Below are 72089 nucleotides of genomic sequence, written 5' to 3'. Positions count from 1 at the left end.
CATTTTAAACTTGAGACCAGTGAAACAGATCTCTCAGACTTTTAAGACAATAATGGTTCACTATCTTTCTGGAATGATTTGGATAGGATTCTTCCCAGAGGTATGAGGATGGAATAAATGGCACTATGCAGTCTCTTCCAACTATGGGATTCTGTCTTTTTTCCAATTAACTCAATGAATTTTGCCTCCAGGTACCAGTTCAAAATAGGAATTACCAAAGGTGCTCCTTTCATCCAAATTCTCTCAGCATTCATATGTGGAACAACCTTGACTAACTGGTACATTCAATTAGTTAGAATTTTTCTCCACTTAACTTTTAAGAGAAAGAAGTAAATGATAGACAAGATAACAGGGGTTTATTGGAAAGACAAACTTCTTAGGTAGTTTCTGGATTCATTACAGATTCCACCTAATCTCCCACTCATTTTACAATCCTCAATAATAAGAGTTGACATTTATATAGTGCCTTGCATATATTATCTCATTTGATCCTTCTATCACCTTAGGTGGGTAAAAAGGTACCATATTCCCATTTTAAAGATGAGGAAACTGAGATCTAGAGAGGTTAAATGATTTGCACAGGACCACATAGAAATAATGGAAGCAGGATCTAAAATCAGGCTTTGTCTGATACTAAATCCAGTATTCTTTCTCCTATTCCACATGGCCTTTCTATAAGAATTTATAAGAATGATTACCTTAAGGTCTTAGAAAGTCCTCAATAAGCAAAGAATCTATGATGTTCAGTATACTTTACTTATTAAGCCAGAGACATGAACTAACATATTTTAGAAAAATCTTCAACAGCAACGGCTAAAATAAAAATTCAAGGTTAACCAAAAGATCCAGTTATGCAAATACCCCATTATTCCCATGAGCTTTGTAGCTGATCAGGGTTTTACTATATTTAGCTCACACTATACAGGAATGCAGAATCAAAGTATAAAGTTCCTTCAAAGTTTTGATAATATACTAAGATAACAGCCTATAAATATTTAACACTGAATAGTACCTGTCTTTTACTATAATATAGAAAATCTATAATATGTATTTTTTCCTCTAACACCAGCACTATAATTTGTTCCCATGACACTGCCAACACAAAAGAAAAAGGGAGGAATGTAGCTAGCCAACCACCATCACGTAAGAATGTTACCTAGGTCAGGGAAGTCACATGAAGCAAATCATCAGTTCCCCAGTGCCTCCCACTCCTCACTATAGCACATTCACCCTGACAGGTGCTATGTTAGCTTCCCAGTTCAGAAATCATTATTATGAATGAACTCTTTTACTGGGTCCCACCTTATGCTTTGGATTAGAGATTCTGATATATAATGGTGTGGTATAATGGAAAAAGCACCTTATTTAGAGTCAAGAGGGCCTGGATTCAAATCATAAGAACCTATGCGTTGTCCAGGAAGTCATTTGAGTTCTCTGGGTATTGGTTTCCTCATCTGTAAAACAAAAGGGCCAGACTGCATGATCTTTTTCACTTCTGAATCATGTAATGCTATGAATTCTGGTCTAACTCAACACAACCTTGTGTTTGTTGTGGTTTATTTTCTTTGATTGCAGCCTGGACCATGCTTTTCCCCAAGATAAGATTCCTTCTGCCCCAAGATAAAATTAATCCTTTCAACAGTCATTAACCATTCACCTCATACCTACAGAGGCCAGGGATTCTATGGGCCTTTTTAAATTTCTTTGTATACTCTCTTGCAAATATAATAGGCTAATCCTTTTTCAGAAAGGACCTTGGACAGCACCAAAGTGAATGAGAACATATCTTTGCCATTGTGGCAGAGTTGCCCTAGCAGATGCTACCTTTGCTTCCTTCCTCCTCCTCCCCCCAGCTTCTCTGAGCCCATGGGTAATTAGCCTTACCTTACTCCAGGCAGTTGGAGGAGGATGGAAGATAGAAAATGGAATTGAAAGAGTTCCCAGGTGTTTTTCCTCAGCCCTAAAAAGATCAATAGGATGCTATTTGAGGTACACACCACCTGAATCTTATGACAAGAAAAAGGTAAACAAAATTATCACCCTAACTCATCTAGGCATAATAAGAACTAAAGAGCTTTTGTTGAAAAGATTTAGCCAAAGGTTTTCACAGTTATCTCAGGAGGTCAGAGTATGGAAGAAGTGATGGAACCAAGGCGTTTGTAGTTGCGGTTCTATGTGGTCACTGAGGAGACAGTAAAATTAGGATGGCAGGGAACTACAGATGACCAGAAGAGGGCTGAGCAGAGAAGCAACAAAGCAAAGAAGCCCAACATAGAAGAACAAGTCAACTGTTGCCCCACACTGGTACTATAAGTCACGCAAACTGTGAGGGTTTGAGGAGTTGAACCTCTAGCAAATCCAAATTCTTTCCCAAATTAGGGGAGCCTTAACTGAGTATATAACTATAAAGCAGTAGTGAATATGGGATCCCTAGGAATCCTGGGAGGAGTAGGCCCACCAGAAAGGGTAGATGAGTTTACTCACTATCTATGGGCTCAGGTACTTTGGGTAACAAATCCTTTCTGGGTTTTTTGTGGGGTAGGTAGTTATATTACATAAAACCCATTTTATTTTTCATCTCTTGTTAGCCTGAGTGCTGGAGTGGATCTTCCTTTTGGGAAAGTACCATGCATTGATATTTATATATGACACCTGAGAACAAAGTGAAACAGATATTGAAGCTCCTAGAATTATCTTTGGTGGCAGCAGAAAAAAAAAGTATTTTGTGAGAGGCCTTGCCAAGTTATACCTTGGTTTGTTACATCAGATGACAAAGGCCCAAATGATATAAGAGTTATAACATTATTTTTGTGTATGTTTTAACGTGTATTTCATTTCATATTTTGACATATTAATCTCCCTAAATAGATTCTATACCCCACAAATCCAGAATCCATGTCTTCTATTTCCTTTAAATCTCTTGCCCCTCCCTCATTTCCCTTAATCCCACTCTTACCCCCAAAGACCTAATATAAGGCTCTGAACAGAGGGTATTCAATCAAGGCTCTTATTTGACTGACTAACCAGAGGCTGCTTAGAAGTCTGATAGTAAAAGCAATGAAGTCAAGTTACCAGCAAAGCTGGGCAAAGCCCAGCTTTAAAATAATCAAATAAAGACATGGGGGAGATTGGCTGTCAAATAACAGAACCACTTGGTGGGCAAAGAGTAAAAAGCATGAAAGAGAAAGAGCTTGAACTCATAGACCTTTTCAGTTCAGGACACTTGTCCCTGAAGTCAACAGGAAGGAAGGACTGCTAACTAAAGCTTGTTTGTAGAACAGATCAAATATAATGCATGAGAGAATGACTGAGAAGAACAATTCGCTGAGAAGAATGCCTAATCATTTGTTAAAGTGTCAAGGAAAAAAATGAATGTATTAAGCAAACAGAGAGATTCATTGTTTTGCAATTTTAAAAAGAAAAGTAGAATCATTAAATGACTGAAGAAGCTCTATTGTAGGCAAGACCCAACAAAACAAAAAGGAAAAATGTCATGGCCACTGTTATAACATCATTAGGGTACAAACGAATTTATAACTCCTCAGCAGATAATTTGGATTTAATCAACGTATTACTATGTTTCTTTTTCAAAATGTAGATGATACATATCCAAGATTAAATTCACAGAAACCAACCCCTAGATGTCATTGTTGCAACTGAAATATCACCTCTTTGGTCTCTGAAACTTTTAACCTTAAAAGATAGCAATGTTGGTCTGAAGAAGTCATCTACATAATATAAATTCAATACATTTTAAATTTTTTAATGCCAAGCCCAAAGTCTTCTGGATTCCTTTTCAAATGTAACAAAATATTAGAATGCTAACATGCTTTTGGTTGACAAAAATGAGATCTGAGCAAAAATAAGCTGAAAACACACATTTAAACGTGATGGATGAATAACAAGCGGAACCAATTCAATTATTAAAAAAAACTGATTATATTCTGACCCCTTTCTCTTCCTCTTTTTACAAACTGTTTGCTGATTTTTATATATAAAACCTTCTTTAGGGCTACAACCCCAATTCATATTCAAATGGCCCTAGAGAGCCAGCTACCACTCTCAGGGTTCTAGGTGTAATCCTATGAATTACTTTTTTTAAAATAATATTTTATTATTTTTCCAATTACATGTGAAAACAATTTTTAACATTTGTTCTTTTTTTATTTTGAGTTCCAAATTTTCTCCCTCCTTCTCTCTCTCCAAACCCCACTCCATGAGAGAGGAAGTAATTTGAAATAGATTATACCTTAGCAATCATGCAAAACATATTTTCATATTAATCATATTGTCCTTATTAGTCATTGTGAAAGAAAACACAGATTAAAAAACAAACAAAAAAAGAATGTGAAAAATAGTATGCTTCAATCTGAATTCACGCTCCATCAGTTTTTCCTCTGGAAGTGGATAGCTTTTTTCCTTTGGAATTGTCTTGGATCACTGTATTGCTGAGAATAGCTAAGTCATTCACAGTTGATTATCGCACAATATTGGTGTTACTGCATAAAATATTCTCCTAGTTCTGCTTACTTCATTCTGCATCATTTCATGTAAGTCTTTCTAGGTTTTTTTGAAAGTATCCTGTTCATCATTTCTTATAGAACAATAGTATTGCATTAAAATCATGTGCCTCAACTTGTTTAGCCATTCCCCAATTGATGGGCATTCCCTCAATTTCCAATTTTTTGCTACCACTAAAAGAGCTGCTAAAAAGATTTTTTGGGCAAATGGGTCATTTTCTATTTTTTTTTTAATCTCTTTGAAATACAGACTTGGTAGTGGTATTGCTGGGTCAAAGGGTATGCAGTTTTTTAGCCTTTTTGACATAGTTCCAACTTCAGAATTTAGAATTGTCAGGACATGGCAACCAATTGGATGAGGAGGATGAGAGGAGAGTCAAGAATGATACCAAGTCATATTAGCTACCATCATAGATTTAGAATGTGAAAGGACCTTGGAGGTCATCTAGTCCAACCCTCTCATTTTATAGATGAGGAAACTGAGGCCCAGATAAGTTAAGTGATTTACCCAACGTAACACATTTAAGTTGTGACTAGGTTATTGGGATTGTTGAAACAGAGAAATGAAGAGGAATCTCCAGAATAGTTGGAGCAGCTCACAACTCCACCAACAAAGCATTAGTGTCCCAATTTTCCCATATCCCCTCCAATATTTATCATTTTTCTTTTCTGTCATATTAGCCAATCTGATAAGGATGAGGTAGTACCTCAGAGTTGTTTTAACTTGCATTTCTCTAATCAATAGAGATTTAGAGTATTTTTTCATATGACTATAGATAGCTTTTATTTCTTCATCTGAAAACTGCCTGTTCATACCCTTTGATCACTTATCAATTGGAGAATGATTTGACTTAGTTCTCTACATATTTGAGAAATGAGGCCTTTATCACAGACACTTGCTGTAAAATAATTTTTCCCAGTTTTCTGCTTTCCTTCTAATCTTGGCTATATGTTTTTGTGCAAAATATTTTTAATTTAATATATTCAAAATTATCTGTTTTACATTTCATAAAGATCTCTCTTGTTTGATCATAAATTCTTCCCTTATCCACAGATCAGACAAGTAAAATGTTCCATAATCCCCTAATTTGCTTATGATATTACCTTTATATCTAAATCATATACCCATTTTGACTTTATTTTAGCATATGGTGTGAGGTGTTGGTCTATACCTAGTTTCTGCCAAACTGTTTTCCAGTTTTCCCAGAAGTTTTTGTCAAATAGTGAGTTCTTATCCCAAAAGCTTGGGTCTCTGGGTTTATCAAATATTAGGTATCTATGAATATTTACCACTGTGTATTTGTGTGACTAATCTATTCGACTGATCCTTTACTCTATTTCTTGGCCAGTACCAGATCGTTTCGAAGATTACTGCTTTATAATACAGTTTGAGATCTGATATGGCTAAACCACCTTCCTTCACATTTTTTATTGATTCCCTTGATATACCTGACCTTTTGTTCCTCCAGATGAATTTTATTATTTTTTCTAGTTCTATAAAGTAATTTTTGGTAGTTTCATTGGTATGGTAAATTAATTTAGGTAGGTCATTTTTATTATATTGACTCAGCCTATCCATGTGCAATTAAATTTTTTGAATTGTTCAAATCTGATTTTTTTGTGTGTGAAAAGTGTTTTGTAATTGTGTTCATATAGTTCCTGGGTTTGTCTTGGCAGGTAGATTCCTAAGTATTTTATATTATCTACAATTAATTTAAAATAGAATATCTCTATGTCTTCCTCCTAGACTTTATTGGTAATACATAGAAAAACTGATGATTTATGTGGGTTTATTTTATATCCTGAAACTTTGGCAAAGTTGCTAAAGTTAATTGTTTCAATTAGTTTTTTAGTTGATTCTCTAGGATTCTCTAAGTCTACCATCATATCATCTCCAAAGAATGATAGTTTTTCTTCAACACCCATCTTAATTCCTTTGATTTCTTTTTCTTCTACAATAGCTAACATTTCTAGAACAAGATTGAATAATAGTGGTGAAATTATAAATAATGTTTAATGTTGGTTTTAGATATGTACCACTTATCATTTTAAAGAAAGCTCCACTTATTCCTATGCTTTCTAATTTTTTAAATGGGAATGACTGCTATGTTTTGTTAAAAAGCTTTTACTGCATCTATTGAGATAATCATATGATTTTTGTTATTAATATGGTCAATTACGCTGGTAGCTTTTCTAATTTTGAACCAGCCCTATATTCCTAGTATAAATCTCATCTGGTCATAGTGTATGATCTTTGTGATATATTGCTATTTGTTTGTTTGTTTTTTGCTAAAAAAAAAATACTTTGCTAGTATTTTATTTTAAATGTTTGCATCATATTCATTAGGGAACTTGGCCTATAGTTTTCTTTCTCCCTTTTTGTTCTTCCTGGTTTAGGTATCAGCACCATATTTGTGCTCTAAAAGGAATTTGGTAGGACTCCTTTGCTTATTTTTCCAAACAGTTTATATTACATGTGAATTAATTATCCTTTAAACATTTGGTAGAATTCACTTGTGAACCCATCTGGCCCTGGGAATTTTTTCTTAGGGAGCTCATTGATTGCTTGTTCAATTTCTTTTTCTAAGATAAGGTTATTTAAGTATTCTCTTTCCTCTTCTGTTTTTATAGGCAATTAATATTTTTGTAACTCCTCATTCATTTCACTTAGATTGTTAGATTTATTGGCATATAATTGGGCAAAAAAGCTCCTCACCATTGCTTTAATTTCATCTGCATTGGTAGTGAATTTGACCTTTTCATTTTTTTATACTAGTAATTGTTTTCTTCTTTAAAAAAAACTAACTAACCAATGGTTTATCTGTTTTATTGTTGTTGTTGCTTTCACAAAACCACCTCCTAGTTTTATTCATTAGTTCAATGCTTTCCTTACTTTAAATTTTATTAATCTAGCGTTTGATTTTCAGACTTTCCAATTTGGTGTTTAATTGCAGATTTTTAATTTGTTCTTTTCCTAGTTTTTTTTTTAGTTCCATGCCCCATTCATTGATCTGCTCTTTCTCTTTTTATTGATGAGATATAAATTTTCCCTGAAGTAGTGCTTTGGCTGCATCCCACAAAATTTAGTATGTTGTCTTACTGTTGACATTATCTTTAATGAAATTGATAGTTTTCTATGATTTGTTCTTTGACCAACTCATTTTTAGGATTATTCAACTTCCCATTAATTTTTTCATGTTTCTATGGCCCTTTATTGAATGTAATTTTTATTGCATTATGATCTGAAAAGCATATATTTAGTATTTCTGCATTCATCTGTGAAATTTTTATGCCTTAACACATGGTCAATTTTTGGGTGGGTGGTTTGCCCTTTTCTTCTCCAGCTTATTTTACAGATGAGAAAACTGAGGCAAAAAGGGTTAAGTGACTTGCCTGAGGGTCATACAGCTTAAGTATCTGAGGCCTGGTTCCAAACCCAGTGCTCTATTCACTGTGCCACCTAGCTGCCCTGCTTATCTCTATTTTGTGGATGAGTTCATCCCATTCACACTTGCAATTATAATTACTGTGTATTTTCCACCATCCTGCTTTTTACCCGTTTATCCTTCTCTCTCTCTCCTTTCACTCTGTCCCTCCTCAAAAGTGTTTTGCTTCTGACCTCCTCCAATCTGCCCTCCCTTCTATCAGCATTCCCTATTTTTCTTACCCTCCTCCCCTCCTACTTCCCTATAGGGTAAGATAGATCCCTATACCCCACTGAGTCAATTCCAATGACAGTAAGTTTCAAGCATTGCCTGCTACCACACCCACCTTACCCTCCTCTGTAAAAGCTCTTTTGCACTTTTTTTATGTGAGATTATTTACCCCATTCTACCTCTCCCAACCCCCTCCTACCAGTGCATCCCTTTTTCTCACCCTTAAATTTTATTTTTTTATATCATCCCATCATAGTCCACTCACATCTGTGCCCTCTGTCTACGTACACTCCTTCTAACTGCCCTAATAAGAAAAAAGTACTTAGATGTCATAAGTATCATCTTCCCATGTACCATGTAAACAGTTTAACTTTATTGAATCCCTTATGATTTCTCTCTCCTATTTTACCATTTTATGATTCTCTTGAATCTTGTGTTTGAATGTCAAATTTTCTATTCAGCTCTGGTCTTTTTATTAGGAATGCTTGAAAAGTCCTCTATTTCATTAACTATCCATTTTTCCCCTGAAGGATGATACTCAGTTTTGCTGGGCATATGATTCTTGATTATAATCCTAGCTCCTTTGGCTTCCAAAATATCATACTCCATGCCTTCTGATCCTTTAATGTAGAATCTGCTAAATCTTGTGTTATCCTGACTCTGGCTCCATGATATTCAAATTGTTTCTTTCTGGCTGCTTGCCTTTTTTCCTCCTTGACCTGAGAGCTCTTGAATTTGGCTGCAGTATTCCTGGGAGTTTTCATTTTGGGATCTCTTTCAGGAAAGGATTGGTGGATTCTTTCAATTTCTAGTTTACCCTCTGGTTCTAGGATATCAGGACAGTTTTCCTTGATGATTTTTTGAAATATGATCTCTTGGCTCTTTTTTTTTTCAATCAAAACTTTCAGTTAGTCCAATAATTCTTAAATTGTCTCTTCTGATCTATTTTCCAAGTCAGTTTTTCTAATATTTCACATTTTCTTCTATTTTTTTCATTCTGATGATTTTGCATTATTGTTTCTTAATGTCTCATGGAGTCATTAGCTTCCACTTATCCAATTCTAATTTTTAAGGAACTATTTTCTTCAATGAGTTTTTGTACTTCTTTTTCCATTTGGCCAATTCTGCTTTTTAAGGAATTTGTCTCTTCAGCCTTTTTTAACATTTGGCCTATTCTGGTTTTTAAGGTGTTATTTTTTTCAGTATTTTTTTGTGCTTCCTTTCCCAAGCTGTTGACTCTTTCTTGCATCATTTTCATTTCTTTTCCGCATTTTTCTCTGCTTCTTATTGGATTTTTTTAAACTCCTTTTTGAGCTCTTCCAGGACCTGAGACCAATTTACATTTTTGAAGTTTATCTAAAGCTGTTTTGACATAGATCTTTGATCTTATTGTCTTCTTCTAAGTTTGTGCTTTGATCTTTCCTGTCACCATAGTAACTTTCTATAGTCAGGTTCTTTTTTTGATATCTGCTCATTTTTCCAGCCTTTTTCTTGACTTCTAACTTGATATTAAAGTTGGACTCTGAGGTAAAGCGGGTACTATTCCAAGCTATAGGATTTTTGTGCTGCTGTATTCAGAGCTAGTTCTGAGAGTCTCTAGGTTTCAGCTCTTCCAAAATAGTATGACCTAAGGAGAGGTGTGATCACTGCCCTCCTAGCCTATGCTCTGGTCTGTGGGCAACCACAAGTACTCTTCCTAGAAGTGAGACCAGGGTCCAAGCTCCAGCTAATCCTCCTCCTCATCCTGGGACTGCAACCCAAAAACACGTATGGACAATGCAACAGAGTCCTACATCCAATGCCAGCAAAAGGACACCTGGAATCTCCTTCTGACCCCCTTACTGTCTGAGAGATGAAAGCTTCAGGAATTGCCCCCACCGCCTTTGATTCAGTCACCCCCAAAGCAGGCTGTTGGCTTGCTCCAAATGACTCTTAATATTATAGGTCACAAGCTCCCATCAGTGTGATTACCACTAATAATCAGCCAGTATATACAACATCTATGAATTTGAATTTGTGTCCTAGAATTAGAAGCTATAATTCGGTTTGTTTATTGTACATATTTTTGTATATGGATATCTAATACCATCCATTTTTTTTGGATTTTTTTGCTGGCTCTCTTGTTGAGTATTACCTCCTATAAATTATTGGTTATTTTTACTGATGTTCTTCTGCCTGTGTTATGCCTTCTAATTTCTTTTTGATATGACTTCCCATTTCCTTTTTCATTTAAAAACTCTTTAATCTTAGTTACAGGACTCCAATAAAATATATTTCAGATGCACTCTATCCAAAAAAAAAAAACTTTGTTCCTGTGTTTTAAGCCATAGTCCAGAAATTCAAACCCCATTATTACTACAAGGTAACTAACTCTATAGTAGGTAAGATGTTTCAAAGTAGCATACTCAAAGCTAACACAAGACAAGGAAGAGTAGTGTGAAGCTAGCTGTGGTGTCAAATAGTTGTATATAAACCTGAGAAAATTTATGCTGCTACCAAACAAAATTCTACCCTCTGAGTTCTGAGGTATGATAGAAGACTAAATGGATCAGGAGTCAGCAACTTTTCAAATGCAGCATGCTGATTTCCACAGTAAAATAAGGAGCATGGGGAATGGCAGCTATTGTATTTGAGAAGGAAAAGGGAGATTTGAAAAGCTCTATAGCCCACTGTCATTACAGATCTTACAGATCCTACATTAAAATGCAAATCTGACTGACTTGGTACCATAACTTAAGTGCTATTAGCTAACACCTTAATTAGCAATTAGTACCACAGCAGGGATTAGCTGATCTTCAGACCTTCAGCAGAGAATCAGAATCAATCAATTGACAGATATTTAAGTGCCTGCTATATGCCAGGCATTACAGAAATGAAATAGCCTCTGCCCTCAAGGAACTTACATTCTATTGGGAAAGATAATATGTACATATATATATAATAAACAAGTATAACAAAGTATAAGTATAAATAAACAAGCATATACAAAACAAAAATAGGGTAATTTGGCAGGGTGTGAAGAGATGGCACTTGCAGCTGTAGACATAAGAAAAAGCTTCACACACATGTCCTTTGTTCAGAACTTTGAAAAAAATTAGGAATTCTAAAAGTTTGAGGTGAGGAAGGGCATGCATCCCGGGCACAGTGGATGACAGCCTTTGCAAACACACTTTAGTTGTAACAGTGTATGTACAGTAAGGCTTCAAAGACAGAATTGAAATCATGTTCTGAAGGGCTTTAAATTCCAAAAGAATTTGTATTTAATCCTAAAGGTAATAAGGAGCACTGGAGTTCATTGACCAGAGGTACGACATGGTTAGACTTGTGCTTCAGGAAAATCACATTGGCAACTCTGTGTAGAATGAATGAGAGAGGAAAGAGATGCAAGGCATGGAGACCCAATAGGAAGTTATGGCAATGGTCTAGGAGTAAGGTAATGAGGATCTGGATCAGGGAGAAGACCAATGCAAAAGAGATATTCTAGAGATCTGGCAATTAACTGACTGGACATGTATAGTGAGGGAGAGGAATCAAAATGACTACAATAGTGTGAAATGGGTGACTAGAAGGATGCCCTCAGAAGAAACAGAAAGTTGAAAAGAGGAGTGAGTTTTGAGGAAAAGACAATGAGCTCTCTTTCAGACAAATTAAATTTGAAATGTTTGTGAGACATTCGGTTCAAAATATCAAATATGAGACTAAGCTCAGGAAAGAGATATTTAGCTAATAGTAAGAAGTGAATCAGGCTTAAAGCTACTAGCATAAGTTCCTTACACAACAGCTTGGTCCTAGATCAAAGATCAGTAAACCTTTTAGCTTCAAGTGTCACTAACATAGACCTTTCAAAAGTGGGGAATGGGAGTGTTGGTACTCCTGGCAAAAGGGCCCTGGTATTCTTTGGCAGAAGCAGGAAAGAAGCTGCAGAAAGACCTGAATTCAAATCCTGCCTCAGAAACATACTAGTCCTGTGACCCTGTGTGACTCTCGGCCTTGGTTTCCTCATCTGTAAAATGAGGAGGTTGGACTACATGGTCTTTCCAGCTCTAAATCTATGATCTATAAAATGGATTATGGAAGGGAAGAGGGGGGAGAAAAGAAAAGTACATCTACTCTTGGTGACAGATTCCTCTTAGCAGCTCTTTGAGGTCAGGGACCAAAATTTTGTATCTCTTACATAGTACCTTAGGCATCATCTTGCATATAGTAGGTAATCAACAACATCTGCCAAACTGAATTAAGAACGGGACCCAGCATAGGTACAAAGAGAAGGAAGAAGTGAGAAGTAGAGAATGCCAAAAGAGAAAAGGGGGGTGCTGACAAGAGAATTCACCAAACCATAGGTTAACAGAGTAAGAGTTCAAGGGAGCTTTTGAGGTCATCTTGTCCAATTTGTTCATTATATAGAAGAGTAAACTGAAACCCAGAGAGACTAGCTGAGTTGCCCAAAATGGTAAGTAGCAGAGCTAAGACCTAAAACCAGGTCCCGATTCCAAATTCATTTACTCTTTCCATTGTCCTAAATGAACAACTTGCCATTTTCCCCATGTCTGGCCCTGCCTTTTTCCCTCAAAATCATCTCAAGTATCATGTTTAACATGCATGTAAGTTTGAATGAAAGTCCAAAGCTTCTAAGTATTTGTGTCACAAATAAGTCTTGGGGGAAAGCCTTGCTAATAGGCAAAGTAATTCTTGAAGATTATAATTTCAGAAATCCTCAATAAACAGCAGGTGGTTCCTTAGTAGAGTAGTTTTGTATTATTTAGACTACAGCTATTGGATTTAAAGATAATCTTATCTAGGCCAATCTCCCTGTGCCCCAAACTCCTGAAAAGAAAAAGAAAAAAAAGTTATAGACTCATAGTACTTGATTCAAATGAATTTAAGAAATTTCGCAGAGGCCTTCATCAAGAAAAGGCCATATTTTATTACAAAAGTACTTTCCCTTTAATAGTGGCAGTTGGGTTGTTCTATAAGTATGGCTGGAGAAGGAAGCTACCCCTTTCCTATCCCTCTAGTATAACCAAATTAAAAGATTAGGCCTCCAAAATGGAGATGAAAGTGAGGCACCCACATTGGAATTAAAACTTAAAATGACACTAGCAACACAAAGATGCTGAATCTTTGATCTTCTACGTGATATAGCCTTTAATTGACTTAATGAACTCTTTAAAGTTATGGGGAAAAGAGGTGTGTGTGTGAGTTTGTGTGTGTGTGTGAGAGAGAGAGAGTGAGAGAGAGAGAGAGAGAGAGAGAGAGAGAGAGAGAGAGAGAGAGAGAGAGAGAGAGATTGAGATTTTTAAGGACCAGGTACTATTGATAGATTTTTTTTGAAAGGTAGTATGATATGGCAGGGAAAGCACTGGACTATAAGACCTGTGTTCAAATTGTACTTGGAACATTGATTAGCTATGTCATGACAAGGTTGAGCTGCTTTCCATCACTGGGTCTTAGTTTTCTCATAGTAAAATGGTGATAATAACAATTGTACTAACTCAGAGGTGCTATGAGGAAAAAGCTTTGAAAATGTAAGCTATCATCAGAAACTTGAAACTACAATTACTTAATAGTATTGGTTAGAAATAACTACAATAGAGTTTTTTTTTTTAGTAATTGATCTGTATTATCATACATATACAGATTGCCTATCTATATGCATTATTTGCATTATAAACTTTTTTTTGTTGGTATGTGCACTTTAACTTCCAGAGAACCCTGAAAAACAAACTGTAACATTAACACTCTGACATCTTGCCAAGGTTTTTCTAACCAAAATACATCATTAAAAGAAATCCACTGAGCAATGAATGACTAATGTACCTGGCAACATGTGGTGAAAGCAGATTTGGCCCTAAAACCCATCACCATCCCCTGCCTTCAAAGATCTTCTGTGGCCCCTAGAGACCAAAAAGGGAAATACAAATGGCATCGAGTCAATAGCATTCTTTTTTTTTTATTCAGCTTCCATTTGTTCTCTTTTTCGTAAGGAAAACAATCCCCTAGGCATCCAGACATTTTATACTGCTAAATGCTGATCTTTGCTAAGCTCTACATCTCTATCAAGGGGGCTGAGTGAGCTTGTCAAAGACAGCATGGACAAGTAGGAATATCCCAGCAGGAGACATCTGGAGGCTTGGGTTCTAGTCCTCTCTCTGACTCTCACCAGCAACAGGACCTCAAGCAGGTCACTTCAACTCACTAGACCTTGTTTTTCTCCTCAGTTAATTAAGGGGATTGGAATAGATAATCTTCTAAAGCAGCAGTATCACACTCAAACAGAAATGAGGGCCACTGATCTGTACAGAAGGATCCCTGAGAGCCACATATTGACTTAGTTTTAAAATATAATATTTTCCATGTTTTAGTGGATTTTTATTTTGTTAAATTCTTCCCAATTACATTTTAAGCTAGTTCGGGCTACACTCAAGAGTGTTGCAGACCTTGTGGCCCATGGGCCCCATGTTTGATTCCTCTGCCCTAATGTACCTTCCAATTTGGAGGTTCTGTTATTTTAAGGCAGGTCTACAATTTCCATTAGTTTCTACACCTTTTTAAAGTACTTAAAGTAGGGGGCAGCTAGGTGGTGCAGTGGATAGAGCACCGGCCCTTGGACACAGGAAGACCTGAGTTCAAATCCAGCCTCAGACACATAACAATCACTAGCTGTGTGACTCTGGGCAATTCACTTAACCCCAATTGCCTCACCAAAGAAACAAAAAACAAAATAAAGTACTTGAAGTACTATGTAGGATGCTATATGAAGTAGGTGTTCAACATTCGATTTTGTGGTAATGATGATGACTGTTTCCAATCCATCTCTTGAAAGGCAGCTATCATACTTTAAAACAGTGACTCAGCCAAATTTTTTAAGCTCACAGTTATCCACTGCTCAGGATTCCTGTGCTCTGCTTGACAATTACATTTCTGCTTGTCTTCCCTTCTTCTCCATCTTGCTCCTTTTCCCATTATTAAAGGATACATAACATTGGACCTAAAGTCAGAAGTAGACCTGGGTTCAAGTCCCAGTTCCAATACTTAGAAGTTGGTACAACTCTGAGTATGTCACTAAATCCTTCTGCACCTCAGTTTCCTCATCTTTTAGTGGGGATGATAACACCTGCACTATCTGCTTCAAAGGATTGTTGTAAGAAAAATGCGCTGTAAAACTTAAAACATTAGAGAAATGTGAACTACTTTTGAAAATCTTTTTTTCTTCCTAAACAAGTAATGTTACCTGACATCCAATGGTTGCAAGTATAGTAAATAGCTACTGCCCACATAGGTTGAACTACACCACTTTCACGTCTCCAAGACTTTTCAGTAGATGAAGTGGCAAAAGGCTATCAGACTTAGCTAGGGAATGTTGGAAGGCTCTAAATCATATTTTCATCTCCCTGGTAGAAAAGAGACTGATTTTATTGACAAAGATGACTGAAAATTGCTCAGAGTATTCAAATAACAAGTCTGCCTCAAAGCAGGGAGACAATCTGGCTGAGGCAAACTCATTGCTCCACTGAATAACTCCACTGGGTCATGCTGAGCCTCCACAATCACTCTGTGGTATTTCCAAACCCAGACTCAATGGAGCCTTCTGTCATCCTCAAAAACCAGCCCCTCTCTACCTAGCCTCTATGCTACTTTTATGTTTCCTGGATCCAAATCATAAATCAAAACGAATTCTGAGAATCTCTGGCAGAAATAAGTTTCTTAGATAATACAGTGCCGAAGGGGTCTATCTAGAATAGTGGAGCAATTCAAATTTCCAACCTGCCTATTCCAATGTCAGGGGGGTAAGGCCGCAAATTTCATGCAAACCACTAGATGTCGCCAATACTTATTACTGCACGTACTTAATGACTGCAGAAGTCCACTTAATGGAATAAGCCCTCAGAAAGAATTCTGGGCAAAATTTTACCCAGCCCTTAGAACGCAATATTAAGTTTGGCTTCATGGGACATTCTGTGTCTCAAGGACTCTGCTCATCAAATCACTTTTTCAACATTTTGGTGCCTGCAGTTATTAGAGAAAATGCCCCAGTAAATACAATTAGTTAAGAAATACCCTACCCTAGAAAAAACACAAACTGTCAACCTGGAGCTTCACCTGGTTCTACATTTTGTCCCAACACTCAACTGGTCATTGTGGTGGTTCCCTAGCTCCTAGCTCACTTCAGCCCTTGCTAAAAATAAATTAAGGGGAGGTGACAGTAACACCAGAGATTTTCAATGGCAGTATGCTGCCGAAATAATGTAGGTCTTACGGCTTTTAGCATTGACTGAATGACAGACAGCTAATTTATGGTGATTCTGGAGACCTGCACTATAATTATGAAGTATTTCTAGGTGAATATTCAGGATTCAAAGTCTAAGAAACCCACAGCTAAGGTTAATTTATTACTGACAGCTGTATATGTAATAATATATCATGTCTGTTAATCCTACATTTCTTGACTACTTACATCAAGCAATCTCTTCATTCATTAATAAAATCAAGGCTTGCCATTCATCTTAATGACTGAAGCATGCATTGAACCTGGAGGACACCTATAATTATATTTTGCACTTCCATAATACCACACAAGTGAAGATGTAAAAAGAGATGATTCGAGCTTCCAATATTACAAGCAGGGCAAAAATGTCAAAGAGAGCACGCAGTAAACAAAGTCACAGGACAAATAGTAAGGTCAAAGGGAAAAAAGTCTGAGCTTCTCTTGTAACCTCCACATTTAGCATTCTCTTCCTTTTTGCCACCTTCCCTTTTGAAGATATTATATCTTTAAAAATTGCTTTTAAAATTCCTTGATTTATTTCTAAAAACTGTGGTTTTTAGCAGCTTCTAAGAATCATAATTGTTTCATTACCATCCCAGAAGAATTAAAATTACTAATAACCCAAAAAGCAATGAAAAGATGCACAACAAACATCTACAACCTGTAGCACATTACCAACCATGACTTTCCTATGAGGAGAGCCATAAACTACTTTATGGAAGATATAAAAGACTGAAAAAAGAAATGAGAAGATCACATAGCAAGAATAACAACATACTAAGCAGTGCATTAGTAACCCAGAGAAAGGGTTCTGACCTTATCAACTCAACTGAAACTTCTCTCTCCAAGGTCACCAACGATCTCTTAAATGCCAAACTGGATGGCTTTTTCTCTTTCATCATTGTCATCCTTCTCAACCTCTCTAGCATCTAACAATGTTGACCACTCTCTCCTCCTGGATGCTCTCATTTCTTTGTGCCCTTTCTTGGTTCTCTTTATACTAATCTAACTGCTCTTTCTCAATCCCCTTTGCTCAATTTCCATCTCATGCCCCCAACTGTGGGTATGCCCTCAAGACTCTGTCCTGGTCCTTCTTCTATTATCTCTTTATGCTCTTTCATTGGGTGACTTCATCAGCTCTTATGGGTTTAATTACCATCTCCATATAAATAACCATAAGAGCTAAATATCCAGCCTTAGTCTCTCTCCTCAGCTCCAAATGGACATCTCTAGTTGCCTATTAAATAGATAGCCATAAACATCTCAATCTCAATGTATCTAGAACTAAACTCATTGTCTTTTCCCCAAAACCAAATTCCCTTACACTCTTTCCTCTTAGTGTTACCTTCCCATTTGCAACCTTGGCAGTATCCTTAACTCCTTAGTCTCTCTCACCTCACATGTCCAATTAGTTGCCAAATCTTATTATTTCTATATTCACAATCTCTCTTGCATTCCATATAAGGCCATCACCTTTCTAACTACAAAAGATTGCTAATTGGTCTTTCTGCCTCAAGTCTTTCTGCCTCTCTAATCTATTTTCCATGTAGCTACCAAACGGCTATTGCTAAGGTACATGTCTGATCATGACACGCCTCTACTCCAGAGGCTCACTATTACCTCTAAGATCTAATACAAAACAATAACCCAAAGGAAAGTCAACGAGAGATTACAAAATAAGAGTAAAATAATAATAACTAGTATTTTATGTAACACTTTAAGATTTACAAAGCTCTTTGCAAATATTATCTTATTTTTATCCTCACAAGAACCCTGGGAAATAGGTGCTATTATTATCTCAATTTCACACGTGAGGAAATTGAAGCAGACAAAGGTTAAGTGACTTTGCCAAGATTACACAGCTAGTAAGTGTCCAAAGCCATACATGAGTTCAGGGCTTCATGATTTCAGGTCTATTCTACTACATAGCTTTCTCTATAAACAGAAGTGAAAATGAAAGCACAATTGAATTGATAAATAAAATTAGTAGTTTTTTTTTTGAAGGCCAATAAAATTGGGAAACCATTAGAACTTTAATTTTTAAAGGGAGAGAAAAAATGCACATCACTAAAATTGCAAATGGAAGAAGAAAGATTGCAGCAAACACCAAAGAAATAAATAATATTAAGGAATAATAATGATAACTTTCATTTATATTGTGCTTTAAGGTTTTCAAAGTTCATTATATGCATTTTATCATTTGAATATTATATATAGCAGTATTTTTGAAAATCAAAGAATTTAAAAGAATTGATAATTATCTACAAAATATATAAATTTTGAAAGTGATATAATGGGAAATTTCAAACAAAAAAATCACTCACAAAAAATATGTCCCAAAGTCACAAAATAATTCTCTCAAAAATTAAAAAACACAAATAATCTCTACATTACATAAATTATTCATAAACATAGAACAAATGAAACATCACCCAGAATTCTTTGAGTCAATATTATAATGATTTCAACATAGGTAAGGATAGAACTAAAAAGAAAAGTATAGGACAATTTCCCCTAACAAGTATAAATACAAAAATATTAAATAAAATAGCAGTAAATAGAATATAGCAATACTTTTCATCAAGATCAGGTAGTGTTTATATGAGGCAAGCAAGGCTAGTTTGATATTAAGAAAAACCATTGTCCTTGACTTCTCTCCCTTGAGTGCTATGATTCTAATTAGGTGCCAGTTCTTGTGGATTCTTCTTCCATAACACCTCTAGCATCTGTCCCATGGCTACCACCCTAGTTGAGGTCCCCATTACCTCTTTCCTGACAAGGCAATAGCCCCCTAATTGTTTTCTCTGCCTTAAGTCTCTCCTCTCTCTTATCCATCTTTCATATAATCAGCCACAGTGATTTTCCTAAAGTTCAAGCCTGAGTGCATCACTTCCCTACTCAATAACCTCCAATGGCTCCCTATTGCCTTTAGGATTAAATATAAATAAACTCCTCTGTTTGGCTTTAAAGCTGTTCCACAACCTGGCCCCAGCCTACTTTTCCAACCTTACTGCATTATTTCCATGTATGCACTCTGTAGCCCAGCCAAATTGGCCTTCTTGCTGATCTTCACACTTGATAAACTCTCCACTTTAATACTCCCTCTCCCTTCCTGAGTACCTTTGCCCTAATCATCCTCTAAGCTTGGAATACACTCCTACCTCAACCTCCTCCACACTTTAGAATCCCTTTACCCTCAAAACTGTTCAAGAAACACACCTTCTTCATGAAACCTATGCTGATTTCTGATCCCTCCACCAGCTTCCAATTCCCTCCCCTCTCAAAAAAAAAAATTATCTTGTATTTATTTTGTATATACTTATTTATGTGTATATTGTCTTCCCCAATAGAATGTAAGATCCTTAAGGGCAGGAACTATTTCATTTTTGTATTTGAACCCCTACTGCCTAGAACAATGCCTGACATATTAAGCATAGTAATGCATAGTACCAAATGCTTTTTGATTGATCATAACACATCAGTAGATAAATTTTTTTTTAAAAAATGGTCAAGAACCACACAGCATAAAAAAAAGAAAGAAAGAAAAGGAGTTGTGATTGGTATCAATGGAAAAAATGCCCACAGGGTTGAGATCACATCCATAAAAAAAATCAGAAACATTCAATTACAAGCTTAAAAATAACAATTTTATCCCCACTTAAAGAAGGTGTGCATTATTTATCCCTTAAAAATAATTCTTATTTAATGTCAAGATAAAGTATTTGTCTTTATCATATGCATGGCAGCTAAGTAATTTGCTTCCATTCTTTTTACCTATTTAAATGCCTCCTTCAAATGTAAATGAGCACACCTAGATTGTTTCATCTCAACTTTACTGTTAAAATTTTTGCTTACAAAAGTATAAAAAGAAACTTATTTAAACTGTAAAATATTGTCACTTGTCAGACTCCCTCATTTCCATGCAAGATGTATAGTCAAGATATTTGCAAGCCAAGTGGAACTTTTTTCCTTCATCAACTTATTAATTACTCCAAAAAAGAATAATATGTTGAGATAGTGATTTGGTTATCTACAGTATCTTTCATCTAGACACAGTATCAGATTCCATTGTACACAGGTTAGATAATAGAGTAAGCAAGTTTCATATCTTTAAAACAAATCCCTTGAGATGATGGGTTAATTAAATAATGATAAATATAGTTCCAAGGTAGGTGAAGGGTGATTAGAGGAGGTTACGTGAGAAACCCATGAGCTACGGGACTGAATTTCAAGGTTTCCATGTATCGTTCAACCTAAAATCCTTGATTCCTAACATACTGAAAAGAGCAGAAGATCTGCATTCAAATTCAACCTCAAGCTTACTACTTATGTAAGCTTACGTAAGTTATTTAACTTTTCTGAACCTTGGATGTCTGTTTCCCAGAAAAATTTTTATGTTCACGTGGAGCTCCATTATCTCTCTATCCCATAAGAAAACAGATTTCACAAATAACAAGATTGACCATCTTGTGCTGCCATTCCCATTTCTGAAGGACAAAAAATAAAAATGGGATTCGAATACATTAGCCCTTTGAAATTGTTGGTCTAGACTGTCAAGCAAGTTATAGTCTGTTCAATAAATGTTTATTAAAAGAATGAATCCCTATCCTATCTTCTCTGTCTTTAGAAATTATTATTTTTAATAATAGCTCACATTTTATAGTGTCTCAAGCAAACATTATAAATCAAGATACTGCTTCATTACCACTTCCCTCTATCTGCAACAGTTTTCTTCCTACTCATTTTATCTCTCCCTTTGACATTGGAAATCTTTCTCCCCTTTAAAGTTCCAGTTATCTTCAAAGATTTTCCTTCCCTCACTAGTTACAAGATCAAAATAGTCTTCATTTTAATGTATTTCCTTAATTCAGCATTCAAAATAACATAACTTTGGAGGCAGCTGGGTGGTGCAATGGAGCACTGGCCCTGGAGTTAGAAGGACCTGAATTCAAATGAGACCCTAGACACTTAGTAGCTGTATAACCCTGGGCAAGTCACCTAACTCAATTTACCTAAAAAACAAACAAAAAACAAAAACCCACCACTATAGCTTCATTCTTCCCCAAACAAATAACTGTCCACTTTATATCCAGAGCCCATGTACAATGACAGCCATTGTATAAAAAAAAAATTTAAACCCTCAACTAAGAATGCTACAAACTGGGAACTAATTTGACTAAACTCATGGGTCTTCAGGAATTTCCTTCTCTTTAAAAATACTGCTGCCCTGTCCCACCCCCTCCTTTTCTTTCTTTTGGTTTTTTTTGTTTGTTTATTTGTTTGTTTTTTGGTGAGGCAATCAGTGACTTGCCTAGGGTCACACAGCTAGTAAGTTTCAAGTGTCTGAGTCTGCATTTGACCTCAGGTCCTTCTGCCTCCAAAGCCAGAACTCTACCTACTGCACCACCTAGCTGCCCCCACCCCCTCCTTTTCTAAACTTACCTTGACTTCTTTTTTCTTTCTACCTTGGTTCTTTTCTGTTTGCTCAATGTGCTCACTCATTGCTAATTCTCCACTTGTTCTCTGGTGCTGTGATTTTTTTTTCTTGGGTGTTGTTGGGGCTGTTGTTTTAAAAATTCTGTAAAGCCTGCTACAAGAACAACCTTATTTAGCCCCATTGTGTTCCTGTTCTGATAACAGGTTCAATCCAATATTTGGGATCTTGAAGGTTTTACATCAACCTAAGCAACTCCCCAAATTCATCAGTCTTGAGATGCTGTGAAAGGAATGCTAAAAGACACAGCCTTATCAGCTTCCCAGTATGACCAGAAAAGGGACAGTAACACTTATAGCCTGCAGACCTCTATGTCCTGAGTTCAGAGAAAGACCCTGGGTAATTGTAAGTACACAATGGAGGCCCTTGGAAGCTCAAGGGAGCAGCAGTGACCACAGCAATTTGAGTAACTGGAAGGGACTGAATGATGATCCAGTGCTAACATTCTAATAGAAGGAAAAGAAACAAGTGTCCCTTCAGAACCTTGATGTCTTCAAAGGACATTAAGGAGTCAAATAAGAAAAACAGAGTATCTGAGATGTGCTGGCTATTAAGAGAAAAAAAAAAAAGAGAGTTTAAACTTATTATGTTTCTTATAACTGGAGTGTGTGAAAGGAGTAATATAAACATGAACAGGTGGAAGGAGTGGGCAACACTTTGTTATCAAAAACAGACAAAGAAGGGTTGAATTCTCTCCCTCTCCCTCTCTCTCTTTTTCCCACCCCCTTACCCCTCCACCCCCGTAACAATTGGTGTAGAAATACAGCAAACAGGGTGTTTCACACGCAAGCACACAGGTAACACCATTTATCATGCAGGAGAACACAGGAGGGCTCCTAACGCTAACAGGTGTCCTAGCACAGGTTCACTTTTGATCTGGTCAGATAGGAAGACAGTTTTGGAGGAGTAAATAAGCTTACTTTATTCTATCTAGTCTTCTCAATAGGGTTGCTGATAATGGGAGCATCAACTCCTACAGCATTGCCTAATCACACTTCTTGCAGGGGTGGACAAGAATAGGACTACAACTCCTTCAAGATCCCCTAAGCCTTGATGGGGGTCAATCAAGACAGGCACATGCATTCCTCTATGCATTACCCAAATCCCAAAATGGGTTCCTCACTTACTGACCAGTGCCCACTCCCTTTATAGGGCAACAGACAAAGAAGGCATCTTGCCAACATTAAGCTCATAATTTAATTTTAGCAATATTGTCATGACTAGCACATCAAAGATGGACATTACATCATCCCTATATCTCACTGCACAAACATGGTGGAGGTGTTTCCAACCATAATTCCTGTGAAACATTATCTAGGATTCTGGAGCTATTGTCTAAAAAGGAATAACAAAATCCTCCTTATACACACTAAAATTCACCTTACTTACACAGGGGAAGGTAGGTGGCACACTGGATAGAACACTAACCCCTAAGTCGGCACAACCTGGAGGAGTTCAAATCAGAACTCAGACCTTGGCCAAGTCATTTCACCCTGATTGCCTCAAAAAGAAAAAAGACAAAAATGAAACTGAGCTAACTCAACTGGAAAACAAACAGGAATAAAGAGAGGGTTATAAAGAGACAGGATAATACGAAGAAGGAAATATAAACAAGCAAAACAAACTTCCTGATCCTGAAAGAAGGATCAAAAGTGGGGGTAATGGAAGAAAATATCTAAATAGAATTGGGTGCCTTAGATGGCCTCTTGGACATGTTACCCACATCTTGTCAGAGATATGCATTTTTGGATACGAACACTGTGTGGATTCATTTTGTTTGTACTTATTATTTGCAAGGGGATTTTTTTTCTTTTTCTTAGAAATATTGTGGCTCCCCCCAAAAGGGAGCTGTTGAAATAATTTTTTTTAACGCAGAGAAGGAAGTTCAGTAGGAAGCACAGACATGCAAGACAATTTAAAAAATAATATGTGGAATTTATTACTTCTAAAAAGAGTATTATGAAATAGTCACCATTTCATATACAATCATTGTTTTGTGTTCTACTACATAAATATGAAAATGCTCTTTTTCATTAGTATTTAAATTTTTTAAAAATTTTTAAGGAATCCCTATGCCTAAAAGCGATTCCTGGAGTTGTCTATTAAAAAATCCTAGGGGCAGCTAGGTGGCACAATGGATAGAGTACCAGCCCTGGAGTCAGGAGGACCTGAGTTCAAATCTGGCCTCAGACACATAATACTTACTAGCTGTGTGACCCTGAGCAAGTCACTTAACCCCATTGCTTAGCCAACAAAAAAAAAAAATCCTATTGGGGGGCAAAACCAAGATGGCAGAGTAAAAGCAGTGACTTGCTTGAGCTCACCCCCAAACCTCTCCAAATACCTGTAAAAAATGGCTCTAAACAAATTCTAGAGGGGCAGAACCCACAAAAAGACAGAAACAAATTTCTAGCCCAAGACAACCTCGATGGTTGACTGGAAAGGTCAGTTGTGCCAAGCTAGGAGAGGAGCACAGTTCAGTGTGGGCCACACAGGTAAAGACCAACTGGCCCCAGCAATCCTGGAGCAGGCCTCCAGGGACTGAATCACTAGCAGCTGTGGTGGTTTCCAGACTTTTAAAGCCACAAACACCAAAGACAACTTAGAAGGTCAGTAGGAAAGGTCTGTCAGACCACAGTGAGAGAAGAGCTTGGTCCAGCCCTAGTCCCAGCACAGCCCTGGGGCGGCAGCTGCTTCCGGAGCTCTCAACCCACAGACAGAGGGGGTAATCAAGTAGCTGATCAGAGACAGACTGCAGGGACCTCTTTGCTGGTGCTGAGGCAGAATTCCCTTGCTTTGCCCATGTTTGGATCTGAGTCAGAGACCAGGGTGATGGTCCTGGGGCAAGGAGGAGTACTGGCATGGAGGAACTTGCGGTGGCAGTGGAGAGGGAATCCTCCTCACAGTTCCAAGACAGAAAAGAGTGCTTGTGGTCACTCATATACTAGAGCACAAGCTAGGAAAGGAGTAAACACCTTGCCTTTGATCATACTACCCTGGAAGAACTGAAAAATTACAGGTCCCTAGAGGTATCTCTGAAAACAGCTGCACAAAACCCCTGAAGCTTGGGATAGTACATTCTCCACACTGGAAGCAGACCCCTACCTTAACAAAGTGTTTAATAGTCAAGTAATTGGCTGGGTACAAGAGCAAACAGTGCAAAAAAAACAGGCCATAGAATCTTACTTTGGTGACAAAGAAGATCAAAACATACAACCAGAAAAAGAAAACAAAGTCAAAGTTCCTACATCCAAAGCTTCCAAGAAATATATGAATTGGTCCTAGCCAATGGAAGAGCTCAAAAAGGATTTTGAGAAGCAAGTAAGAGCAGTAGAGGAAAAACTGGATAGAGAAATGAGAGTGATGCAAGAAAATCATGAAAAACAAGTCAACAGCTTGCTAAAGGAGACACAAAAATACACTGAAGAAAATAACACCTTAAAAAATCGACTAACCCAAATGGCAAAAGAGGTCCAAAAAGGTAATGAGGAGAATGCCTTAAGAAGCAGAATTGGTCAAATAGAAAAGGAAGTCCAAAAGCTCACTGAAGAAAATACAAGCAAATAAAAGTTAATGACTTTATGAGAAATCAAGACATCATAAAACAAAACCAAAAGAATGAAAAAATAGAATACAATGTTAAATATCTCATTGGAAAAACAACTGACCTGGAAAATAGATCCAGAAGAGAGAATTTAAAAATTATTGCACTATCTGAAAGCCATGATCAAAAAAAGAGCCTAGACATCATCTTTCAAGAAATTATCAAGGAAAACTGCCCTGATATTCTAGAACCAGAGGATAAAATAGAAATTCAAAGTATCTACCAATCACCTCCTGAAAGATATCCCAAAAGGAAAACTCTTAGGAATGTTGTAGCCAAATTCCAGAGTTGCCAGGTCAAGGACAAAATATTGCAAGCAGCCAGAAAGAAACAATTCAAGTATTGTGGGAACACAATCAAGATAACACAAGATTTTGCAGCTTCTACGTTAAGGGACCAGAGGGCTTAGAATATAATATTCTGGAGGACAAAGGAGATTAGATTACAACCAAGAATCACCTACCCAGCAAAACTGAGTATAATCCTTCAGGGGAAAAAATGGACATTCAGTGAAATAGAGGACTTTCAAGCATTCTTGATGAAAAGATCAGAGCTAAATAGAAAATTTGACTTTCAAAAACAAGACTAAAGAAAAGCATGAAAAGGTAAACAGGAAAGAGAAATCATTAGGGACTTATTACAGTTGAATTGTTTACATTCCTACATGGAAAGATGCTATTTGTAACTTCATGAGACCTTTCTCAGTATTAGGGTAGTAGGAGGGAATATATATAGACAGAGGGCACAGGATGAGTTGAATATGAAGGGATGATATCTAAAAAATAAAAATTAATGGGTAAGAGAGGATTGTACAGGGAGAAGGAGAAAGGGAGAGGTAGAATGGGGTAAATTATCTCACATAAAAGAATGAAAAGCTTTTACCATGGAGGGGGAAAGGGGAGAAGTGAGAGGAAATGAATGAATCTTACTCTCATTGGATTTGGCTTAAGGAAGGAATAACATAAATACTCAATTGGGTATGGAAATCTTTCTTACCCTTCAGGACAATAGGGGGGAAGGGGATAAGTGAGGGAGGTATGATAGAAGGGAGGGCATATTGGAGGAGGGGGTAATCAGAAGCAAACACTTTTGAGGAGGAACAGGGTCAAAGGAGAGAATAGAATAAATGGGAAGTGGGATTGGATGAAGGGAAATATAGTTAGTTTTTCACAACATGGCTATTATGGAAGTGTTTTGCATGATTACACATGTATAACCTGTGTGGAGTTGCTTTCTCTCTCAATGAGGGTGGGTGGGCAGGGAGGAAGAGAGAGAATTTAGAACTCAAAGTTTTAAAAACAAATGTTAAAAAAATTGTTTTTATATGCAACTGGGAAATAAGATACACAGGCAGTGGGGTATAGAAATCTATCCTGAAGGAAAACAGAAGGGGGAGAGGATAAGAGAAGGGGAGGTAATATAAGGGAGGGCAGATCAGGGGAAGGGGTATTTAGAATGCAGTCCATCTTGGGGTCAGGGGAGGGGAGAGATGGAGAGAAAATTTAGAACTCACGATCTTGTGGAAATGAATGTTGAAAACTAAAAATAAATTAATTTTTAAAAATTCTATTAAGATACCTCTTTGTAGTATGGAAGTAACCCTGAGGTTTCACTGAGACTATGCTAGTGGAGCACAGGTAGGTCCAACCAAGTGTATCTATAATTGCAACCACTCTAGCTAAGTTTGAAAGGATTTATCACCAAAAGACTACCTATAGCAATTTATGAAGATTCATACTTAATCACAGATCCTTGAAGTGATGAAGTAATACTACCTACATGGCAATTCTTTTCTCCTGAGAGTTTTGGACCCACATGGTCAGGAGCTATTCAAATTATAACCAACTCAAAAGAATCCATGTCCCGTTGTGATGCAAAGGTATATCATGAGAGGGCCATATTTTTAGAGTGGGAGGGAAACTCAGAGACCACTGTCCAACCCCTTCGTTTTACAGATGAGAAAACTGAAGCTCAGGGAGGCTAAATAACTCACCCAAGGTTATACCAGTACTAACCATGAAATGTAGGATTTGGATGGAATAATGGCAGCTCTCCAATTCTACTGCTTCACAGACTCATAAACAGGTTAAATTCTGGCCCTGGAGGGAGATGCCTAGTATTTAATCATAGACCCCAGGTTAAATAGCCCCTGAACTAAGGGTTCCTTACTCTAGGTCCACAGTGTAGCCACTTTTAATATTGTTATCAAGTTATTAATCATTTGAACCTCACAGTTATCCAGTGAGGAAAGTAAGCCTGGTACTATCTCTTTTTTTTTTTTAACCAATTACCAAAAAAACCCAACAACTAAGAATCAAAAATTATCAAGTAACTAGTTTAAGGTGGCAGGAATAGTAATTGAGTGCATAGACATGATCCGGAGGAATTTTAAGAGGTGGCATTCTAATCTAGAATAGCCTTGGAAGGCCAGCTGTTTTAAACTGCCTTTATGGAGACTCTACTGGATGATAAGAGGAAATGCCCAATTTATCATACGGTTTAAAAGTAAAAGGTACCAGGGACTGTTTTCTTTTTGTTTTGTACCCAGTGACCACTGCACTGCCTGGTCTAGAACGTCTGATAAATGTTTGTTGACTGACCATAGTTATAAGCAATAAAAAGAGTACTGAATTTGGAAATAGAGGACATCCATTTGGATTCCTCTTACTACCTGTGTGATTTTGGATGTTATTTAATGTCTGTGAGGCTACAAGATCTCTATAGAATCTTCCAGCTTTAAATCCCATGATCATCTAGTTCATCTCTCTCCTTTTGGAAAGGAAATGGAGACTTTAAAAGGTAATGTGACCAGTCTTTCCCAAAGTTACAAATGTGGTAAGTAATCAGAACCAGAATTTGTGAAACCACGTTCCAGATGCAGTTCTCTTCACACTGTACCCCAAGGACCCCTCTCAACTCTAAATTCTATGATCCAAGGAGATAAGGGGCAATACAAGATGAATTCTAGAAGATGCTCTCATCTCTCTGGAAGAGCATTCATAATCTGAAGAGGGGAAAAAACATGGACAGAAACAGACGATGCACAGCTGGATGTAAATCATGACACCCTGGGCCGTGGTCACCTGCACGCTACCACGCCTTCCTTCAGACAGGTTCCAAGCAGAGCATCCTAGGGCTGCCAAAAGAGGCTGAGTGGGGCCCGCTTCTGAGAGGAACGCAAAGAAAAAGTGTCGTGTCGCCCAGTCCTGGGAAGGCCTGGATGTGGCCCCGCCTGAAAACCTCGGAGGCAGCGTGGAGCTCGACTCCCTCCTGGCCGTGGGAAACGGGGGACGGAGAAAGATGGGAGAAGCCGGTAGCGCAACTAGCTGCGCGAACCCGAGTCTGGGCTCCCACGTCTCCCCAACCGGTGGAGGAGCGGAAGAAATCGCGCCCCGGATCCCCGCCCCGTCTCCCGCAGACCCCGCCCAGCCCTTTCCTCAACCTCCCTCCTTCGCCGCTCCCCCGCCCGAGCCCCGAAGCCCACACCCTCAGGAGGTCACCTGACTCGGCCCGCTAATCACGTGATCTCGTCTCCATCACCGCCATTTTGAAGCCCAAGTTGGGGAGGGGGGAGAAAGTAGTAGGGGGAAAGGAAAAAAATATTTTTTTAATTTTAATTTTTTTTTTCCACGAAAAGGGAGGGAGCGACGTGGAGGGAGGGGAGCGTGTGTTTGGGGGGGAAGGCTCTCGAGCGGCCCGGACGGAGGACCCGCCGGGGAAGGGGCAACTGCCGCTGTCGAAGCTGCTGGACCCGCAGGTATCACGACCCACTGCCCCCCAGCACCACCCCCTCGCCCCGGTCATTCCAGTCCTCCGCTTCGAGCGGTCCCGGCCCTCAGTCCCGCCCTTGCTCGTTCGCGCCCGCCCGGGGTTGCCCGGCATCCTCCCCTCTTCCAACGCCTCAGGCCTCCGGATGTGCCTCCGCGCCGCGCCTGCGGGAACCTGGGCCTCAAGCCCGCCGCCTCCAGTGTCCTGCCGCACGAGCCGGCGCCCGCGCGTCCCTCCCCCCCACTCTTGTCCGCGTGCTCCCTACCGTGTGCCGGCGCCCGCGTGCCCCCCCGCCACGTGCCGCCGCCCCCTCCGCGTGCCGTCGCCCCCCCCGGCGTCCCCCCGCGTCCCCCGCGTCCCCCCGCCCCCCCTCAGGCCGCCCCCGCCGCTTCTCCTTCCCAGCTCCGAGGATGGGGCAGCGCGGGCTGCGGGGAGGTGAAGGGGATGCTCCGCCCCGCATCCCGGCAGCTGCGGAAAACTCCTGAGCCTCGACCCGTAACTAACGGTAATCCTCTCGGCCCGCGAGGTCGGGAGGGCGGGGGTGGTCGGCTGTCTCCTTGAGGGTTGTTCGCTTCCTCCCATTGAGGAGAACCCTTCCACTAATGCAGATCTGCACCTTGTAGGGTTGGTACAACGAATTGGAAAAGGGACTTAGCCAAGGTCTCCCAGCCAGTGTGTGTTTGGAGGTAGGAGTTGAACCTAGGTCTCCCTGACCCCAGAGCAGTCTGGAGCCACACTAGCTTTCCTATTCTACCCTTACTACAGGTGGAGGAAACTGAGGCCTAGGGAGTTGAAGACAGTTGTTCAGGTCCATGCTACTAGAAGGCGTCAGGGCTGAGATTTGAACTAAGGCGGGTGTTCTTAACCGTTTTTGTCGTGGACCCCTTGGGCAGTCTCTTAGCCTATGGAGGATTACAAAGTACTACAGTTATTCAAATATTTTAACAGGTTCAGAGATAGGAGGCAAAGTACCCAACCAAGGCCTCCTTACACCCTATCTATAGTATGGCCATTTTTCATGATATTAAGTTACTAATCATTTGAACCTCTTAGTTAAACTGTGAGAGGGCCCTCATATTACCCCCATTTTACTGATGACAGAATCGAGTCCCCAGAAACATTCAGCAACTAGTCCAAGGCGATATGGATTGAAACTGAGCAACATGGTCATGTCTAATGCCATGAAATCCCCAGTTCTACCAACCTTAAAGAGGGAAATTACCTTTCCCATACTGTTTCACTTATTCTTGTGACTTATTGTGCACAGTTCTTCTTGTCTTTTTACACCATTTCCCCCAGAGGCGTTTGGCCACAAACTAGCTCTTAAGGGCCTGTTGAATTGAATTGCCTAATTGTTCATTCAATAACCATTTATTAAACTACTGTGATGAACAAAGTTTGGTTTCTTATTAATGACTCCATGTTTGCTGTTGAAAATCTGAGACTGAAATCACAGGGGTTTGCTCCTGTGAGTATTCCTCTAGTCTAGAGCTAGAAAGTACTTAAGAGATGGACTAGCCCAATCCCCTCATTTTGTAGATTGGGGATAATGCCTATATACTTTTTACACTCTCACTGGAATGAGTTTCCTAAGTCTCCAGGCCTGCCTGCTCTAGTCTGGTTTGGGGCCCTTCCCAGCCCTGGGGCTTGTCTGAGTGAATGAAAGTAGGGGAGGTCTGGATGACTCATTGGTTGAGTTCTCTGTTTCACCCTATGGGGCCATCTTTTTAGTCTTTGTTTTGGAGGATATCAAGCTATATTGATCTATCCTCTAATTAATAGATATGTCTTTATCCTGTCTTCAGTCTTTGGTGCCTATCTCTTTTTGCAGGATGCTCCCAGTAATTTAGAACAGAAAATCTATCCAGAAGGCCTTACTTCTCCAGTGTACCGGAAGGTTAACGTTAACCTTCAAAGCTCAGAAAATTCCCTTTCCCCTGGGCCTGTGAACTGTTTACTTAACAGGAAGGGAGGGGGTAGTTGCTAACTAAATAAAACATCCAGGGGTTCTGTTCTAATTTTTTTTTCTCCCTGGTTATAATTAAAGAGGAAGTTATTTCTTTTCTCTTTTTTTAATGTAAGAGACTGAGACAGAAGCTATAGAATTGAAGAACAAATATCTCTATTTTAACAAATATATAGGACAAACCACTTGTGTCACATTTCTCTGTTGTTTGTGACTTTTAGGTAAAGAACAGTTATGAGATTCATGGTATCACCTTTAGATTCAGATAGGTTTTTTTGTTTGAAATTTGCACAGAAACTCACTGAGTTTCTAACTTTTAAATCTTTTAGAAAGTGTATTCAGCCAGTTAGATAAAAACAGTAGATAACATTTTGAGAACAAAAACAGCTGTGAAATAAGGTGCAGAGTGCATATTCACTTCTACATGTAGATGGAGAGGTTTATAGTGGTTTGGGGGATTTTTTTTTTCTTTTTTACGTATTAGCTTTTTTTAAAATCTTGGCCTATTTATATTTAAGATATGTTTATATCACGTAATTTGATTATTCTATGTAAATATTTCCCTGAACTCTAAGTAGTTTGGAGCTAAATACTTTATACATATTTTTGTTCAGGCTTAATTTATTCATCTTGGAAAAGAAATGTTTGAATCTGTGCATTTTCAGTCATGGCTATGACTTAACTTTGGAAATTCATACTTGTAACTTTATTAGTTTCAACATTTATTTGATTTGAAAGATCCAGACCTCTTCCTCTTCTTTTCAGTTAAAGAATCTGTATTACTCGGTGAACTTTAAGGTTGGTCACTTTAAACATTTATTATTCTGACACCAAAACAAGAGACAATATCCATGATGGTTCTATTATGACGGGACTTATCAGTTAGTTAAGTTAGAACTGAACCTTTCTTACAGAAGTCTTGTGAAAATACTGAGAGTCTGGGACCTTCCTAGAAAATTCACGGTTCTTTAATGCATGAACTTATCTTAATTCAAATAAACATGATTATAGTTGATAATAGAAATATGAGTGTGACTGATTAACTTACTAATAGATCTGGCCTGCCCATCGTCCATATGTAATCTTCACCTTTGACAGTTATCAGTTACATTTATTAAGCAACTGCAGTGTACTAGCCACTGTACTGGGCACTAAAGATACAGAGACAAAATGAAATTGTCTCTACTCTCAAGATGCTTACTTCCCATTAAGGGGGACAACATGTAAATAAATAATGTATTTATTCAAGAAAGACTTCATGGGGAAGATGCTGCTTGTGAAGTTTTGAAGAAATCAGAGGCATTCCTTTTAGTATGTTAAACTGTATCTTCTTGCATCTGCACAGAAAATTTTACTATTTATCCAACTCATCCAATAACACATGAATGGTTCGCCTTTATTTTTTGGTGGTTACCATAGTGTAATTAAGTGCTAATATAAACTGGATAGTAAATTGTAAGAAAATTAAGACAATTGGAATAGATTGGTTCTCACTTAGCTTGAGAAAGACTTTAATTATAAGCGTTTCACCATTTTGGAAAATTAAGAATTCTGGTTAGGAAAATTGTATAGCATGCATGGTTACTTTGAGATTCACGTTTTTAGCAACTTTACGTGTTTTGAGTAGATTTTTATACATTCATAGTCATTTGTTCAATATATATTTATTGAGTACCTACTATAAACAAGGCATCCCTGCTAAGAACTGTTAGGTACTTTGCTATGTGCTACAACATAAAGAATTTTAACTTTCCTAGCCCATTTAAGTCCCTGCTCAGTCTGGCCCCAACCTACATTTACAGCCTTATCTACCATACCTCCCAAGTATCTACCTGGATGCTTTTCTCCAAACACATTATGTTTATTATCACCTTTGTAGAATTACCCACATGGCATCACTACTCCCTAACACCTTTATTCTACCTATTCAAGTCCTGTCTCCTTGAATAACTTAAATCTCACCTCCTCTCAGAAGCTATCGGCCCAGTCCAAAGTGATCTCCTTCCTCTGAACGCCAGTATTTGTGAACTGCCTTGTGGCCTCTTACATTATTATCTTATAGTGGTTGCTTAACCCTTGCTGTAAAATTAGCTCTTTAAGGGCAATGACTATGTCATATACTGCTTTGTATCCCTTTCAAGATCTAATTCAGTGTGTTACACAAATTAGGTACTTGATAAATATTGGCTGATTTTTGTTTTAATTAACATTTAAATTTAATTAATATTTTGATTTAAATATTGCTGACTTTGCATTTTTATCAAATCCTACTCATCGTTCAAAGGTCAGTTTATGGCCTACCTTCTCTGGGAATCATTTTGGTGTGTTGTTAGCCAGGAGTAATCTTATCTGTCTTTGAAATTGTTTGGCATTCATAGTCTATATAATTTGTCTGACATTTTCATATACCATCTTGTGTATAGGGAGGTTTTCATGTATAAAAGTACTATTTCTTGCCATAACTCAGAAGGAAGTATTTAAACCTGTTTATTCTATCCCCTTATCTTTCAGGTGTATTATTGTTCTATCCCTGGACTTGTAAAGATCCACAGCTCCAGTGCCTGAAATATACCCACATTTGCCAAGTAAAGTGACATAACTTGGAAAATTCAAAAGAGCAGACCTTAAGGTACTATCACTTGTTTTTTTCCTTCCACCCCTCTTTCCTCTTCCCCTTCCCCACTTTTATATAAGCTGCTGGTTCAGCATATTTTAATTATAAAAATATTTTTATTTATGTGTTTTTATATAACAAGCTGTAGTGCCAACAACAGACACTCTCAGCATAGCCCTACAAAGTATAGACTCCAAAAACAGTTAAGCAGAATTGCCTATTAGAGTGATTACCACGGAGAGTACATGTCATTTTCCACTATTGTAATTCACTGATTCTTAAATAAAGTGATCCAGCCTTTTGCTTTTTCCCCCAGTGACTTTTGTTTTAATGTGATTTGACTTTTTAAAAACTTTGTGTGAATCCAGACTGGTTATTCAGGTGTTTCTTGTTATCCTTTACATTGTCATGCCGGTTTTATGGCTGTCATTCCTATACCCAAATCTTATGTAGCCATGAAGTTGATATTCATATCTCAAGCAATTGCTCTAAAATTCCATTAACTCCTAATTCCTATTTCTACTTAAGCTACAGCAGATTCTAAAACTTAGTTGTTTTGTCATTGTTTTCTGTATTAATTTTTTTCTTGTCATAAGGTGAATTTTCTCATCTTTGCCCTTTTGCTTCCTTAGGAATATACAAAGAAACATTCACTGGGAACAATTTACATTGCTTTGTCTCCCTTCTATTATATTATCAAGTAGAGGAAAGATAGTATAAGTCATCTTTGTACCTTGTAGAGTACATTGAGCCAATTCTTACTTGTTTGCATATGTGTTGTAGATCAACTTGCAGGGATGTAACTTTTCATGGTAATTTATTCTTTCAAAATTATGATCATTAGAATCTCAAGGGACTTCTGAATTTCTTGTTTAAAGAACTTTCAAAGTTCCAAAGAGTTAAATTCATTGTCTAATCAATTTTTGATTTATAACTGGATTCATAGAAGTAGGGGTAAGAGCAAGGTAATGAGCAAGGCCGGGGGCCACACATGGCCCTCTAGGTCCTCAAGTGAGGCCCTTTGACTAAACCCAAACTTCACAGAACAAATCCTTTTATTAAGGGGATTTGTTCTGTAAGTTTGAATTCATTCAAAGGGCTGCATTTGCAGACCTAGACGGCCACATGTGGCCTCGAGGCCACAGGTTCCCCATCCCTGAGCAAGGCAAAAGAAATGAATAACACAATTTCTGCCCTTGGGGAGGCTTAAAATATATTGGGAGAAATAAGATACTAACTCAGTTCAACAAACATTAATTACCTACTATATGTAAGGCAATATACTAGACACTCGGGATATATAGACCAAAACAGCTTCTGCGAGAGACTTGTGGTCTTCTGAACATGTATACGGACTACTATAATATGAAGTAGGATATGATACATGTATGACAAAAGTATGAATAGTGTGCTCCAGAAATTCAGGCATATGCCAACAGTCATGTAGAAAGCTTTAGCTCTCTACCAATATATAGAACAATCTGAACTTGAATGGCTTGGAAAGGCAATAAAGAAAATTTTGGTTTTGAGGGGGTTGGGGTTATTTTTGTTTCTGGTTTGGTTTTTTTTTCATTCCTGACTTGGGACCTGTAGGCTTGGGGCAAGGCTCAAGTAAAGATTTAACCATTCTTGGACATTTGGAACACATGAATAAAAACTCCATAGTATACCTGGCTAAAATGAAGAATGGTGTGGTAATGAGGGGGAAAGCCTACACAGAAAATTGAAATCCAAATTAACAATTTAACTTCAGTTCGATTTCAGTCAGTTGAGATGTTTGAAGGGGAAGCACTTCGAGGAAATATAGTCTAGACCTCTTCTAATAAACAAGTGCATAAGAATTTCTGAACTGGTAAAGTGACTGCTTTGTCCACAGTGCTTTGTAAAGTATAGGTTAGAGACCACAGTTAATTCCTGCTTAGGCCCATACACATGTCTAGACCTGTAGCGTGGGTAAAACATAATGCTTTTTTCCCTCACCGCTTTCAGAGAAAGCAAAATCCATGCATATTTCCAGAAACCCATTCAACAGTTCATCACTCAACTGTTGGACCTCTGAAAAAAACCACAGTAATGTTTGTGGTTTATCCTTGGGTTATTTCAAAGGAAGTGAAAGAAGGAACTGGACTCATTGTTTTTTCATTAGTTTGATTTGTATAGTAAAAATACAGTAGTTTATAATATAATACGTTTCTGTACTTATGTAATTCCAAAAAGAATTTTATATCAGGAAACTAGCAGAAATTTGTGCTAGAAGTTTCTGTATTTATTTTTCTTAAAGTCAGAATGACATGGAGTAAGAAGTTTGAGAATTATTTGTTGTCAATCCTATACTGGCTATTTATAGTGCTATTTCAAAATGCTCTGAGATGCACTGATAGTATACGGCAGGGGGTGGGGAACCTGCAGCCTCTAGGCCATATATGGCCTTCTAGGTCCTTGGGTACAACCTTTTCACTGAGTCCAAGTTTTACAGAACAAATCCTTTTATTAAGGGGATTTGTTCTGTGAAGTTTGGATTCCATCAAAGGGCCACACTTGAGGACCTTTAGGTCACCTTAGGGCCACATACGGCTACAGGTTCCCCACCCCTGGTATAGGGATTCCATGTTCTTATCTTTATGGCAGTGTTTCATTTTTTGATCCAGAAAGTTAGGACTACTTCTTTAGGAGCTATGAGAATGGGACAAAATGTGAGTGAAAAATTAACAGGGATCAAGTAAGGGGATAAAGACAGCACAAAACCTGTGGAGTCACATTATTGGGAAGGAAAGGTGGAGAGGTTAAAGTTAATTTAGGATAAAGAGCTAGAAGGTCTTATTTTTGAGAGGACCTGTAAAACTACATAAAGTAACTAGGGCAGCAGCCAGATACATGGTGCAATATTTAAAATATGGGCACTATAACTTTAAATAGTTAAACAATGCTGGTCTCTTGTTCTTGTTAAATATTTTTGATAATAAAAATTTAAAACATAACAGTAATTTTTTTGTAACCTGACATTTTATTCTGTTGTACAATATTACCTCTTAGATATCATGGAAGATACCAGCAGTGTTGCAGTATTGGTACCAGGTATTGGTGAACAAGAAGCTGTACTGATTTCTGAAACTGTCATCAGTCCATCATTGGAAATAGGTGATGAACAGAGAAAATATAAAACAGATCCACTTATTGATGTTATCCAGAAATTGAGCAAGATTGTAGAAAGTGAAAAGTCACAAAGATGCCTTTTAATTGGGAAAAAACGCTCTCATCCAAATGCTTCAGTGCTTTCTCTTGAAACGCAAGACCTTTGTGAGATTCCAGCCAAAACAATTGAACTACCTGCTACTGGCACCAAAAGGACTGAGGAGCTGCAAGCAGATTATTATATCACTGACTATTTTCCACAGAATAATAGAAAGACCATGTGTTACCAATGCAGTCTTTGTAAGTTCCTATCTTCTTCTTTGTCTGTGTTAAAAGAGCATATCAAACAGCATGGTCAGCAGAATGAAGTGATCTTAATGTGCTCTGAGTGCCATTTTGTATCCAAGAGCCAAGAAGAACTTGAAGCTCACATTTTAAATTACCATGGAAATGATGCCAAAACTCCTATTGAATCCAAAGGTCAGCAGTGCACTGGCCTCTCCAACCCCTCAATTCAGGGAACAATAGAAGGGAGTCTCAAAACAGTTGCGGACCTCACTGTGAACTTGGACAATAGCAACATGCAAACAATCCGAGCTGCTTCTGTTGCAGAAATGGGGAGGAGAAAATGGTACACATGTGAGCAGTATGGCATGTACCGATGCTTGATTTGTAGTTATACTTGTGGTCAGCAGAGAATGTTGAAAACACATGCTTGGAAGCATGCAGGGGAAGTGGATTGTTCCTATCCAATTTTTGAAGAGGAAAATGAGACTCTGGGCTTGTCAGACTCTTTAGCTACCTCAGCTCAAAGGGTTGAAACAGTAGTTCTTGCTCTAGAGGATGATGAGCTGGGTATTCATAATGGGCAGTCTGTTCAGGTGCAGATCTGTAGTTCAGAGCAGCTGTCATGCAGATCTATTGAACAAAATAGAGAAGTAAGTGGAAGCCTAAGACAGTCAGCTACCCTTGACCCCAGTGGAGAAGAAATGTTGGAGGTGATGTCTGATACAGAGGACAGTCTGATGGCTGATAGCCTACTTTCATCAGCACAGAAAATCATTAACTGCAGCCCAAATAAAAAAGGTCATGTTAATGTTATAGTGGAACGTTTGCCTAGTGCTGAAGAAACAGTATTACAAAAACCTTTTCTGATGAATACGGACATGGAAGAGGAAAAAAACCTGATCTCCACAAAAACCCAGATTGTGCATGAAGAAACAGATGAAGTTTATCATAGTGATAAAAGCACTGTCGAAATTGAAGAGGTGATCATAGGATGGAGCAATCCTGAGAAGAAAGACAGTGAGATAATCTCAAATAAAGTTCTGGCTGCTGATGAGAATGCCCCTCCAGGCCGGAGAAGGACAAATTCTGAGTCCCTGCGCCTGCATTCCTTAGCAGCAGAAGCTCTAGTAACAATGCCTATAAGGGCTGCAGAATTAACACGAGCCAGTCTTGGGCACTATGGAGATGTAAACCTTTTAGATCCAGATACTGGGCAGCGACAAGTTGAAAGTACTATAGCAGCTTACTCTAAATTGATGTCTCCACTTAACTCTTCAGAAGTGTTAACTAGCTTTAACCAAAGTGACTCTACATTGGTAGAACTTACAGAGAACAAACAGGAATTATCAGAAGTTCCTGTTAAAATGGGTATCAGCATGTCCCTGCTCACTGTAATTGAAAAATTGAGGGAAAGGACAGACCAGAATGCTTCAGATGATGACATTTTGAAAGAACTGCAGGACAACGCCCAGAGTCAGCCGACTGGTGATGCAAACTTGCCTGGAAGCAACTTGGTAGAATTTATCCCTAATGCTGATCGACCATACCGTTGCCGGTTATGTCACTATACTAGTGGTAACAAGGGCTACATTAAACAGCACTTGCGAGTCCACCGGCAGAGACAGCCTTACCAGTGTCCTATTTGTGAGCACATAGCTGACAACAGCAAGGATCTAGAGAGCCACATGATCAACCACTGTAAAACCAGGATGTACCAGTGCAAACGGTGTGAAGAATCTTTTCATTATAAGGTAAACATTTTTCCTTGTGAAATCACTTCATGAAATCATAATGTCAGAACTAGAAAGGACCTTAGAGCTCACATAGCCCACCCCACTAATTTTACAGATAGAAAAAGAAACTGAGCCTGTACAGATTATGGGACTTATTGTCCAAGGTCACAGGACTACTTAGTGACAAGACTGAGACTAGAACCCAGGCTTTCTGACTACTAGTCCAGCATTCTTCTCAGAAGCTGCTTTCTTGACAGCTTCTGCATGTTACTTATTTTGATAGAGGCAAATCTTTCTACAATGTCGCATGTTGTATAGCAAGGATGACAAAGAATAGTTTGATGATCAACTAATATTGGATCCCATGGGACCATCAGTAGCCATTCCAAAGGCTAAGAACCAGCAATGCATTAAATGTTATTACAAATAACTCATCAGCAGCACATGATCACAATATGTAAACTCTCTGCTCTCTAGTTTTCCCATCCTTAAAATTGGATTTTTTCCCACTAGTTTAGTTAAGCAAACATTTGTTGAATACCTGCTGTCTTCAAGATGCTTCACCTAAGTATGTGATTTTTAAAAACAATTGAAATTTCTCCTGTTAGTCCTGACCCTTTTCTTTTTAGGAAAAGGATTTGGGGTGGGGAGGAAGGACATTTAAAAATCCATTCCATTATCAGCTTGTATTGAAGTAGAATTATTGTCAGTTTACCAATGAACATGAACATTAGTTCCTACATGCTCAAAATTTATTTTTGTTAGAGCTCAGAGGTCTAATGGCTATTTCTCAGCCCTATTCTTTGAGTTTAACTTATTTGGCTATCATGGTTTGAGGGTAGGGTGTAAATTAGACAGCGTCTAGTGGGTTAAAGTTGGAGTGTAGGACCTAGGTTTGAATTTCATGTATGGTATCATCTCTGTGACCTGGGACAAGTCACTTCATGGTTTGGAACCAGACGTAGATGCTAGGTGATCACTCTAAAAATTCAGTATAGCTTCCAAAGGGGTAGTTGCAATACAAACTTTCCCAGCCAGTTTGCCTTGGAGTAGACCTGAAACCCTTGGTGGTGAGAAGGCAAATGGTAACATTTAAATTGATAGCTAAAACAAGGGTAAAACTTTTAAAAAATGGATTTTCCTCAAGACACTTGTAAAACAATTAGGACCTCTGGACAGGCAACTCATTCAAATAAGAAGATTTATTCTTAGAACGTGTCTGCACCTTCATTTCTTTTGTTATTCAGTTTAGTCATTATGTCAGTTTTGTTCCACATCTTGTGGGGCATCAAAGTAAAAGATTCAAATTGATACCTTTTTAAAAAAAAATTTAAGAGGAAAAAAAAATCTATCTACTTAAATCTTCCTTGGATGTCTCTTGAGGACATGAAAGCTTATGCCAGCAGAGTACAATCCACCCAGCAGGGAAGAAGGATTCAAAGCTGGGCTGGTGACAGACTGCATGTCTGTCAGCCTAGGACCAACCAAGCTAACTTTAGAGAGATTCATCACCAGAAGGTTGGCTCTTGGGATGAATATTTCAGCCAGGGCAGCTCTTTTAAAATATAGAAGGGTTGTGATCTGCCTTGATAGAGGAAGGTACTCACACTAGGGATCTCTAAAAATGCCAAAGGAAAAAGTTAGTTAACAGTTACAAATTTCTAGCTAATTTTCATTGTGAGGGTATTATTCTTATTCAGAAAGTTACAATATGTAAATCAGAGGGGTTTCTTCCTTGTGAAAATCTACCAGTGATTTTATATCTGATTATGTGTGTATATGTATACAATTCACTGTACATACGCACAAAAAGTAGTGGTAGTGTTCTTTTAAAAGACATCTAAAAAGAAAATAGTTTTTGTTCTTGTAGTTTCTCCAGTTATTTTTCCTTGAATCTCATTGTCTGTGACTAACAGAATTGTATTTATAAGGGATATCTGAAGAGCTTTGTTTTTCAAATGTATATTTTTGTGTGTGTATTTTTTTTTTTTGAAAGTAACATACTTCTCTCGACTTTCCAGAGCCAGCTGAGGAACCACGAGAGAGAGCGACATAGTGTTCCAGATAACTTGTCAAAAGTAAATCCAAATGAACCAATAGTTTCAAATGAGGCAGCTGAAGGAAAATGTGTTCGGGAAGGTACTCAATTTTTTTTTTTTTGCATGTGCTGCATACAAAATTAAATCTTTTACTGGTGTGTGGAGAAACATGGCCTATTAGGTAGATTTCTCCAAAGAAAAACCTTGGGCCTCTGGCCTTTGACCACGAGGAAGTCCAAATATATTCTTAGATGTACCTAGATTGTATAAGTGTCACTACTAGAATAATCAGTGCCTTGACATTGCATATGCTTATTCTCAATTTAAATCTTGTTCACAAAGCAAACTCAAAAAGGTGACTGGTTTCAAAATGCCTCCTTTCCATAAGACACTTTCCTTATGCATCACATTCAGCCCTGTAAATTCAGAAATAGGAAGCCTGAAGTTTTTTCTGTACCTTTTTTTTGTCAGCATGATGCTGAGTGCCCCTGTTGAGAAGATTACATTGCAGATGGTGGTCCCACACCTCAAGCTTTAGCAGCATCTTCCTGCTGTGCTCTTACTCAAACTATAAACCCTAGTATAACTGCCAGGTTTCATATGTATTGTTTGTAGAAGATCAAGTTAGAAATTTCTAGCTGTATTGTAATAGTTACTAATGGGCTGTGTTTTTGCTAATATACTGTGTTAGAAGTAAAAAACCTAATTAGAATTCCATGAAAAGGCAGGCACCATACCCAAGAACATTAGAATAAACTCTAATAAGCAGGGCTGCTTCTCATCAGATCATTTTAATTGATATACTCTAAATGTCTCTAGCAGCATGGTAGATAGGGTTTATGTGAGATAAAACATATTAGGGCAAACTCCTTTTTTTAACTTCCTAAGAATTGAAGTTAAAAAACACTACTTCCGAGTGAAATGTGCTACAATAATGTTCCATTAAATTATACCCTCGAATGCATAATAGTTGTTTCAAAAACATTTTAGAATCAAATTGTGACACCACTGTAGCACCAGAATCCTCTTGTCAAACAGATGTCATCCCTATAAAATCCAACCAGAACAAAAGCGTTTATGATAGAGCATCTGTTTCTGCGATAGATGTCGGAGATAAAACAGTTCTGTTTCTTGTTTATGAAATAGCCCTAAATGCCTTGTCTTGCTTTAATTCATCATGTTTGCACATCCTCTTTCATGCAAACATTATGCCGTTGGATATGATTGGGCTTTAAATGTCTACTGAAAGAATAAAGTAGGCTGCTATACTATCGCACCGCCTGTTGTCAAAACTAAACTTAGGATGTTATAGTTTCCAAAACCATATTGAAAAGGTAAACACAAATGCAAGCTCAATATCTAATTAATTGTTTCTAGACTTCTACTATGTTATTTTGAAAACTTCTGCCATGTCCCATTTTTCTGTATCTTCCTTGTTGAACATGCTGTTATGTTTTGTTTTGCCTAATAATAGTTTTATATGTCACTGTACTCACCGTTTTGCTACTCAATTTGTTTTTTTCTCTAAGCTTGTTTGTTTTGTAGTTACTGAGTTGACAAACATTCTCACATAAGCATATATATGTGTGTCTTTTTTGTTAATTAAAGAAAATTTTCCATAAATTTTTTGTCACACTTTCATGAAAATTAGGGAGGAATTAATACATTTCTCTGTACATGAACTTGCTGTCTGATAGGACAAGATAAATGTAATTGGTGCATTCTGCCCAAACACAAAGGGCTACAAATGTTGTCCGTACTTAATGTGCTTGAGTAATTCTATAGTAGCCACAAAAGTAAAGGAAGCAGCTTTTTTGCAAATGTAGTTTCTTTTTGTTCAAAGAACAGGTATTGGACAGAAATTATTTTTCTAAAAACATTCTAGTTATATTATTACTGGACAAGCACTTAACCTGTTAATGCTCTAGGCAGTTCTATGACTCTCAGTTCTATGATAAGTTGCTGAGAAATTATCAACCTATATTAGTAGAGGGAATTTCCTCAGCTGGCAGTCCCTCAGTATTAATAAAATCCCAAGTCCAGCCCCTATCCTTATAGTTTGGATATTACCCAACCAATACAGATGTGCACTGTGCCCTCATTCTAAAAGTGGAAGACTTTGTGGCAAAGGAACAGGAAAATGGCAGGATTTCACTCAGTTATTTTCATGGAAACAATTATTTGAAATGGCGTGGGATTTCTTATTCTTTGCTATGGTGGCTTTTTTTTCTTTCTGGGGTGTCATTTTATTGTCATAGCTCTGCAGCATTTCTTACAGGAAGATCATCAGTCACATTTTTTTCCCTTTACTGTGTGTGGAACAGTGCCATTCTTAACTGTGTCCAAGTTTTTAACCTACCAATTAAGAGCATATCTAAATAGACTATAATTATGATTAGTGTGTATATTAATGTTATAGAATTTTATCAGGACATTCTGCTCAGCTTGGTAGTAATTATTAGTAAAAGGAAATTTCAAATTTTGAAAGCTTAATTTAACTTGTATTTGTTCCTTTGAAATTTCAGCGTGGGTTTTCTTTTGTGTTATTTTAGTTTTATAAATCATGCAATAGTCTCTTCCTTAAGCCTTTTTTCTTCTAAATGTTGCACAATAACGTACCCTTCTCTGCTTTGCCTTAACACTGTGCTTCAGTACTCAGATTGGTTCTGGAATCGAAACACTCAGTCCTCTGTACAGTCTGTTCTCAATGTTGTGGTTGCCAACAGAAATGCTAATTGTGTTGAGAAAGCTTTATACTATGCGTAGGGGACTAAAATGAGACCAAGTTATTCAGCTGGGCCCCAACCTGCTTTCTTTTGGTAAAGACCGTTTATTGCCATTGGCTAAGCCTGATTTTAAGTAGCTAGGCACTGAGCTATCTGCCTAATGTAAGAGTTTTATTAGTGACACATTTTTCTTGACATGTTTACTGAATTTTAGAGGGCTATACATTTTCATTAAATGCTATCCATTAGATTATAAAAGTTGTAATTATATTTTGCAGTTTATGAAGTTCCTTTACATCCATTAATAAATATATAGAATAAGATCTTGTATTAAATTAGTAAAATATATTCTGTACAAAGGAAATCCACAGGGTTTACACCCATGTACATTATTCCACAAAAGAGATAAAGAGGTCTTTTAAGCCTTTTACACAGAATTTCTCACAAATCCTTTGTAGCTACACTTCATGATACCACAGGTCTTGGATTTTAGCCATTCATTTCCTTCATGCTCTTCTTTGAGTTTCTTAACAGTAGTAGTGTTTCTCTGTAAAACTTTAGAAGGTACCCCATGGTCATTATGACAGCTTGAGTTAAGTACACAGGCATTGAGAAATCTGTCTGACACTGCTGAGGTTCAGAAAATTATTTTTCAGCCTTTGTTCACTGATTGAGTACAAGAGGATAGGTAACCTGACTTTGGAATTTGAATATTCACTCTAAAATTGAATCTAAGAAAGAGTATTGAGTTAACCATATTAATACTGGAAGGTATGAATATTCATTTAATATAGTCTTAAGGGATAGCAGGACATAATAAGTTAAGTTGTGTGACTGTCATCAACTCCCTTAATCTCTCAACACTATCAGGCAGCTCTCTAAGACTATATAGCATAGACACACTGCTTATCTGTATTAGTAGAGCCACACCAAGGGTTTCCTACACTGTTGAAATCACAGACTCAGGTCAGTCAGTCAACAAACATTTATTAGACGCCATATGCTAGGCGTTGTACTAAGTGCTCCAGATATACAGAAAGGCAAAAATTTGGTCCCTGCCTTTAGAGAGCTCAGAGTCTATTGGGGGAAGACAACGTGCAAGTAACCACAGACCTTCAAGATATATGTAGGAGGGGCAGCTAGGTGGCGGAGCAGATACAGCACCGGCCCTGGATTCAGGAGGACATGAGTTCAAATATGACCTCAGACACATAACACTTACCAGCTGTGTGACCCTGGGCAAGTCACTTAACCCCATTGCCTAACCAAAAAAAAAAACAAACAAACAAGATATATGTAGGGCAAATGGGAAGTAAGTTCAGAGAGAAGACCCTAGCAGTGGGGAAGCCCAGAAAAAATTTCCTGCAGAAGGGTAGATTTGAGCTAAGTCTTGAAGGAAACCTGGGAAAGGAGAGGCATCAGTGAAGAGTAGTTGTGGGAAGTCAATGCAAAGACAGGGAGACAAGATTGGGGGTGTGCTCATGGAGCTTCAAGCAGGCTTATGGAAAGCAGGGAAGAAGACGGCATTGTGTAAGAAAGCTGGAAGGGTAGAAAGGAGTCAGGTTGTAAAGGATTTTGAATTCTAAATGTGGAGTCACTGGAGCCTATTGAATGAGGGTTGATGGGAGTGAAATAGACTCACACTTCAGGAAAACCATTTTGGCAGTTGAGTGGAGGGTGGTGTGGAATGAGGAGAGACTTGAAGCAGAAGGACCAATTGGAAAGCAATTCAGTAGTCCAGGCTTGAGGTAATAAGGCCCTGTGCTAGAGGTAGCAGTGTTAGTGAACAGAAGCCAGCATGTATGAGAGATGTAGTGAAGCACAAATTATAAGATTTAACAATGGATTTAATATATAAGGTGGATGAGGAGTCAAGGATAACATCAAGGTTTCAAGCTTGAATGACTTGGGAAAATGGTGGTACCCATGACACTAACAGGAAAATTGGAAGAAAGGAATTGAAGGGAAAGATAGTTACTTCTATTTTGGCTTTATTGAGTTTGAAATGCTTATGGAACATCCAGTTCAAGATATCCAAAAGGCAATTGTTGATAGGAGACTAGAGCTCAGGGGAGAGATTAGGGCTGCAATCTGGGAATCATCTGCATAGAGATGATAATTGAACCTATTGGAGCTTATGAGATCACCAAGCAAGATAGTACAGAGGGAGAAAAGAGGAAAAATCCATTTATACTGTCGTAGTAGAAATCAAATGTTTTGATTTGTTTTTTCAAAGAAATGATGCTTATAAATATCTGAAATACTCATTCTAGGTAATAGATCTTCAATCCAGAGACTATATAAATGTGATGTGTGTGATTACACAAGTACAACCTATGTTGGTGTCCGGAATCACAGGCGAATCCATAGCTCTGATAAGCCATACAGGTAAGTGTGAGTGATCCTAGAGTTTTAGTGCATGTGATATATTTTATGTAATAACAGTAAAAAGGAATCAGTTGTGAAAATAAGCAGAAAATCACCACTCTCTATACTTGGGGGTTCTATACTTTCATCTTTAGCCTCCTATGACTTTTTTCATCTTTTCATTAAAGATCTCAAATCCAGTTGGGAAAATTAATAACCAGAAGGAGGCTCCCAAAGATGTTTAGTAGTCTTACTTGGGGAATAGAAGCTTTTAAGCTTCAGTCTTAAAGCAGTATATATTTTGTATGACTTAATTGTAATTCATCTCATTTGCTGGGCTCATGTATACATTAATTATCTGCATAAAATTTATCAGCAGTTTTCATTTGAGGGAGTACTTATTTCGCTTATTCTGACTGAATCACCCGAATTCCAGTCTTAATAGCAAATTGTCTAAATCAGAAAACCTTTGGCCTCTTTTTGAAAGAATTGAGTGTATACCTAATTAAAGCAAATCATCAAATTTGTAATATCACACCTAAAGGGTACTTTATTGATCACAAAAGCTGCTTTTTAGCATGAATTTCCAAAAGCTGCAACTTTAAAGATCATTATTTGTTGTTTTATATAGCCGTGAGGTTTAGAGTTTTTAAAAAATTATTATTTACTGTTTATAGCAAAGGCCCTGGAATTTTATAGGGAAGGATTTAAAGACACTCCAGTTTATGCAGATGTGACAGAGCCATGGTAACAAGAGCAGCAGGGGTCTCTGTGTTCAATACAGGGTTGTATATAGTATATATTTCTTTTTTGTTTTTGTAAATTCTTACTATCTATATTCACAAATTCTACATTTGTACCCCTTTTCAAGAATATAAATCCTATGAATGTAGAGAAATTACTCACTTCTAAGAATAAATAATCCTAAAAGCACTTGATATATTGTCATGTCTTCAGTTGCCTTTAATGTTTTTTTAATTTAAACATTTTGTTTTAAAGATTTGTTTGATTTGCTTGAAGCAAATTTAATTGTAGTTACTTTGCAATTGAATAATCGTTAAAAGTATTGTAGGTATTTTGAAGATGTTCTTTCTGGTCCCAGAAGCCCTTCTGAATATCTGAATTAGTTTCAAAAGTAGTGGTGTCCCCTCTCATAGAACATAAACTCCCTGAGAACAGAGATTTTTGCCTTTTTTTGTCTTTGTATCTCAGCTCTTAGCACAGAGCCACTCATGTAGAAGGAACTTAATAAATGGTTAATTGATTCTTTAAAAAGAAGGCTCATCATTTATATGGCCCTGAATTTTTCATGGGCCTTGTTCTTCAGAGTGGAAAAAGTTGTTTTTGTTTTTGTTTTTTGTTGTGACAAAGGAAGAAAGCATGAACTCACATATTAAAGAACAAAAGCCACTAATTAGGTTCCTGCCTTTAAGAGGGTATCTTTTTATTGATTCAGTAGCATCATCCATAATATTCCTAGTTATGGTTTCTCCATTTTTTGTTTACGTGAAACCCTTTGAGCAGTTTTTCATCTGATTGAAATTGTATCTGTCTCACCATGGGAATCTTAATCAGTTCTTCTGCCCCTACCCTCAAAAAAGTTTTAATTTCTGAATGTCCTGGTTAGAATCATTGCCCACATCCTTCAGTATTTTGGGAGGGTTGTTTTTAATTGCCAACAAATGTGCAACTTCTGAGAACAAAAAATGGCAACTGTTCAGCGTGAAAGAAATGTCATTCTTTGGGTTTTGGAATCCATTCCTTTATTAATAAGCGCAGTGTTTGATCTTAATGTTCTGTAGGTTGCACACAATTTTTCATTCTCATAGACAGCACAAATGCTTTCTTGAGCAGGACCTTAGAGCAATCTACCTAAGGAAAATGCAGTTTTCAGACATTGTATTTTTTTTTAATGCTTGGAATTTTAATAGGACTGAAATAAACTTCTCTTTCTTCCTGTATCTTCCTTCAAGCAAGGTTACCAGCAGGCCATCACAACGTTCCAAAAGTAGCATTCTCCAGTATCCTGTGTCAGCCCTTTCCATCATTAGTTAATATCATAAAGTTCCCAAATATGACTGTCTTCTCTGTTATAACCTTGAATAAGCTTTACAATCATACTTTTTAGCTTCCTTATCTTCATGCTTAAGTAATATTAGTTCTTTTTGAACTCTTCACTTAGATCTTATTTTCCCAACTTTTTAATCAGTGTGATTTTCCTCTTATGTCTGCTTTACTCTATACATTCTTCATTTATAGAACCCAACACTAGACAGAGCCCACAGGATAATTTACCCAGTTTCCAAAGTAACAAAAATTTTAAATGACAGATATGACTTCCTCTTTAGCCTTCAACTGATTTCGGGATTTTGAATTAGACTCTCAAAAGTGGCTTTGGAAGTCTTGAATTGATACAGAACTTTTGGGCTTATTGAACAGTAATGCTAGTCCAAGATGTGGTATTATCAAAACTAGCTTTTTTCCCTGGGTCCTGGAACTGACTCCCTATTCGTTGTTTACTAAAACTGGCCTTGTGCTTTTTGTTTTGGGTGGGATTCTTTGTTGGAGGATAGGGGGGACATTTATTTATTTATTTTATTTTAGCTGATTCACTCTGACATCAACACATTAGTCTTAGAATAAAAGTATAATTTGTAGACTCCATCAGGAATCCAGCTTTTAGGCAGTTAGGATTGCTCACATAGTGCTTTTTTCAGCAAAATATATGATTTTTCCTAGAACAAAAACAGTTTGAAAAACCACATGAGGTTTCAACCTCAGAAGAGCACCACACTGAAATACCAGTGGAATAGTACAAGTACATAATGGTAAAAATCCTGGCATTGTTATTTCGGTGGTGTGCTGCCTTAGTGGAGGTTTTATGAAGAAGCAAGCAAAAGTTCAGGGGAAATCAATCAGTACACTATTTATTTAGCACCTGCTGTTTGCCAGACTCTGTACTATGCTCTGTAGGTACAAGTACAAAGAATAAAACAATCCCTATTCACTGTGACTTTACAGAGAAAATTGAGATAGCTAAGGCCTGTGGTTACTTAATGTAAAAGCAGGACATAACCTGACAGATGGGCATGGACTTGGTTCTAGCAGTGCCCATTATCTTCCTTTAGTTCTCTCCGAACTCTTCTTACCTCATAGAGTTAGGTTTCCATTCAACTTGATACTTTTACCAAAGGTAACTTGTCCCAATAGTTCACAGAGGGAATAGTGAATGGATTTAGGACAGATTTACACGTAAACTTTTCACTTTAAAACAAAGTATCTACAGGTTATCGCTTTTTGTCTAAAAATTAAAAGCCATGTTGGTGAATTATTAACTTTTACCAGGTTATATCTTTGCTTGGACTTTAGGAGTCTTCGTATCTTAAGGCACAGTGTGCCTTCAAAACTACCTATTTCTCTAAAAGGTGTGATACTAGGGAGTTTTACAGAGCAGTAGAATTTAATCATTAATTCCAATAAGATTGATCTCTGTTTCTACTACCCTTAAAGGAATTAAGGAACTTCTGTGCATTAAAGAATGTTTCTTGTAAAAACTATCCCTATCCACAGAGATAAGTCATTTCCTAGTGAGGAGGGGGAGTGTAAGTGGGGACTTTAAAGCCAAAGGATAAAAGTCTTTATCTTCACAAGTTATTTACAAAGGAAAGTAATAGATGCTAGTACCACTTCCTATGGCACAATTATCTCCCTTTGAATTGCTTAGAATTGGAATATCTCTTAGAACAAATTAATTTAAACTATAAATTTTAGCTTTAAAAGTTCTTTGAAGTATTAAGTGGCCAAGGGGCAGCTAGGTGACACAGTAGATAGAGCTCTGGCCCTGGACTCAGGAGGACCTGAGTTCAAATGCAGCCTCAGACACATACTCACTAGCTGTGTGACTGTGGGCAAGTCACTTAACCCCACTTACCTCACCAAAAAAAAAAGTATTAAGCGACCTCATCTGACTAACGTAAAAATTTTAAGTAAAAATTGTGGACCTTGAACGCATAACTTATTGTTCTTGCCAATAATCACTTTGGCTGGAATTTGTCTATTCATTCCACCTAACACCCAAATCCTTGTAAGTTCCTTGGAGGTAGAGGCTGTCTTTCCTTATCCTCTGATTTGTGTCCCTAGCACTTAGTGCAGTGTCTCGCCCATAGGAAGCACTTAATACATATGTGATCTCTCTGAACCCTGGTTTTGTACTGACAAGTCTGTGTGGCACAGAGTGATGAGGTCTGTGAACTTGTATATGTAGTGGGAACAACAAAGTGAATGTTGAATCCAAGAAGCATTTAAGAACTTAAAAAGCTGCAGTGATGCTGGGTGCTAGAAGAGCTATAAGGATAAACAATGATGCAGTCTGCCTCCAAGGAATTTACAATCTGATTAGGGAGTAAACAAATTCAAACTGAATTTGAGAATACAGGAGCTAAAGAAATAAGGAAATTAAGATCTCTGGGCATAAGGAGTAAGCTTAGTGTCTGTCTCAAGTTGCTTTTTCAAATAAGATTAATGACCAAATTTAAATACAAAATGGAAAATATCAAGATTGACTTTTAAGGTTTCTATTGGTATTTAATTTTTTTTCCACTTTATACTATTTTACATCTTATGAGGAATTCAGCATGCTTTATACAGTGCAGAAATTTCAGTTTTATAGCTAGTATCCTCACTTCCCAAGCAAAAATAGTCATAAATTATAGTTGTATTTTTAAAATATAGTGTTGATAATATGAATATGGTATAGCTGTGTGATCCTGGGTGAGTCACTTAACCCCAATTGCCTCACTGAGAAAAAAAAAAGAAAGAAAAAATATGAATGTGGTAGTGTCTCAATAGATTTCTCAGCATTTGTAGTTCCCCACCCCTGATATAAAGTAATTCCTAAAGTATGGATATTGTGAGAGATTTCAAAGGCTCATAGATTTAGAGCTAGAAAGGGACTTTGTGTGATCATCTTGTCCAACCTCCTTATTTTACACTGGAGGAAATAGACCCTCAGAGGTTAAATGCTTTGTTCAAGGTCATGTAGGTTTTAAGTAGCAGAGTCATGATTTGAACTCAGGTTCTCTGGGTAGAAATCCAGTACTCTGTACACTGTAACAGTCTACTTCAAGGTAGATGAATAAATGAATATTGGGAAAGAGTATTTATTGTAAGTGATGAAGCATTTTAAACAAGTAACTTACATTTTTCCTTTTAAAAATGTGTTGTGGTTTCTGAAAAAGAGGTCTTCTTTATTAGTGCTTTACTCAAACTGAATAGCACGCAAAGTACTCCATTTTTTGATAAGGCCTAAAACAATGTGAAGTTAAATGGTTGGCTTCCTTCTTCAGTTTAAAAGGCAACTCCTAGGTCTATAGTGGATACACTCCTGGGTATAACCAGCATTTTCTCTACACCCACCTCCATACCCTAACTGATTTGTCACTTTCCAGAATAGTGGTTTGTACATTTTAGGAAGGATCCCAGTTTAATAGCTCAGTGGGTGTGTGGGTGTGGGTGTGGTTATGTGTATGTATGTGTGCACACACACGCACTCACACACACATACACAAACTCTGTCTCTCTCTCTCTCTCTCTCTCTGGTTACCCTCCAAAGAAAGGTTTTGTAAATGAATGGACATTATTGAATGCACTTAAGAAAGAGAATATTTTAAAAACAATTGTATTTATGTTATATATTAATTTTATTCCTCTTATAACTATAACATTTTGTTTTGAAAAGTAGGTTTCTTAGCATGTAATTCCTCTAAGAACATAACTCACAGTAACAATGTGAGAGGTTGGAAGGAACTGTAGAGATAGATTATCAAAAACCTAACACCTTCAGTTTGCTTAAAAGGAAACTGAGGCCAAGGGAGAGATTGTGATTCGCCTCAGATCACATAGAGAATTATTAAGAGAAATGAGGCTAGAATCCAAGTCTCTTGAAGTGGCTGTTTTTACCAAATTGCCAAAGAACCAGTCCATGGTGCCAAGACCTAGGCCTATAAGCCTTCTAATTCCAGTATATCGTTGTGCTGTCTAGCTTTCATAGGAACATTTCTACATGGAATGGAAATTCTCAGACAGGAACAGAAGGTTGTCAGTATCTGGTTATTCATCCTACCTTTTTATTAATGAGTTCCTGCTGCTGTCACCAGTTGGCCTCTAGGGGCATGCTGACTCCTCTCAAGCCCACTTTCTGTGTGCCTTAACGTAGAAGTTTATCTGGAATAGGCATTTAATAAATGACAGTTGAATGAATGAATGAATAAATTAATTTAATTTAATTTCTGAAAGGGCTCCTTTATCTTATAATTACAAAATAATTTTTGGTGGTTAAGGGGCATTTTACAGTACACCTTTTATTTTGGTTGGGCATCATATACTACTATGATCCTACCATAATGCAATTAAGTGTGCTTCATGTAGCATACTGGCCTTCAGATATGTTGACTAGGATATCTGTCTGTGTAATACTTTCACTGAAAGTGAAATTGTCTGCAACTAACAGAAAAAAAAAAAAAAGATGATCAGGCTCATGAACCAAAGATCAGTTTGGGTGGCCAAGAATTTGAAATATTAGTTTTATGCATTTTACTTTCTTATTAAGGCTTATGAAAACTTAAGGTGAGTAGTTCATTTAGGAAAAAAAAAAACTACTATGGGATAATATTTCTCAAATACTAGAAGCGTTAACTTTGGACCTGGAGCTATAGATAACATAAAGTTTCCTGAAAGATATATCTATTACTGGATGTTATTGTAGAAGCCATCTATATAGAACCATACCTTCTTACATTTTAGCATGCTATTATAAATGCTGAAAAGAAAACAAGTTCTGTCCCTGCCTCATTTTCTTGTTTTGCATACATTTCTCTCTGCATCAGTATCACTAACAGTTTGTATTGTTACTTAGGGATGAGTACCAATTAATAAATAGATTTGTCTGTATTAAGTACTGAACAGAAATGTATTATTAAAGTAGCTTTCTCAAATTTTTAGTGGTAAATTCAAGACTTATTGATTTGTGCAACACTAAAGAGAATAGATGAATTTTTTTAAAAGCTTTAGAACAGCAGTTCTTGAGACCACTGAAGATAACCAAGACCCTTTCAGGAAGTCCACAAGTTTAAAATAGTTTTCATGATACTGAGACATTATTTACTTACTTAAATACTCCTCTCTTTTCCAGCTAAATATCTGTATAAGACAGGATTTTCACATACTTCAACAAAAACATACCGAAACAGATTGATGCCCAAGCAGATAAAAGAATCCTGCTTGCTTCAATTAAGCCATATGTTAAAAGAGATTTGCATAAATATATAAAACAATGCCACTCTTTTGACTACAATTTTTTAATAGTTATTTTTAATTTTAAAAATTTTTATGTTAACATGTAATGTATTTGTTATTTTAAATTAACATTTTAAAATTTTTGTCTGTTTTATTTTGTAACACAGAAGACATTGGTAGCTATAACCTCATAAACAGAAGGTCTTTGGAGTCCTCCATAATTTTTAAGAGTATAAAGAAGTCCTGAGACTAAAATGTTTGGGAACTGCTACTTTAGAGTGTTAGATTGTTAAATTAAATGCCAAATTTTACAAAATAAAAAATTTTCAAAACTTCTACAGGCCTCGCTGCTGTTTTAGTTGTATTTGGCTATTTTAAATCTAACTGAAATCCTTTTCGAAGAGTAGTTCTTAGGTTCCCTTTGTTTAGGGACAAAGGGATGTTTCATCTTATTAGTGACTCAGTCAAGATTCTGAATAGGTGACTTTTTAGAAATGTTAAACATAGTTATGTTTAGCTAGAGCAGTAGCAAATTGTTAACTTGATTCTTCAAAGTCATACCTAGAGCTGACTTTAAGAGACTTTCTTTAAGTTTTGTATTATTTCTTTAAATTGCACTGAAAAAGCATTTTGATTTTTTTTTCCTGAACCTATCTTTCAGATGTTCTCTGTGTGGATATGTATGTAGCCATCCTCCTTCTTTGAAATCCCATATGTGGAAACATGCAAGTGACCAAAATTATAACTATGAACAAGTAAATAAGGCTATCAATGATGCAATTTCACAAAGTGGCAGGTGCGTGATCCTAACCACCCTAAATCCTTCCTCCTTCCTCTCATTCATCTCATATGTTTGAATTGGAAAATTCACTCCCAGCCAGTTAATTTTAATTTAAAATGTAAGCATTTCTTGTTTTTGTTTTTTAGGGTTCAAGGACAATCCCCTGGAAAGATTTTATCAGACAGCACTGATGAGAAAGCTAATTCTGTTGTGGGGATTTCAGAGAATTTGGTGTCATTTTCAGAAACAGTTAACCAGGCTCCCAGTGAAGTTATAGGTCCCAATGAGAATAAAAAACTTAGCCCAACAAAGAATAATACCTCACAAAGTTCAGAAAAGAACCCCAAACAGGCCCCTCCCAATATGGAATACTGTGTTTTGCTCTTCTGTTGTTGTATTTGTGGTTTTGAATCTACTAGCAAGGAAAACCTTTTAGATCATATGAAAGAGCATGAGGGTGAAATTATAAACATCATTCTAAATAAGGACCACAACTCAACTCTAAGCACAAATTAGTTGGAATAATTTTCCTAGCAATAGCTCTACCTTTGTTAATGTCAGCTGAGGTACTAAAGAGGAAATTACTTGTGTGATATTTGTGTAAGTGGCAAGTGTGACTTTGGTGAACTAAATCCCTATTGCAGTAAGAGAAGGAACTCTAAATGGGCAATACTCAATAAAGAATAAATAGTCCTAGGGGGAGCAAATGGGAAAGAAACAAAGAAGTTTGTACCTACACTGTGTTCCTCCATCTTGTGCCAAATATTTGCATTTCTAAATGCCTATTGTAGACCTGAACAAAGGAGTTAATATGAAGTGTTTTCAGGAACCATTGTAGTAAAAATATATCCTTTATTTTAGGTAAAGATTATTTGTCCTCCTTTCCAGCTGATGGCGTAGCAATTTTTGGGGTAGAGAGGAATTTTACCTAAGAAAACTAGGTCTGTTCACTGTTACTGACAAGGAGGGCAGGATCAGAAGGGAAGCAAGTGGACTTTGGGACGAGAGTGTTTTCAGAGAATCTTATTAACTATCTTTAGAGTATGTATTTGGAATCCCATACTGAACTAAAAGGAAATAGTCATCCAGTCAAGCTTGGCATAAGTAAAATTTTACCCTATTTTTACAAACATGAAACCAACCACCTTTATATTCAGGTGTGGTTTGCAAGTAGACATTTTAAAAGTATCTTTTCATTTACATGTGTGGGATCATTTTTAAGGGGGGATAAGGAAGAAATAATCAGGAAATCACCAAAAAAAAATGGAAATCCAGTTTTATGGAAATGGTAACTATAAAAGTACAGTACTCATGTTGCCACTAAAAGGCTGTCTCTGAGTGATATTCAGAGCACTGTAGTTTTCTAAGTAAAATCAACCCCATCTCCCAAGTAAAAGCAAGCAAGCTACCAGAGGCTTAATAAAACTTTAAATAAGAAGAGTTTCATTTGTTGATCACTAAACTATTTTTCTGACAGCTATCCCCATCTTTAATTGAGTGAGAAAGTATGTGATAGTTTTTCCTTGATAAATGGTTTCTCTTTAAATCATTTCAGAAGATAGAGGGAGAAATTTGATGGCTCTTAAAATGAGGGCTTTTTTTTTTTTTGTAAAGTTAGTGAATCTGATGTTTTTATATTTACCTGTGCAAAAGTAGGATAATAAGCATAAGTGCTGTATCCTGAAAAATTCAGATTGCCTATAAAAGTTTAAATAACAAACAGGGTTTAATAGTCTTTAAGGATATGTCTTACCTAAGAAAAATCTAGAAAAGTTTAGAGTATTCTGAAAGAGCGAAATGAAGAACTGATTTTTTTTTAAAAGGAAATTGCCTCGAAACCTGCTATCACATAGGTGCAATTCTCCCTTCTAGTTTTTCACAAATTACAAGTTTTGTGTAAGAAACTTTATTATTAATGTATTTCAAAGAGTGATAGTAAGAACAATGTTTCTTTTGTATTTATTATCACGTATTTATGCATAATTTCTGTTACAGCTTATTTCTGTAACTACAGATCTGAAAGGCTGGTGTACACCTAGTGCACCATGTTCGTGGTGCTATTTCTGCATTTATTTTCTAATATCCTCCTTATTAAAGACTGTGATGCTGGGCAACTTAGAGTTTGTCGGGGTGTTGTATAGACACTTCTTACTTGAGGTAGTAAAATAAGCTCAAGTCTACAGAATGGAATTAAATTTTTAAGGTGTCCTTATGAATACTTTGAGTTATAGCAGTGTCTGATTTGTGTTTCTTACGTTATAATTTGACAATGACTTAGGTTACACGTGCATAAGTGTGTTAAATAAAATTAAGATTTTGCAGCAATGTCATATAGCTCATTAATTAAAATTACCTTTTACCCTTTCATTGAATTTAAGTCCACTTACGAGATTTTTTTAAAACAGATTTCCAAACATTTGGATGTAATAAATATATCACTGAACCCAGTGTGTATGGAATAACAAGAGAATTTTACATTTTCATAGTCTCATCTTTTCTGAATCAAAATGCAACATAATAAATTTTGAATCAGAGTCAAATATTTTAAATGGTACCATTGTCATCACAGTGGTCAGCACTGATATTGTGGGCCAGATTATTATTTCCAGTCATTTCTGTAAAGTTAGAGGAGATAGAGCTTAGTTTTATCAGGTGTAGAAAGAAGTAATGCTGAAAATGGTCAACCTTAAGGAATTCCTATGTTAAATATGCAACATAGCAATTCATTTTTGTGGTTCCCATTTTATATAATTATTTGGGAGGGAGAGAAGCCCTGGTAATCCCCATCTCCCCTTTCCCCGTCTATGAAAATATATATGTGTATGTGTATGTATATATAATATTTTTTTTGCCTATTTTTGGTGCCCTCAAACCAATTCCATTGATTGTTCTTTACATTTTCCACATGGGATCGTGAATTTTAAAATTGTCACAGGTAATGGAAAGAAAATGAAGGCCACAAAAATAGTCATTAAATTTGTATCAAGGCCCATGGTTTGAATCCACAGAGTTTTATTTTCCCATTATTTTGTGATATGCCTGAGGTTAACAACTGCATCAAACCAAATAATAGAATACTTTTAAAAAGTGAAAAAGTATTCTAAATATTCAAATGTCAAGGCTGTAATTTCAACAGAATTAAACATCAAAATGACAAGTAGGAAACCCCCTTTATAACAAAGGAAGAGATTAGTGATTTCATTAGTCCAAGATCTTTTACAAAATTGTGTTTTAAGAACTCCACACATTTAAGATTGCCAGAATTGATCCTGAAAGCAACTTTTTAAAAAAGTTTCTTGAGTGAGACATGTGATAATTCTATAAACAACAGTGTTATATTATTTCTCTGATGATCCAGAGACCCTTTTGTGTCAGTGCATCAACAACTAGAAAATTACTATACCACACTATACTTGAGCCTTATGTTTTCAGTTCTCTAGCCAGCCAATTTAATTTAGTGACCCTTTCCGTAACCTTTGTTCTCAATACTTTAATCCTGTTTGAGATAGAAAAAAATCATTCCAAAACCACTTAAGAGTTGTCTGTACTAGTGAAGCAAAGCGGTGGGTCCCTGTGTTTACATTTCATCATCCTACAATGTACTTGGATTGACAAGGAAGAGCAAATGCCTCTCTGAAGATTCATAGATTTTTCAATTTTCACAAGCACTTATTTAATTAATCCTTAAAAATGTACAGCAGGTGCTCAAAGTAATGTTATGTAAAATATATTTAATAGAAATTTGAGTTTAATATTCATGGACATGGATATATGTATTTTTTTAAGAAATAAGCATTGTATAACACTATGGCACTGCTTTTATAGCCAAAGCATTAAAATCTTTAGAAAACTGACATGTAAAGAATACAGTTAATTTTAACGCTGTATCTTATTAAAATAGGATGATCTGCATTTTATGAAATTATCCAGCACATTAAGCTGCATGCCTTAAAGCCTAAAATTCTAGGATTGTGTTCATGATGGAACAGAACAATGAAGCAAATTCAACAATGCTACCTTCTGAAATACTGTATGATGTTAGAATAATTTATTTTGCTCTACAGGAGTTGTCTTGTATTGACTTTAATATTGTATTTTGGTAATAAACTTTTTGTTAAAAATACTTGTCTTTATTGGATTATTCTACGCTTGGAAATGTTGATTTGGGACCATTATTTACAAAGTTGTGAAATGCTTTCTAAAGGTTAAGTGGTCAGAGGCTCATCACTATTCATTAAGTTATTAATATATTAATTAATTAATTAACATTAAACGCTAGTAGACTGAACGTATGAACTCATCTGACAAAAAGCATTTGAGCTTTTCAAAGTCTAATAATTTTAGAATTTTCCAAAAATAGTTGACTTCTTACATGGTACCTATAGTACTTTTTAACTTTGCAAAGGGGTTTTTTTCATACCTGTTAGCCAAATTAATTCTTCTAATCTACTCCTTTACCTCATCCACAGACAAGAAAAGGTCATACTCTTGCTCTCACTGTCACAAGTGTACCACTTCCATGATTAAGAACCCTGAAATATCTTATCCAGCTGGAACCCAGCATTCAAACATCTGATGCCTCAATCCCAAAACTTTTCATCTTCACCATGACCTCTAGTTCATCCCTCAGGACTGTCCTAGCCCAGTAGTTATCAGACTTTTTGGTCTCAGGACCCCTTTACTCTTAAAAAAGTATTGATCTCCTAAAGAGCTTTTGTTTATTCAGAGTCTATCAATATTTACTATATTTGAAATTAAAATTTTTCTATTATAGTGAAATTAGTTTTGACTTCCCAGATACCCTGAAAGAGTCTTGGACATTGCAGGAGTCCCCAGATCATACTTTGAGAACCACTGTCCCTAGGCAAACGCTCCTCTGGCTTCAATTTTTGCCCTTCCCAATCTCAACCCTGTAACAAACCAGTTAAGTGTTAACACTTTTTTCAACTCGATATCCCTTGCCCAAATCTAACAGTGAATTACTCTACCATCTACCTTTTGTGCAACCAGTATTTGCTGGGAGGTAGCTGATAATAGTTGTTATCTTTCCCTTTAGACCAGTCAGGGAAAGTGCCCTCTGTCTATATATGCTCCTTCTAACTGCCCTAATAATGAAGTTCTTAACAATTACAAGTATCATCTTCCGATGTAGGAATGTAAACAGTTGAATCATATTAAGTCGCTTATGATTTCCCTTTCCTGTTTACCTTTTTATCTTCTCTTGAGTCTTGTGTCAGAACGTCAAGTTTTCTATTCAGCTCTACTCTATTCATCAGGAATGCTTAAAAGTCCTCTATTTCATCAAACATTCATCTTTCCCCTGAAGGATTATATTCAGTTTTACCGGGCAAGGATTTTTGGTTATAATACTAGCTGTTTTGACCTCCAGAATATCATATTCCAAGCCCTCAGATCCTTAAATGCAGAAGCTGCTAAATCTTGTGTTATCCTGACTGTGGCTCCCCAATATTTGAATTGTTTCTTTCTGGTTGCTTGCAATATTTTCTTCTTGACCTGGGAGAAATTTGGCTATAATATTCTTGGGCATTTTGATTTTGGGATCTCTTTCATGAAGTGATTGGTGGATTCTTTCAATTTCTATTTTACCCTCTGGTTCCAGGATATCAGGGCAGTTTGATAATTTTTTGAAAAATGATGTCGGATGTCTAGGCTTTTTTTTTTTCAATCATTGCTTTCAGAAAGTTCAATAATTCTTAAATTACCTCTCCTCAATCTAATTTCCAGATCAGGTTTTTTTCCAATGAGATATTTCACATTTTCTTCTGTTTTTTCATTCTGTTGATTTTATTGTTTCTTGATATTTTATTTTGTTTTGTTTTTGTTTGTTTTTATTAGTATAGTGTATTATGTGTTGTTATTATTTCTTTGTTTTATTATTGTCTCATGGAGCCATTTGCTTCCATTTGCCTGATTCTAATTTTTAAGGAACTATTTTCTCCAGAGAATTTTTGTACCTCCTTTTCCATTTGGCCAATTCTACTTTTTAAGGAGTTTTTTTCTTTTACTGAATTTTTGTGCTTTTCCCATTTGGCCAATTCTCCTTTAAGGATTTGTTTTTTCCTTCAGTGGATTTTTGTGCCTCTTTTACCATTAATCCTTTTCTGTTTGTTTTTTTTTTAATGTTGTTTTCTTCAGTATTTTTTGTGCCTTATTTACTGAACTGTGGACTTTTTTCATGATTTTCTTTAATCATTTTATTCATTTTCCCAATTTTTTCCTCTACCTCTCTTATTTGATTTTTAAAATCCTTTTTGAGCACTTCCAGGAGTTCTTGGATCTAAAACCAATTTACATTTTTCTTTGAGGCTTTGGTTATAGCTATTTTGACATTGTTGTCTTCTTCAGAGTTTGTGTTTTGCTCTTTCCTGTCACCATAGTAACTTATTATGGTCCAGTTTTTGTTATCGTTTTCTCATTTTCCAGCCTAATTCTTGACTTATAACTTTATGTTAAAGTTGGGCTCTGCTCATTGGGTCAAGGGTGTCCCAGGCTTCAGGCCTTTCTTGTTAATATTTTTCAGAACTAGCCGTGTGGGTCTGTAGATTTTTGGTTCTTCCAAGGTGGTATGATCTAAGGAGAGATGTGGTCACTGTTCTCCTGGCATCTTCTCTGGTCTGTGAGCAACCATAAGCACTCTTTTCAACCCTGGAACAGTGACCAGGGTCCCCCACTTCTCTGTGACCTCACACTCTTAGTGCTCCTCCTTACCCTGGGACTGTGACTCAGAACCAAGTATGGGTAATACAACAAAGTCCTTCACTCAGTGCCAGCAGTGGATCCTCTGGAATCTCCTTTAGACCAATTGTGCCACCCCCTTATCATTTGTGAGCTGAGAGCTCTGAAAGCTGCTGCTGCTCAATTGCTCCCAAGGCCTGCTACTGGCTTGCCAGTTGTGGCCTGCACTGGACTGTGCTCCAGTCTCACCCCAGTGAGACAGACCTTTCTTGCCAACTTTCTAAGGTATCTTAGATGGAAAATTGTTTCACCCCATCCTTTTGTTGGTTCTGCCACTCCAGAATTCACTTTGAGGTGTTATTTTAAAGTTGTTTGGAGGGAATTTGCCTGAGATCAATGAGTCCCTGATTTTACTCTGCAATTTTCAGAGGGTCTGGATCAAATTAGTTGAGAGAAGCAATCCTGATCTTTTGAATGGTTATATGGAGCTCTTGGAGTTACAGTCAGGTAGAGGAAGCTGGCTCCCAACACATCCCTTGACTTCCAGCACTTGCAACCCTAGACACGGCTAAGACAGACTTTCTTCAACACCCACCCAAATAGAACACTCTTCTTTGGAACTGAGAGTTCCCACTTCCAAAAAGTTCATCTCCTGTTTCTTTCCCCTAATGCAAAAGTTCCCTGATTTTTTAAAAAGCCCATTCTTTTACAACCAATAATCACCTACTCAGCAAAACTGCGTGTAATCTTTTAGGGGAAAGGATATTCAATGAAATAGAGGACTTCTAACCATTCCTGATGAAAAGAGTAAAGCTGAATAGAAAACTTGACTTTCAGATACAAGACTCAAAGAAGCATAAAAAGGTAAACATGAAAGAGAAATCATAAGGAATTCAATAATGTTAAACTGTTTACATTCCTCCATGGGAAAATGGTACTTGGAACTCCTAAGAACTTTCTCATTATTAAGGAAGTTAGACAGAGGGCATGGGTGTGAGCTGACATGATGGGATGATATCTACAAAAACTAAAGAGGTGAGAAAGAGGAATGCTCTGGGAGAATGGGAAAGGGAGAGGTAGAATGGGGTAAATTATGTCACACAAAAGAGCTTTTACATTGGAGGGGAAGATGGGGTGAGGAAGTGGAGAACTACACTTGAACCTTACTCTCATCAGAATTGGCTCAAAGAGGAAGTAACATAAACACTCAGTTGTGTATAGGAATCTATCTTACCTTATAGAGAAGTAGGAGGGGAAGGGGGTAAGAGAAGGAAGGGGGCTGATAGAAGGGAGGGTGGATTGGGAGAGGTGGTGGTTAGAAGCAAAACACTTTTGAAAATGGACAAGGTAAAAATGGAGAGACAGAGAAAAAAGAAATGTAGGAAGGGGTGTAGGAATACTGGGACACTAAAGCACTGTTGGTGGAGTTGTGAATTGATCCAGTCATTCTGGAGAGCAATTTGGATCTATGCCCAAAGAGCTATAAAATCATACATACATCTTTGATGCAGAAATACCACTACTAGGTCTGTATCCCAACAAGATTGAAAAGAAAAGAAAAGGACCTATGTGGCCAGAAATATTTATAGCAGCTCTTTTTGTGGTGGCAAAGAATTGGAAATTGAGGGGATGTCCATTAATAGGGCAATGGCTGAACAAGTTGTGGTATATGATTGTGATGGAATACTATTGTGCTGTAAGAAATGGCAGCAGGATACTTTCAGAAAAAGATGGAAAGATTTACATGAACTGATACAAAGTGAAGTGAACAGAACCAGGAGAACATTGCAACAAGTAACAACAATATTGTATAATGATCAACTGTGAATGAATTAGCTATTATCAATAATACAATGATCTAAGATAATTCTGAAGAACTAATTATGAAAAAAAGCTATCCACCTCCAGAGAAAAAACTGAAAGAGTCTGAATGTAGATTGAAGCATACCTTTTTAAGTTTATCTTGGGGTTTTTTTGGTCTGTATTTTCTTTTACAACTTGACTAATATGGAAATATGTTTTACATGACTGCAATGTATAATCTATATCAAATTGCCTTCTCAAGAAGGAGGTGAACTAAAAAAATTTTTTTTGGTATTTTTTTTTTTAGGCAATTGGGGTTAAGTGACTTGCCCAGGGTCACACAGCTAGTAAGCATCAAGTGTTTGGTCTGAGGCCAGATTTGAACTCAAGTCCTCCTGACTTCAGGGTCAGTACTCTATCTACTGAGCCATCCAGCTGCCCCTAAATTTTTTTAAAATGAATTAAAACTTGTTTTTATATGTAATTAGAAAAATAAAATATTTTTAAAAGAATCCCAAAACTTGCCTATTAACAATTTGTAAAGATATTTTACATTTGTCTTGCACAGTTTGTTTCTGATAGAGAGTAATATGACTAAAACTAACCGTGCCTTCATAGAATTCATAACCCCCTTCAAAACTTCCCTTCAACAGACACCCAATGATTTCACTTATTTTTCAAAAGCCAAATCTCAGCATTGTTTGTTTAATTCCATGTTGGTATCAAACTGTATTGCTTTTTCTTCCACCTCACTACTTCTGAAATCATACATTGTGTCTAGCCCAAGATTAGTTCTCTTACACCCAATCCATTGACCTCTGTTTTAGTCTCTGCCCAAAGCCAATCCAAAAATAATCAAAATTTAAAAAATTCTTCAAGGCCTAATATCTCTTCTACAATATGCCAAGTTTACCCTGTCCTTGTGTCCTAAGGGAAAAGGTTTGCCTCTATAGTCTTCAATATGGAGTCAAAAATGGATGGCATTAAGAGTTCTTCAAAGTTTTATAATTTCTAACTGATGTTTTTGCCATGATATAAAAATTTAGATTCACTGAATAATTACAAACAAAATGGGATTTAAGGAGAGGATCCTTAAGTATGGGGAATATTTAGGCCTTTTTGTACTGAACAGAATGAATCAGATTATAAAGACAATTGGGAGGAAAGGGTAGAATATAGTCACCTGTTTGCCTCTAGATTGGGTTCTGCATAGAGCTCCTCATTAATTTTGTGGAGCTGAAAATCTTGCACATTCCCTTTCTGTTCTGGAAATGGAATAATCATTATAAAGTGATTTTTGTTTTTGCCGTGAAAAAACTTAAGAAAGCTTAACCACCATAGGATTAGGACCACTTGATAAAGTGGTTTGATTTTGTTTGCATTTGAAAACCAGACTGTAAAATGTTCAGGTTGTTCTCAAATATTCAACCAAATTTGCTGTCATGGAGTAATCTATGGACCTCTTTTAATTCAATTCAATACACATTAAGCACTTACTATCTCTATGGTATTGTGCTAGATGGTGGGGATACAAATACAAAAAAGACCCTCCCCCCCCCCCAAAAAAAACCTCTGCCTTCAAGAAGCTTACATTCTTTTGGAGATCCAACATATAAACAGAGAAGCAAATATGGAGAGAACACTAACAACAAAAGGGATCAGGAAAAGACTTCCGTTGGATGGTGGTACCTAAGCTCAAGCTTAAAAGAAGGTAAGAGGTCAAGGTGATGTGGAGTCCATTTCAGTCATGACAGCAGCCTGTGCAAACTCACAGAAGTAGGAGATAGAATATTGAGTTCAGGCAACAACCATGAGGCCAGTTTGGCTAGAATGTAGAATGAGTGAAAAGGAGTCATGTGAAATTGGTATGAAAAAATAGGCTAACGCAGAGCTTTAAACTAAACTGTCCTGGAGAAAATGGGACCCAATCAACCAACCAGAATTTATTTGTTAAACATTTACTACGAGTCAGCCATTGTCCAAGGTGGTGAGGATACAAAGACAAAAGCTAAATTGAATCTTGCTCTCAAGGAATTTACATTCTGGCCAAGGAGAGAATATGTGCATATATAGGTATATGGAAAACACATTAAAAAAAACTGATGCAAGGTAGTGTTGAAGAGAAACGTTTTAAAAGGTTTTTGATCAATATAGTAGAGTGGTCAGGCCTTTATTTTAAGAATATCAATTTGTCAGTTTTAGGGTCATCCTAGCCTATTAGAATATGAGCTCCTTAGGGGGCATAGCCAAGATGGAAGAGTAAAAGCAGTGACTTGCTTGATCTCTCCCCCAAACCCATCCAAATACCTGTAAAAAATTACTCTAAACAATTTCTAGAACAGCAGAACCCACAAAAAGACAGAATGAAACAAATCTCCAGCCCAAGACAACCTGGATGGTTGATCGGAAAGGTCTGTTGTGCCAGGCTGGGAAAGGAGCACAGTTCAGTGTGCCGGCCGTGCTGTGCACTCTCCTCCTATAAGGAGCAGGCTGCCAGAGTCATACTTACCAGTCTTCGGTCCCCAACCGGATAAACACAGAGACGAGCCTACCAGGAAGTGCCAACACCCGAGCTTTATTCAGAGGCCATCACAGCAAGGCCAAGCAGGAAGGCCAGAGCAACAGAGCAGGAGCAAAGAGAGTGTGATCCGCCACGATCGTTCCTTAAGTACCTACTTAGCCCATCCTCCTCAGCCCGCCTACTAGTCAATGATTGTAGGGTCAGATACCGGAAGGGGATGTCTGAGTTTAGCGCACCAAGGGAGAGGAAGTGTCGCAGGAGGCTAGGACCGGATACAGGAAGGAGACGTCTGGGACTAGTGCATAGACAAAGAGTATGTGACCTAGGAAGTCAGGCCCAGATACCGGGAGGAGGCGTCTGGGGTCAGTGCTACACAAAGGGAAGGTACGTGACCTAGGAAGTCAGGAAGGACACAGGAAGGAGGCATCTGGGGTTGACGTTGCATTTAGGGAGGGGACTAAGCAAAGGGAACTCGTCCTCTGCCATCCCACTCCCACGTGGCACAGCCCCCTGCCTCAGGAGCACGAGCTCCGGCTACTTCCTTGTATACTGTACCTTCCCCAGCTTATCTCACATAGCACTGCCCACTGCCTCAAGAGGGACTTCTCCATATCCAGCCCATCCCAGTTCACCACAACTCCACCTACCACAGCCCCTGCCTCGGGAGTGTGAGCTCCAGTTACTTCCCAATACCCAGTTCCTACCCCAAACTTGCCACTATCTTCACCCGGCAGCAGTCAACATCAGACAGTCCCTCACAGTTCAGCATGGACTGCACAGACAAAGACAGGGCCCCAGTGAACCTGGAGCAGGCCTCAGAGGACTGAATCACTGGCAGCTGTGGTGGTTTCCAGACTTCTCAACCCACAAACATCAAAGTCAACTTAGAAGGTCAGTAGGAAAGGTCTGTTAGACCTGGATGAGATAGAAGTGTGGTTTAGCCCCTGCCCTCATGTAGCCCTGGGGCAGTGGTGTTAGTGGCTGCTTCTGGAGCTCTTGGCAGACAGACAGTGTGGGGATCGAGCAGCTAATCAGAGGTAGACTGCAGGAATCTCTTTGCTGGTGCTGAGGCAGGATTCTCTTGTTTTGCCTGTACTTGGATCTGGGTCACAGTCCTGGGTGGCAGTCCTGGGGCAAGGGGGATCACTGGCATGGAGAAGCTTGTGGTGGCAGTGCAGAGGGAATCCTCACAATTCCAAGGCAGAAAAGAGTGCTTGTGGTCACTCATAGACCAGAGCACAGGCCAAGAAAGGAGTAAACACCTCTCCTTTGATCATACCATCTTAGAAGAACTGAAAATTTACAGGTCCCTAAGAAGTATCTCTGCACAAAATGGCTGAAGCTTAGGACAGTACACCCTCCAAACCAGAAACAGAGCCCTACCTTAATAAAGGGTTAAAAAGTCAAGCAATTGGCTGGGAGCATGAGCAAACAGTGGGAAAAAAAGACCATAGAATCTTACTTTGGTGACAAAGAAGATCAAAACATACAACCAGAAGAAGACAACAAAGTCAAAGCTCCTACATCCAAAATCTCTAAGAAAAATCTGCATTGGTCTCAGCCATGGAGGAAAAATCTGAATTGGTCTCAGCCATGGAAGAGCTCAAAAAGGATTTTGAAAAGCAAGTAAGAGAAGTAGAGGGAAAATTGGGAAGAGAAATGAGAGTGATGCAAGAAAAACATAAAAAATGAGTCAATAGCTTGCTAAAGGAGACCCCCCAAAAAAATGCTGAAGAAAATAACACCTTAAAAATAGCCTAACCCAAATGGCAAAAGAAGTCCAAAAAGCCAATGAGGAGAAGAATGCCTTAAAAAGCAGAACTGGCCAAATGGAAAAGGAGATCCAAAAGCTCAATGAAGAAAGTAATTCCTTAAAAATTAGAATGTAACAAATGGAAGCTAATGACTCTATGAGAAATCAAGAAATTATAGAACAAAACCAAAAGAATGAAAAAGTGGAAGACAGTGTGAAATATCTCATTGGAAAAACAATTGACCTGGAAAATATATCCAGTAGAGATAACTTAAAAATTATTGGACTACCTGAAAGCCACAATCAAAAAAAGAGCCTAGACATCATCTTTCATGAAATTTTCAAGGAAAATTTCCTTTATATTCTAGAACCAGAGGGTAAAAGAGAAATTGAAAGAATCCACTGATCACCTCATGAAAAAGATCCCCAAAGTAAAACTCTTAGGAATATTGTAGCCAAATCCCAGAGTTCCCAGTTCAAGGAGAAAATATTGCAAGCAGCCAGAAAGAAAGAATTCAAGTATTATGGAAACACAATCAGGATAACACAAGATTTAACAGCTTCTATATTATGGGCTCAGAAGGTTTGGAATGATATTCTGGAGGTCAAAGGAGCTAGAATTAAAACCAAGAATCATCCACCCAGCAAAACTGAGTATAATTCTTCTGGGGGAAAAATAGACATCCAATGAAATAGAGGACTTTCAAGCATTCTTGATGAAAAGACTAGAGCTAAATAGAAAATTTGACTTTCAAATACAAGACTCAAGAGAAGCATGAAAAGATAAACAGGAAAGAGAAATCATAAGGTACTTATTGAAGCTGAACTATTCACATTCCTACATGGAAAGATGATATTTGTAATTCGTGAGACCTTTCTCAGTTTTAGGGTAGTTAGAGGAAATATATATAGACAGAGGGCACAGGGTAAATTGAATATGAAAGGATGATATCTAAAAAATGAAATTAAGGGGTGAGAGGATTATACTGGGAGGAGAAAGGAAGAGGTAGAATGGGGTAAATTATCTCATGTAAAAGAGGTAAGAAAAAGCTTTTAAAGTGGAGGGGAAGAGGGGGGAGGTGAGAGGGAATGAATGAATCTTACTGTCATCAGATTTGGCTTAAGGAGGGAATATCGTATGCACTCAATTAGGTATGGAAATCTATCTTACCCTACAAGAAAATAGGGGGGAAGGGTAAAGGGAGGGAATGATAGAAGGGAGGGAAGATTGGGGGAGGGGATAATCAAAAGCAAACACTTTTGAGGAGGGACAGGGTCAAAGGAGAAAATAGAATAAATGGGGAAGTGGGATAGGATGGAGGGAAATATGCTTAATTTTTCACAATGTGACTACTATGGAAGTGTTTTGCATGACTACACAAGTATAACCTGTATCAAGTTGCTTTCCTTCTCAATAAGGGTGGGTGGGGAGGGAGGAAGGGAGAAAATTTGGAAGCCAAAGTTTTAAAAACAAATGTTAAAAAATTGTTTTCACATGCAACTAGGAAATAAGATATACAAGCAATGGGGTATAGAAATCTATCCTACCCTACAGGTAAATAGAAGAAAAAGGGGATAAGGAGTGGGGGAGATAAAAGGGAGGGCAGATTAGGGGAAAGGGTATTCAGAATGCATGCTGTCTTGGGGTTGGGGGGGATGAGATGAGGAGAAAATTTGGAACTCAAAATCTTGTGAAAGTGAATGTTGAAAACTAAAAATAAATAAATTAATGAATCTTTAAAAAAAAACGAATGCTAAAAATTGTTTTTACATGCAACTGGGAAATAAGATATACAGGCAATGGGGTATAGAAATCTATCTTGTCCTACAGGAAAATAGAAGAGAAAGGAGATATGTGGGGGGGGGGGGGTTGGTAGAAGGGAGGGCAGATTAGGGGATGGGATATTCAGAATGCACACCTTCTTGAGGTGGGAAGAGGGAAGAGATAGGAAGAAAATTTGGAACTCAAAATCTTATAGAAGTGCATGTTGGAAAACTAAAAATTAATTAATAATTTTTTTAAAAAAAGAATATGAGCTCCTTGAGAGCAGATACAGTGTTTTCCTTTCTTTTCATCCTTTATACTTAGCATAGTGCCTAGCACATAGTAAATGCTTGTTAACTTATTGTTGATTGACTATTCTGTCATTCTAACCCACAATTCAGTTCTGAATCATCTGGCTTAAATAGTCTTCCTTTTATATTTATTAGTGGATTCTTTCCTTTGGAATCAAAAATGTAAAGTCATGTTAACCTAATTCAAATAAGGCTGTGCATCATAGCCTTCAAAAGTTAAACTCCTTTTACCAAACAAATTAACCAAAAATATATCACTTATTTATTCTTCAATGAGAAAATGTATAGTAGATGAGATATATTTGGCACACTAATCCAGAAAATAATTTTAATCAATTAATTATCTCAGATCAGCCATTTTTATTATACTAATTTTTAGATTTCTTCTTTATTATAAATAGAAAATGACACTGAAGTAGATAGTTATCCTTCCTCAATATCATAGCTCAATCAATTGACTAGTAACTAAGTCAAATATGTGGTCAATAAAGTTAATAAAGTTTGCGAGTTACTCATAAACACATGATCATCTTAAATATCTTGAACAAGCAGTGACAACTGTGAACTGGTTGATTAGCCTCTTAAAATAAAATTTCTTTAGCATCTGATAAAATCTATTTAAATACTCACTATTACAATGAATATTACTCCTACAGTCCTCTTGCTCTTGATTTTAATTTTTTCTACTTGTCATTTTTATTAATTTTAGTATACACATTTCAAAAATAATGTAGCTGTATTTTTCTGAAAATAACTTTGTCAACATCTTGCTTTATTTATGTCAGCACCCTCGTTCTTTATTTAAAGCAATATTTCCAACTACAAAAGGTGTTGGAGAATTCTATTTCAAGTCTACGGAGGAAAAGAACTGAGTATGATCCTGAAAAAAATCCAACAAAATGAAGTTTCAAATTTTAAGCTGCTTTTTTCCCCTGGATTTTTCTGGAGTCAGCTTTCTTGAATAGAGTTGGAGAGTAATGGACATTTTACCAAGAAATCTCAGTTGTGGGACAAAACCATACTTATCACACTTATCAAAGACTTACTTATCTGTTGCGCCGTATTAATTTTTCTGTAATTTCTGAAACATCCTATAAAAATTACATCAAAGTTATGAAAGAAAGTATTGGAAATGGAATTAGCTTGGAACAAGGAGTACAAAACCTTGCCCATGCAACACACTCCCTGAAAATCAGAAGTCAGTGACTCCTTGAGGTAGCAAGAAATATTAAAAACAAAGTCAAAAGACTGAAAAAAAAATAGAAGAAAATGGTAAGGTGTCTCATAGCAAAAACAACTAACCTAGAAAAAAGATTGAAATAAAAAAAATTAAGAATCATTGGACTATCTGAACACCATAACAACAACAAAAAAGAGATCCTTTATATCCTATTTCAAGAAATCTTAAAAGAAAACTGCCTAGATTTCTTAGAAACAGAGGGCAAAGTAGATATAAAAAGAACCTACTGGTCACCTCCTGAAATAAAACCCAAATGAAAATTCTCAGGAACTTCATAACCAAAATTCAGAGCGTCTAGGTCAAAGAAAAAATGCTGACTGCAAGTAGCCAGAAAGAGAGAATTCAAATACCGAGGAGCCATAGTCAGAATCATACACGTTTTAACAGCCACCACTATAAAGAAGTGAAGTACTTGGAATATAATATTCCAGAAGGCTAAGAATATAAGCTTATAGTCAAAAATAACTCACCCAACAAAACTGATAATGCTAAGGGGGATGGGGGAATGGATCTTTAATGAAATAGAGTACTTTCAAGTATTCCTGATGAAAAGACTGGAGCTGCATAGAAACTTTGAAATACAAACACAAGAGTTAAGAGAAACATAAAAAGATAAACTTGAATGAAAGACTAAGCAAAGATAAACTGCTTATATTCAAATATAGAGAGATGATACATGAGTCCCCTCTGAACTCTATCATCATCATGGTTCATAGAAGGAGTCTTATTAGACAAGCCTGGGAGTGATTCTGTTATGTCCTGATGATCTTAAGAAAAGAATGGAAAGAGAGGGGAAGAGCAATACACTGGAGGCAGGGGAGTGAGTGAAAGGAAAGTTAGGGAAAATTATCTCACATAATCAAATTACACAAATAAACATCTATACAAACAAGGAGGAGGGAGTGAGGAAAGGGGAGCAGCTGACATTTGAATCTCACTCTAATCTGAACTGATCAAAAAAATACACATACACAGTTGGGTACAGAAATACAATTCACTCAACAAAGAAACAGGAGATGAAGGAGGGGGGAAGGAGAAATTAGAGAGCAGGTTAAGAAAGGGATTATTCCTAAGCAAAACAAATTCTAAGAATGTAGAAAAATATTTATAACTCTTTTTGGGGAGCAGAGAATAGGAATATCATCAAGGTGCGCATAAACTGGGAAATGGATGAACAAGTTATAGTACACAAATGTGATGAGATACTTTCTTGTCCATATAGTATATATAGTACATAAATGTGCCTGAACTTTTATCAGTGTAAAGACCAAGTAAGATTCTAGAGAATTAATGATAAAACATGCTACTTGTGTCCTGATAGAGAGGTGAAAGCCTCAGAATGCAGAATTAAACAAATATTTTTTAAAGACATGGCCAATATGGACAATTATTTTGTTTGACTTTACATGTTTGTAATGGGTTTTGGTTTTGTTGTGTTCTCATTGCATGAGGTGCAGGGGGAGGGTGTTAAGGTCTTAAGGTATTAAGGGTGAAAGGGGAGATCTTGGCTGTTTAAAACAAAATATTTAAAAAGAGAGAGAGAGAGAAAGGAAAGAGAAAGGAAAGGAAGAGAAGGAAGAAAGGGAAAAAAAGAAATGAAAAAAGAAAGGAGGAAAGGAAGGAAGAAAGGAAAGTTAGGAATACTGATCAACACAATGACCAATCACAAATCCTAAGGATTCATGATGAAACTTGCTCCTCACCTCCTGACGGAGAGATAATGAACTCAGAGTACAGATTGAGACTTATTTTT

At 37.2% G+C, this 72089-nt stretch overlaps 1 protein-coding gene across 1 annotated transcript; it reads left to right on the top strand.

Annotated features, from left to right (window-relative positions):
- The first annotated feature begins 29239 nt into the window (after positions 1 to 29239).
- LOC114047383 (zinc finger protein 507-like) lies at positions 29240 to 58308 on the top strand. The gene is made up of 7 exons (XM_027868216.1): positions 29240 to 29297; positions 33786 to 33903; positions 36922 to 39059; positions 41063 to 41180; positions 46080 to 46194; positions 54128 to 54262; positions 54394 to 58308. Exons 3-7 carry the CDS (start codon positions 36927 to 36929, stop codon positions 54761 to 54763), a joined length of 2871 nt encoding a protein of 956 aa, XP_027724017.1. The 5' UTR covers positions 29240 to 29297; positions 33786 to 33903; positions 36922 to 36926; the 3' UTR covers positions 54764 to 58308.
- The last annotated feature ends 13781 nt before the right edge of the window (positions 58309 to 72089 follow it).

This window comes from Vombatus ursinus, unplaced genomic scaffold, assembly GCF_900497805.2.
Source record: "Vombatus ursinus unplaced genomic scaffold, bare-nosed wombat genome assembly UNPS02014786.1, whole genome shotgun sequence".
In the NCBI taxonomy this organism is placed as follows: Eukaryota; Metazoa; Chordata; class Mammalia; order Diprotodontia; family Vombatidae; genus Vombatus; species Vombatus ursinus.
The sequence above is the reverse complement of the archived record's forward strand: the minus strand, read 5'-3'. Positions and strand labels throughout refer to the sequence as shown.

Excerpts from the sequence above, each read along its gene's own strand:
- LOC114047383 (XM_027868216.1), top strand. The coding sequence starts at position 36,927 with ATGGAAGATACCAGCAGTGTTGCAGTATTGGTACCAGGTATTGGTGAA. Across the intron at positions 39,060-41,062 it reads AAGAATCTTTTCATTATAAG|AGCCAGCTGAGGAACCACGA; the intron begins GTAAACATTTTT and ends TCGACTTTCCAG. Across the intron at positions 41,181-46,079 it reads AGGAAAATGTGTTCGGGAAG|GTAATAGATCTTCAATCCAG; the intron begins GTACTCAATTTT and ends TACTCATTCTAG.